Below are 72,089 nucleotides of genomic sequence, written 5' to 3'. Positions count from 1 at the left end.
CATTACTTTACCAAACTTTTTTTTTTTTGCAAGTAATGCAATAGAGTTGGGCATGTTATCATCAGTATCCTCTACTTTTTGCTCCTTGTCTTTTTCCACATTAGCTATGAAAACAATTCCTTTGTTTTTCTTTACAGTTTTATTATTTATAGTCATTTCAAAAGTCAGCAATGAGCCAATAATTTCATCAACTTTGATCGAATTGATGTCTTGAACTCCTCTATAACATTAACTTTCATGTCAAACTTCTTTGAAAGTGATGTGAGGATTTTTCTGACTACTTTTTCTTTAGACAATTTTTCACCAAAAAATAATGAGCACTTTGCTATATCACAAACATGGACATAGAAGTCAGTTAGAAATTCAATTTTAATTCTTCATCCACATTGGGGATCAAGGGAGAAAACTAAAATTGATCGAAAATTCAAATTTAAATATGAAGAGATAAAAACGGTTTCTAACCCGATATTATTGTCATGTATGAGGATCTAATAGAAACTAACTGAAGTATTAATTAATAAAAATATTAAATAAATAATTATATCATATTCAATCTTACACGAAACTTACGCTTTATATTGATCTTTCATCTAAACCTTTCCGTCTTTTCCCTTTTGTTCATAGTCGCAGCCCCTCCCACTCTCATTTTTCTAGGGTTTGCGATCTCTCACTCTTCAACCTCAACATGGTGATCCCTTCTCTCCTTCTATTCTTTACGTAAATAAACATTCAAATCGCTTCAATTCTAATTGTTATATTCATTTTCATTGTTTTCAGGTTCTCCAAAACGATATTGATCTGTTGAATCCACCTGCGCAACTCGAGAACAGGAAGCACAAACTCAAACGCCTCGTTCAATCTCCTAATTCATTCTTCATGGTAATCATGCTTATCACTGATTCTCTTCTGTTTTGTTTTCACACTTTTTATTCCGTTTGTAATATTTTCTTATATTTTTCTTAGGATGTCAAATGCCAAGGTTGCTTCAACACGTAAGTTCCTATTTAATTTCATGCATGTTCATTGGTTTATTTGAGAAATACTTATTTTTTCGTGTTAGATATATTACAAACCCTAATTCTTTTAAATTTGTTCTTTGTCACGTAGAATAGAACCTAATTTAATTAATTATAAAACTAATGATTATTTGAATCAATCATCAATTTTAGTCTATCATTCTTTTGATTTAGTTCTAAATTACATGTTAATTTATAATGGTTTAAATTTGTGGATGCAGAACTACCATGTTTAGTCACTCTCAAACTGTTGTTGTTTGTGAGAACTGCCAAACAGTTTTGTGTCAGCCAACAGGTGGTAAAGCAAGACTAACTCCTTCAGGAAGAAGGGTGATTGGTTAGGGATCTCTTTAGTCTTTTTGTGGGTCATGTTTCTATTATTGAAAAATAAATTTTGGTGTTAATGGATATTATATGATGTCTTTATTTAGTTTGTGTTTAGATTGCTCAATGGAACTGATTGTCTTATGTCAATGTGCTTTTTATTCTCTATGTTGAGAAGATTTTTGAGTGAATTTTGTTGGTGTGATATGGTTGGTTGATATTATCTCATTTGCTTTAAATTATGTTTAGCAATTTATCTCATGGAGGCTTGCTATTCTTACACCAAAAATCATACACCATATATTTACACCTAAAAAAATACAGGATGGATATATGTTTGTCTATGTCAAAACATTGAAAAAATAATTATTATACATTTTAAATACACAAAACAGTATAATATTAAGGTGTATGTGTCACTTTTAGTGTAAGAATATCATTTGTCATATTCTTACACTAAAAGTGACACATACACCTTAATATTATACTGTTTTGTGTATTTAAAATGTATAATAATTATTTTTTCAATGTTTTGACATAGACAAACATATATCCATGCTGTATTTTTTTAGGTGTAAATATATGGTGTATGATTTTTGATGTAAGAATAGCAAGCCTCTTATCTTATATATGTAGTTTTGTGCGATGTTATGATGTTGTATACTTTTGCAAATGATTCTAATCTAGCACGATTATCCTTATTCACATAAGTGAGTGTTTGTTTACTTTTCGAAGATTACGGTGAGTCTTACTTCAAATTGCCGATCAAAAGAAACTTGGCTTTATCTCACTCACTTACACAAAGATCTTGCAAACTAACACAAACACGTTAGTAATAACAAGAAAGATAGAATAAAAATATGGATGTAATTGATTTGTAAAATAAAAAGAACCGAACAAAATAGTATTATACACTACTAGACAATATATAATACTACAAGACAATTTTTTATATTCTATTTTGTTATGCATTGTACAATTTTTTGTCTATTTTCTTTGATATATTATATATTAAATAATAGACTTTTTACTATAATATTTTTTTATTAATATCCATGAATTGAAATATTAAATAATAAGAATGAGAAGAAAATTGGAGAGAGATGTTTCGGATCATTGTCCAATTTAGTTGGAAGCGGATAATAAAAATTGGGGTCCTAAGCCATTCAAATTCAATAATAAATGATTTTCTTGTAGCTCTTTTTATGCTTTTGTGGAAAAGGAGTGGAAAAGCTTTAAGGTGGAAGGAAGAGGCGATTTCGTTTTGAAACATAAACTTTATCTTTTGAAAGGAAGACTTAAATGGTGGAATAAAGAGGTTTTCGGTAAGATTGATTTGGAGATTCAAGAGGAGGTCAATGAAATTAATAAAGGGGACTTCATGTTGGGAGTGGAAGCGGAGGAATTACACCCGGATTTTGTTGTTAGAAGGAAGGAAGCAACTAGTTGGTTTTGGAGGAACTTGAGGATTAAAGAGAATATGATAGCCCAAAAAGCTAATTTGAAGTGGTTGAAGGAAGGTGATTCTAATAGTGGTTTTTTTCATAAAGTTATGAAAGAAAAGAGAAGACTTAATCATTTAGGTCCCATTAATTCTTCGGAGGGTGTTTTGGATTCGGTTATGGGGATTAAAGATCATGTTGTCCGTCATTTTTCCAAAAAGTTTGAAGAGGAGGAAGGAGTGCCAGCGTTGTTAGATGGGATTTTGTTCGATAGGATTACCGAAGAGGACATGGTGTGGTTAGAGAGGCCTTTTCAAGAAGAAGAAGTTAAGGAGGCGCTAAATTGTTGTGGTGGAGGTAAAAGTCCGGGTCCGGATGGGTTTTCTTTTCTTTTTATTAAAAGATGTTGGGCTTTCTTGAAAGAGGATTTCATGCGGTATTTCGAACACTTTTATATGGGGAGAATTGTCTAAGGCGGTAACTTCATCTTTTTTGGCTTTAGTTCCAAAGGCTTCCAACCCATTGTGTTTGGATGATTATAGACCGATATGCTTAGTGAGTTGCATGTATAAGTTTATGGCTAAGATTCTAGCGGGGAGGTTGAAAATAGTGTTGAACACCATTGTTTCTCAATGTCAAAGCGCGTTCGTTCCGGGTAGGCAATTGCTCGATGGGGTTTTGGTGGCTAACGAAGTGGTGAATTATGTTAGGAAAGAAGCTATGCCTTGTCTTTTATTTAAAGTTGATTTTGAAAAAGCATATGATAAGGTTTCGTGGAATTTTTTACGCTTTTTGTTGGAAAAGATGGGGTTTGGAGACAAATGGAGGAAATGGATGGAGATTTTGGTTTTTAATAGTGAGATGTCGGTGGTGGTTAATGGGAGTCCTACTAAGGAGTTTGTTGTGAAGAGGGGGTTAAGACAAGGCGATCCGCTTTCTCCTTTTCTTTTTGTATTGGTGGCGGAGGCCCTTTCTAGGTTAGTTCGGAAATCGGTCGAAATTGGAGAATATGAGAACTTGATGATTAATAGGAGGTGTAGCGTGGATATTCTCCAATTTGCGGACGACACTTTGATGATAGGTGAAGGTTCTTGGAAGCATGTGAAAGCTCTAAAAGTTGTTTTGAGAGCTTTTGAGTTAGTTTCGGGGCTTGGTATCAATTTTCACAAAACCAAATTGATTGGTTTAAATACTTCTCAAAATTTCTTGGAAGCCGCTTCTTTGTATCTCTCTTGTAAGATGGAAGGTAGCAATTTTGAGTTCCTTGGTATTCCTATTGGCCATAATCTAAGGAAGGAAGCAACATGGCAACCTTTATTGGAGAAGATGAGAAGGCGTTTGAATGGGTGGAAAAACCGGTTTCTCAATCTTGGAGGTAGAATTACTCTCTTGAAGTCTATTTTGAGTTCTTTATCTATTTTTTTCATGTCTTTCTATAAGATGCCGACCAAAGTTGTTAAAGAGTGTATCAAGATTCAAAGTAATTTTCTTTGGGGGGGAGTGGTGGAAAAGAGGACAATTCATTGGGTAAGTTGGAAGACGGTGACATTGCCTTATTTAAAAGGGGGCTTAGCGATTAAAGATATTAAAGATTTTAATGGTGCTCTTTTGAATAAGTGGAGATGGAGGATTGTTAATGGAGGGGGGACTTTATGGTGGGAGGTTTTGAAGGCGCGTTACGGAGATGTCAAAATGCTTGTTTTATGTGGAGGTGAATCCCGCTATTGTTCTTCTTCATCCTTTTGGTGGCGAGACTTGTTAAAGGTTGGTGTTTTTTCTCCTTTTCTTAAGGATCCTTTAATTTCCAATTGTAGTTTTAAAGTGGGAAATGGTTTTAACACGCCTTTTTGGGAAGTTGGGTGGATTAATAGTTCTAGTTTTTTGGAAGATTTTCCGGATCTTTTTGCTTTATCTAGTTTGAAAAAAGTTTCCGTGGTGGCTATGGGAGGGTGGCGTGATGGGGTGTGGGAATGGGGTGATTTAGGCATTTCCGTGATCGAGGCGACGGAAAACAATTTGTCTCCGAGATTAGCGGTTTTGAGGGGTATTTTAGAGGGTTTTGGAGGGGTGAATGAATGCAAAGATTCCGTGTGTTGGCTTATCGAGTCGGATAAGTGTTTTACGGTGTCTTCGTGCTATCGTTGGTATTCTTTAATACGCACTCCCTTGGGCCCCTTGAATAAGAATGAGGAGGCTTTGGAATTGATTTGGAAGATGGAGGTCCCTTTTAAAATTAAAGCTTTTGCTTGGAGAATTTTTGTGAATAGACTCCCCACTAAAGATCTTTTAGTGTGTAGAGGCATTAATTTTACTTCTTCTAACTTAAATAGTGTTTTTTGTGACTCGCATTTGGAGGATATGGAACATATTTTTTTCAAGTGTGAAGTGGTTAAGGTTGTTTGGAAAGAAATTGGTGTGTGGGTGGAGTACCCGAGATGGAAGGAGATAGATTGTTTTTCTTCCTTTATGGAATGGTATTCTATGGGGCGGGTAAAAGGCATCAAAGTTGGCAAATTGAGGGTGTTTTGGCTAGCCACTTGTTGGATCATTTGGTTGACAAGGAATGACTTTAGTTTTAGAAATGAAGCTTGGAATATTAACAACATTGTTTGGAGTATCAAAATTTTGATATGGAGGTGGTCTTTCTTGGGCGATATTGCTTATCCCAATTGTAACTTTTACGATTTTAGTAAAGATCCGTTATCTTTTATGTCGTAATTATAATTGGTTTGTAATATCGTTGTTTTTGTCGGACTTGTTCCATTCTTGTGTATCAAGGTTGGAGAACCCTTAGTTCTCTCATTAATCAAATTCTTGCTTACAAAAAAAAAAAAATGAGAAGAAAAATGATGAAGAGAAAAAATTTACTCTACTTTATTTGATATGTCTAAGCATAGGATAAAAATAATATAATTTTATTTTAATATTTTTTATTGATAAATAAAATATTAATATTATATTTATAAATCAAAACATTAATTGAAGAGAGATTAAAAATGGTAGTTTGATTTTTTTTTTATAATTTGTGTTTGAGATAAAAAATTGTCTCATATTTTAGTGAGGGACAAAAAATTATGTTTCTGTCTTTTCCCTTACCATATATAAAACTTGTTTTCTCCAATTCTTTTTTTTAGCAAATCAAACGTGTGTGTGTGTGTATATATATATATATATATATATATATATATATATATATATATATATATATATATATATATATATATATATATATATATATATATATATATATATATATATATATATATATATATATATATATATATATATATATATATATATATATATATATATATATATATATATATATATATATATATATATATGGAGCATATCAAGTGAGAGTATTTTACAATGATGATATAAAACTTGTTTTCTCCAATTCTTTTTTTTAGCAAATCAAACGTGTGTGTGTATATATATATATATATATATATATATATATATATATATATATATATATATATATATATATATATATATATATATATATATATATATATATATATATATATATATATATATATATATATATATATATGGAGCATATCAAGTGAGAGTATTTTACAATGATGAATCCAATGATTGATATTTGTTTCTCTCATCTCTCATTGTAAAATACTCTCACTTGATATGTTCCATATATATATATATATATATATATATATATATATATATATATATATATATATATATATATATATATATATATATATATATATATATATATATATATATATATATATATATATATATATATATATATATATATATATATATATATATATATATATATATATATATATATATATATATATATATATATATATATATATATATATATAATGAGAGATCCGAGCAATAAATGTTAATCATTAGATTAATCAAATAAATGCTTAAATATAATTTCTCTTAGTTTAAAAAAAATGAAATTTTGACACTTATTTTAAAAATCAATTTTTAGTTTCTATTTTCTTTTTTAATATGAGTTTTGGTCTTCTCTCCATTTTGGAATCAATTTTGCTGATGTAGATGGACAAAATTGAAGGTAAGAAGAAAACACAAGAAAGGGGGTGGAGGTTTGAATTGGGTTTTTCACTCTTTGATAAATTCTCGCTTCTTAACATGATTATGTTAAGTGCTACTTGTTGCACCCCAAAATTTGCCCTCTTTCTCTGTGCTATAAGTTATCAAATGACGTTTATTTCGTCTCTCAAAAATCAAGAAATATGGTAAAAAAAAGTTTCCATCGTTTCAAGCTACAGTCATCTTCAATAGACTACTCAAAATACCAATGCGAGTCATGGCATGAGAGATGAACTTGTGGATTCATTATGGTCAAGGGAGTTTTTGTTCTCATCATTGTTACTCGTTGTTTGCAATACAAGTTGACTTGGATCTAAGATGGAAGTTAAAGTTTTAAGAAACGAAGTTTGAGTCAGAACTATTATTTTGAAACACTCATTCAAGGCTACTTAATGACATGAATTCAAATGCGCGTTCAAATTAATCGATTGAATTGAGAATTAAACGTGTTAAGGTTGAAAAGAGGATTCATGTGGAAGGCAAGATTAATTGGAATTTAAAGTGTCCACAATCAAAGTTCATTCAAATTCATCCCGTATCCTTTACACCAATTCAATACTCTTTACAAGATTACACAAAAAGAATTGCCAAATTACAAGATAACAAAAGGCTACATCATAATTTTACACCAAAAAGGAAACCGCAAATCGGGTTGCTGGAAAGAAAACAAAAGAAAGGTAACAAACTTCTCCACCAATACTCACCTTCATCGCATCACCTTCCTCATCATCATTCATCATCACCGCAAAAATCCATCTTCATCATCTTCACTCTCTTCAATCTTTTCGTCCACCTCCGAATTCATCATCATAATCATCCTTGGATTTTCAAACCTGCAAAGAGATTCACAAAATTAGTTCAATCTTCACCAGAAATTTAGAGCAGAAAAACGTAATAGAAAAAGAAAATTGAGAGGAGAACAAACCTTCAACCTTCAGATTCTCTTCACAGGAACTGAGTAAAGCATTCACAAAATCACTGATAAATCACCTTCATCTTCTGAATCAGACAACGACTCCTCACTATCATCTCCATGATTCGCGCCGAGTAACCTTCATACAATCTTCAACAGCGACTTTTCATCATCATCATCGACAATCTTCATTCGACGAGAACTTGATTCAGAATGATTTGATGCGAGAACCGAGAGTATCAGAGAGAGTGAGACGCATCGGAGAGAGAGTTGAGGCCGAAAGAGATGGAGAGCAAGAGTTTTTCCGGCCGCCGCGGTTGCTCGTGAGGAGAAGAAAATGAACGAATTAAGAAAGGGAGTGAGATGAGGGAATCATGGTTTTGTTGTTGATTTGAGGTGGCGCTCGGTAAGATTCGCCGGAGAAGAAGTCTTCACGGCCGCCGCAAGTGAGGAAGGAGAAAGAGAGATTCTGAGTGTTAAACAAAGCTGATACGTCACAAATGTAAACCCTAATCCCCTTTTGTTCTTAATCCTATTTTTAATCTGAATAATTGTTTTAATTAGGACTAATTGAATGATAAAATTTCTGAAAACAAGGATGTTGAATTCCCCTAGGGCCTTACCAGCGAATAGCATGCCATACCTCCCTTTGAGAGCCCAATTACACGTTTTTTGGCCATGACAAAAAAAATCTTTATGCAAAAACACATTTCAGCTTTGGGCCATATTCCAATGGGCCTTGCGCCTGAATCACTCCATGCACCACCAGCTTCAATAAACCCCCCTGTGTATATATATTCACATTAGATTTAACTGTTTTACCTAGTTTGTTTTCTATTCGTCTTTAGTATAATAAAAACAAATAAAATCATGTGTTAATTTTTGTTTAGGATTAGAATTTAATTTCATGTTTCTAGATGGTAAATAGATAATACAAAAACATGCAATCTCTTATGTTTGTTAGATTTTTAGCTTTATGAAAAGAACAATAAAAAACATGTTTTCCTTGTTAGAATTTAGATGTTTACTTACATGGTTTTGTTCTAATTTTTAGATAAAATGTCATAAAAACAATTTGCTCATGTTAGACTTTGTTTTAGAATTTAATTAGATTTTTTGCTAGTATTTTCTATAAGCGTGCTTCCTTGTTATTACTGATTTGTTTGCTGAGATGTGCGAGATACTTCGAGAGAGCCTTCAATTGAGATTCGACTTGCTTCGTGTTCCACTTTATTTGTGGGACACGAATTCGCTTCCAGTGCGATTTGTCTTACGACTTGATTTGCGTCATGTTCCACTTTATTTGTGGGACACAAACCTATTTCCGATGCCAGTCATCTGATCTCTCATTCATTGAGATGTATACTCCTGTATTGTCTGGCTTGTGTTTCTCTTGCAGGTTGCTTGCGTGGTTATGCTCTACGCGTACCACATGTCGCTCGTGATTGATTTTCACGACGATGCTTTCCGACTTTGCTTGATGTTGGCTTACGCGAAGTACTCCGGACCTCTTTGCTTACACTTGTTAGCTCATTACGGATTTGCTATTCGTTCGGTATTGTCTCCTTGTCCCTTTTACCGCTTTCTCGCATCATCCTTTAACATGAGAAGTAGGACCTAGACATGCATCTGGCCAAGCCCTCGAAAGAGGCTCTGTTTTTGTTGGTGTGTTTACATTTGTGCTTTGCGGCAGGGAGTCACGGTGTAATAAGTCCTATATGGCACTCCGTTAAGTCCTCATGGAAGGCACGCGGAAAGGGTTAGCAATCAACCCCCGCCTAGTCTCATTGAGTCCATTCGGTATGCGCACGCTACGCGTCGCTTGCTTCCGAACCAGCACAAGATCTTGTTATCGAGTATGTCAGGAAAAGGGTTCATGCAGTCGGACCCCCGTCTTTCCTATAGCTCGCGTCGCTCGACGTTGATGCTCGGTGTACGCACGCACCGTTTTCCTTTATGATCCATGACGGCTTGGTTGCTGAGAGGGATCCGCTCCTCTTGTCTATGGCCCGATCATTTTTGCGAGGTCTAATGCTTGGTTGACTTGGGTTGAGCTGCTCCCCTTGGCTATGGCGGGACCGCTTTTCTACCATTCGGTCAGTACCGTTGGTTTTGTTTGCTTTACGAGCGGAGCTCGTTTGTGTGATATTATTGTTTGCTTCCCTTTTCCCTCGTAGGTTGATTAGTTTAGTTTAGACTGGTACCCTTTGTATGATAACTTTAGGTAGCAAGCTTTCCCCCATTAGCTTAGGTTTTCCTCATGCATTCTTTAAAACACAAACCACACTCTTTGATTTTCTTTTCTTAAGAGCTTGTTATTTCCGCTCCATTCCCAAGCACAAGTCTCCAAAGGTCGAGCAGCGGAGCGTGAATGTAACTTGTTCACCTAAAAAACATAAAACAAACAGAAATTAGTTAGCCGAGCTACGGTAGCTCTGATTCTGCAAAACAGATACGTAGGCAGCGGGGTAGGGCCCGTGCGAGCACAATCCTTTCTTTTCCCTACATTCTGCATTCATTTTAGTCCAGATTAACGTAGATTTGTTACACACCCATAGATTTAGACACAAGCGTGGATACCATCGAGTACGATGGGCGCGAGGGGTGCTAGCACCTTCCCCTCGCGTAACCGACTCCCTTACCCTTTTTTCTCTGGTCGTGAGACCGTTGTTTTGTTTTGTGGTTTGTTGGCATTCCCTTCCTTTTCAGGATAAATATGTTAGTGGCGACTCTGTTAATTTTCGCGGTAGCGACAGCTGGCGACTCTGCTGGGGACTCTCGACCTGTTGCTGGCCCGGACTCGGCGAGTCGATCCTAGCGCTTGTGTGTTTATCATTGGGTTTTTTTATTGCTTTGCATATTTACCTGTTTGCATTGCATTCTATGTGCGTTTTTTTTTTCTGCATCATATTCTGGACTGTCTGGATTTCTATATGTGGGTGGGTGTTTCAAGAGGTAAAAGGCCCAATACCCAGGCTATGAGTGATACCATAGGAACTAGGACTAGAGTGGCCGTGACGGACAGAAGGCGTATGCCTGATTGATCTGATCACGTATCCACGGGCAGAGCTTGATGGAATGAGGCAATATCGTATGATAACGCCTACATTCGATCCTCTGTTGGCTTTTTGACCTACCTTGGCCTAGATTTACCCGTGAGTGGGGCGGGAATCAATCATTGCTTAACAGGTACACTGATGGTGACTTGGGTTCTTGATCGAGGGTTACCGCTGTTCTTGTTCGAGGGTTACCATGGTTCTTGTTCAAGGGTTACTGTGGTTCTTGCTCGAGTGGTTTTGTTCCTGTTATGATGACTATGGTTCTGTTTCTATTGATTATGGCCCGTGATCTACGGGGAGTTCTGAATTGGTGTCGAACCTTTGAACCTGAGTCGTGTAACTTTGAGGAAATCCAGTCATGTCCGGTGGGAGACATCAAAAGTCCCACCACTTTGCATCATCACATAGTTACTTTCCAAAAAAATGATGTACAAAAAATAATTAGCATACGTGTTCCTTCCATTTCCAAGGAATCGTATCTTTAAGCCTCGTGTCGAGCTTTTCCATCTCTTGCTTGCTTAAAAAAATCAAAACACGAGGATTCTTTAGAAATAGAATGAACATGTCATGTCATCCATATCATGCATTTCATACATTCCATGCATAACAGGTATTCAGAGTTGAGGATCTCTTATTCAGACTTGGTACTCTCACCAGACTCAGAGACTTGACTTGTTCTTATTGTATGCTCAAAGATCAGTCATGAAACAACTTTGTGGGGTGACCAAGAAGAAAGCTCAGTTGGGAGTATTTCTAAGGAAGTATCTTATGCTCATTTGCTTCCATGCTTGCTTTATTTGCAACTGGTTAAGCTCCATGTTGTGTGGATGTCTACAAATTCTTTACTTGATAACGATGACACTAGGTGTGAGTTCTATCTCGGGGCACCTGGTCGTGATGTTAGGATCTACAAGTCTTTGAAATTGCTTGGGGCTCCCGCACGAGGGATAAGCAAGACATTGTCTATCTTGAGCATTGCACCATTCGCATTGCTCGAATCCCTAAAGCATTACAAATTTCGTGTGACTTTGCCAGAATCTTTTGCCAGACGGTAATCCCAAGTGTTCTGCAGAGACACCTCTCATTCTCAAGGATCTGCGTCACATCCCGAGTCACCTCTTCCTGGAGTTTCCTGTTCAGTAGCCATCGCTTGTCAACAGAGACATAAAGTGTACGAGAAACAAGCCGATATGATCCCAATGCCTGGTGTTCAATTGCTTCCTTGCTTGATGGAATTTCAGTTGGTTAAGATTCGTGCTTTGGGTGTTTCTCACCATAAATCGCTCTCCTGATTTCGATGACAATATTCGGTGTTTTCCATTCTCGGGGTACCTGATTGTAATGTCAAGCCTTACAAGGTGTTGAGGTACAAAGAGTCTAGGACTTGCTCGATACAGAGATGTTTGAGTTTATTCATAATGGTTTCTACTGGTCAATCCCATTTCATCTGCTGCAAGTAGAATGTTTGTTCTTCCTTGAGGAAGTAACTCATGAGAATCACTTGCAATTGGTACTGCCAGAGGTTTCCTTCATAGCAGCTATGGTGTGTTCCAAGTAATGACTTTGATGGCCAAACGGAAGAGGTTATTGTTGTTCGCTGATAGTAATACAAGTTTCCTCCATTCATGATGGTGTCTTCTGTTTCAGCGGCTATATTTAGGGCTCCCGACCGAGGGATAAGCAAGACTCTGTGTTCTTGAGTTCGCATCATTGGCAGCTCAAATCCCTAAAGTATTCACAAATTCCAGTCGCTGTATTTGGGGCTCCCGACCGAGGGATAAGCAAGACGCCTTGTATCTTGAGTTTGTGCACTACTAGCACGACTCAAATCCCTAAAGCTGAGCACTTACAACTTTTGTATGGCTCTTCCGAAATCTTCTTCCAGGAAGTGATCTAAAGTGTTCTATCGTAATGCTTGGTGTGCTTTCCACTATGGGGGCACTTGGTTATCTGATTGAAGGCTGTCAGTCATTCAAAGACAAGGTTCAAGACCTGATTGATACAAAGGCTATCACATGCACTCTTGAGGGCCAGAATTGAAGTTCTCCTCCGACTCAGCGGATCTTCTGAAGCAATAAGTCCATACGGAGAGGATCTCCTCAACATTGGCAACTGCTGAATCATCATGCATGTTCATGTTTAAGCTTCTTGTTTTGTGCAATACTGTTTGTATGTAAAACTTGTTTGTTTTTGAACTATAATCATTATGCATTGGATATGTTTTTCTTGAAAAAAATCCATTCGCTTTTGCTCGTATATGTTTTTCTACGCTTTTTGTGGTATTCAACTCTTGTTAATAAAGCATGATAACTCCGTAGGGAGAATGATGAGCATAATACCAATAACCTCAAATGGTATGATTTTGAGTAGAACCTTGTTGATGATGTACAGGCATTATTTCAAATCCCCAAACACTAGAGATATAAGGGAGATAGACCTTCGTTAACCCTTCTGAGCCTTCGAAGTAGGAGTTTCTTTTCTATTCATGAAAAAACCCTCACATTTAACCCAAGGGCGGGTAGTATTCAGTTAACCTGATTGAGCATTCAAAATTCATCAGGAGTGTGCATCTAAGGATACAACAATGGCTATCTTTCAAAAGATTGAGGAAAGTCAAATCCACAATGATTATCCCTCACCTCAGGAGGTCGAGACATCAAATTTATCTCACTTCAGGAGGTCAAAATATGACGATACCACAATGGTAATTCTCCATCTACCAAGAATTCAGGCAGTCACGATCACTTTCAATAAAGTAGAGGTAGTGCGGGATCACACGACTTGTCAAAAAAAAAGGGAAAGAAAGAAAGAAAAAAAAAGAAAAAAAATAAAAAGAAAAAAAAAAGAAAAGAAAAAGAGAAAGAAAAAAAAAGAAAAAAAGGAAATGATAATGAAATTGTTAATCAAGGACAAAGTCGTGTGATGTTAATTAGGGAATCAAGAAAGGTGAAGTGATTGTCGTATCCAGAAGACCTCTTTGACTCCTTAACCATCCCAATTTCCTCTTGAAAGATGAATGCTCGTGTCGAGTTAACTGAACTTAGGACTGGAGAACATCACGAAGTGGGGTGGGCACCAAATAATTTAAGCCTAAAAATCTTTTTTTCTCAAACCGTGAACTTGGCCACGTTACAACCCTTGAAAGTCCTAATTGAAGCAGGGTTAATTCAAAAGCATAATGTACATGAGAATACGGTAAGCTGACTCCTAGGAGATCCGCTAAGCGCTTGAGTTGGTGTCACACCATCTTTTCTTTCTTTCATAAAAAACTCGATGTTACGACATCCTTTTAAAAAAAGTTTCTTTAAACTTCAAGACAAACATACTCTTTGCATTAGAATTATATTTCTCATAATAAACATTCTTTGCATATAAACAAGTGTTTAACACCAAGAAATTTTCCATCATGAACTTCAGATGAAAAGTTTATTCCTCCTGAAGGACGAGTTTTCTTCCGAGTTCCGTTGAGCAGAGGCAACAATATTTCAAAGTATGATCACCCTCAGGGGCACATAAGCCTTTGAATACTCTGTCGAGCAAGAATTCTGTCAATCTGCCGCAATCAGGTCAAGATTCGAAGAATCTCTCAAGATACTGATCAATCAGGGGCATGATTTCAAAGTTCATGATACTGGGGCAAGTCAGTTTGATATGAACAGATATCAGAAGGTCCTTACAAGACGTATCTCTTCAAAGTTCTTACAGGCTGGGGCAAAGCAATATGCAGTGGCATTCTTTCCTCATTAGGAGGTGTTCAGTTAAAGTTCAGGTGTGAGCTAAACAATTTACGTATCTGTTCCCGTCAGGGTCTTCATCCTCAGCAGTTAGAAGCTGAAAGTCCAATACTTGTTGGCATCCTCACAATCATACGAATATGCAGAATTCTTTGAAAGCCAATGCCTGTTTGGTCCCTTTGAAGTCAACACTTTCTTGACCTCTTAAGCCCACTTCCTGGTGGCACTCTCTTGGAAAGTCAATGCCTGTTTGATACTCCGGCCGATACTTGTTTGGTATTCTAATCCCTTCTTGCTTGTCAACTCGTGAATCCATTGCTTGTTTGGAAAGTTTCAAGCTCAGATGTCTGACAATCTGTTTGCTCTTGCATTTTCCCATTGTGGGTGAGCATCACTATTCTCTATCATGTGAGGAAACCCCGTGAAGATTTTATGCTATATCCTGGGGCATTTTCATCTGTTTATCTCGCGGGTACATCCTTTCGAGTACACCCTCAGTGTGTTGGCGAATTTATCCAAATGAGAGATTCTCATTCCCCAGCTGAGTACATTCAGATGAGACTTTCCTTGTTCCAAGATTCTCATATCCTCAGTAAAGCACATCTCAATGCAATCTCCGTGCTTCAGAAGCCTTATTCCCTGGTGGAATATCTTCTCCCCAGTTGAATCATGATGAATGGTATCTGATTCCCCAGCAAGCTCTCAATGAGGTTCCCTTCCCGAGCTCCTCATTTTCCCCAGTAGAGTGTTTCTCTCCCCAGTAGAGTGTTTCTCTCCCCAACAGATTGACCTGTTTCCCTAGGAGAGTCATCTTGTTCCCCAGTGGAGTTGTCTTAACAAAAGGTTCTTATGCTAAGTTCCTTATCCCCAGCGGATCTCTCATTTCCCTTGCAGATCGCTATGTGGGAGTATTCATATTCCCTACTGAGTTTCTCTCCTCAAAAGAGTTTCACTTGCATCCTCAACATGTATTCTTCAAGGATTTCCCCAACGGAATGCATCCTACACAAGCAAGTTAGTCACTCCCCCTCAGAGTTATCTCCATGACTTGCTCTTATCTCCACATCCCCAGAGTGTCGAGAATTTGCTTCTCCTATGAAGTTTCCAGGGTATTCCCCAAGCAGTCAGTCGGGATTTTCTTATCCCCAAACAGGATTTATTCCCAAGCCAGAGCTTGCGTCTAGATTTGATCATCTCCAGAAGATTCCTGATCCATCTTTGTCAGCTCTCAATGGTGACCATTGGTCACTCATCTTGTCCTCCCCGCAGAGTTTTGTACTCTCTCCAGGACTGCTTCAGCAATTCAGTGCTCCTCCGTTGTCTCCCTAAGCAACGTCCGAATCATGCATCATTCACATTGCATTCTCTAAGCGTATAGTGTCTTCCCTCTCGGGAGCGTTATTCCATAAACATTCATACATGCATCATGCATAAATCATATCATATCTGTCTCTTTCTGCAGGAAAGTTATCCAAATTCAAATGCTTCCTAGAGAGCAATATTCGCCTAGTCATTGCAGACGCTTATCCTGATGTTTTGAATCAGAAGAGGATTGTTCTACTTATTTTCTGGCATAGCTCAGATCAGTTCAAAGACATTCCTATTTCCGATGCCCCCAGATTGGTGGAAGATATTTGTTCCTATCCTGATATCCGGCTCAGTTGATGGAACCGCCTCCGGATCTCCCAAGATCTTACGAAGGAGCAAGCCCTCTGATACATCAGATCAGTTGGAAATATCTACTCCCTGACGATTTAGTTCGTTCAGAAGAAGAAACTCGTCTGCCCAGTCCTGATACCTTACTATCAGTTGAGGACGCTTTCTTTACCCGGCGTACACAGTTCGGAAGAGATATCTGTTCCTATCCTAATATTCAGATTCAGATTAGTTGAAGGAACCGCCTCCGGATCTCTATAGATCTTACGAAGGAGCAAGCCACTGATATCATTAGATCAGATGGAGATGTCTGCCTGATTGACTTTTTCATTCAGATGAAGATTGTCCTACTTATTTTCTGGCATCATGTCCAGATCAGTTTAAAGGCATTCTTTCCCCGGCGTACACAGTTCGGAAGAGATATTGTTCCTATCCTGATTACCAGTTCAGTTGAAGGAACCGCCTCCGGATCCCTGTGGTCTTACGAAGGAGCTAGCCGCTAATTCCCAGATTAGTTGGAATATCTACCTTATGATTTAATTGCATCAGAAGAGATGTCTGCCCAGATTCCCAGATCATGATTCCCATATCAGAGATACCTATTACCCGTTGATGTCCGATTCAACCGATGTATCTCCCTCGATTCCCAGATCGACCTAAGACATCTATCCTGATGCAAGTTCGGAGACATCTGCTACGCCTGATACTCAGATCATCCGAGATGTTCCTTCTCTTGATACCCAGATCAATTGAAGTGTTTCCCCTGCCTGTGGGTGCCCGTTCCTTCTTATCACAAGTTGGAACTTACTTAATTATCCAGATCAGTTGATGTTTTTTCTCCTTGCTTGCGGGGTGGTACATTCTTTCTTTTAACAAAGATGGAATCTTCTATTGATCAAGAGTGCAAATTTTTGAGTTCATTCTGGTATTCAATCTCCTTCCACCTCGACGGTTCAAAACTTTCGTTTCTCGCTCGTCAGGTTCAAGAAGTTTGAATAGGGGCAGCTGTTGCACCCCAAAATTTGCCCTCTTTCTCTGTGCTATAAGTTATCAAATGACGTTTATTTCGTCTCTCAAAAATCAAGAAAAATGGTAAAAAAGTTTCCATCGTTTCAAGCTACAGTCATCTTCAAAAGACTACTCAAAATACCAATGCGAGTCATGGCATGAGAGATGAACTTGTGGATTCATTATGGTCAAGGGAGTTTTTGTTCTCATCATTGTTACTCGTTGTTTGCAATACAAGTTGACTTGGATCTAAGATGGAAGTTAAAGTTTTAAGAAACGAAGTTTGAGTTAGAACTATTATTTTGAAACACTCATTCAAGGCTACTTAATGACATGAATTCAAATGCGCGTTCAAATTAATCGATTGAATCGAGAATTAAACGTGTTAAGGTTGAAAAGAGGATTCATGTGGAAGGCAAGATTAATTGGAATTTAAAGTGTCCACAATCAAAGTTCATTCAAATTCATCTCGTATCCTTTACACCAATTCAATACTCTTTACAGGATTACACAAAAAGAATTGCCAAATTACAAGATAACAAAAGGTTACATCATAATTTTACACCAAAAAGGAAACCGCAAATCGGGTTGCTGGAAAGAAAACAAAAGAAAGGTAACAAACTTCTCCACCAATGCTCTCCTTCATCGCATCACCTTCCTCATCATCATTCATCATCACCGCAAAAATCCATCTTCATCATCTTCACTCTCTTCAATCTTTTCGTCCACCTCCGAATTCATCATCATAATCATCCTTGGATTTCCAAACCTGCAAAGAGATTCACAAAATTAGTTCAATCTTCACCAGAAATTCAGAGCAGAAAAACGTAATAGAAAAAGAAAATTGAGAGGAGAACAAACCTTCAACCTTCAGATTCTCTTCACAGGAACTGAGTAAAGCATTCACAAAATCACTGATAAATCACCTTCATCTTCTGAATCAGACAACGACTCCTCACTATCATCTCCACGATTCACGCCGAGTAACCTTCATACAATCTTCAACAGCGACTTTTCATCATCATCATCGACAATCTTCATTCGACGAGAACTTGATTCAGAATGATTTGATGCGAGAACCGAGAGTATTGGAGAGAGTGAGACGCATCGGAGAGAGAGTTGAGGCCGAAAGAGATGGAGAGCAAGAGTTTTTCCGGCCGCCGCGGTTGCTCGTGAGGAGAAGAAAATGAACGAATTAAGAAAGGGAGTGAGACGAGGGAATCATGGTTTTGTTGTTGATTTGAGGTGGCGCTCGGTAAGATTCGCCGGAGAAGAAGTCTTCACGGCCGCCGCAAGTAGGGGTGGGAATAGGCCAGGCCAGCCTACAGGGGCCTACGGCCCAGCCTACATAGGCCTAGGCCAGGCCAGGCCTATTTAATAAAAAGGCAAGGCTTAGGATTTTTAAAAGCCTATTTTATTAAATAGGCCAGGCTTAGGCTATTAATAAAGCCTATGAAGCCTTATAGGCTGGCCTATATTTTCATATATATATTAGAAATATGCTAAATAAGTTGGTCCATGTAGACATATATATTAGAAAAAAAGGCTAAATAGACTACCATATATATATATATATATATATATATATATATATATATATATATATATATATATATATATATATATATATATATATATATATATATATATATATATATATATATATATATATATATATATATATATATATATATATATATATATATATATATATATATGTATATATATATATATAACAAAAGCTAAATAGGTCTACTTATATATGTATATATAGGCCGACCTATAAGGCTTCTTAAGTAATATGGATAAATTAAAAACTTTAATGAAATAAAGGCTTTGTAAATAGGCTTTCAGGCCAGGCCAGGCTTTTAAAAAGGCCAGGCCAGGCCTAAAAACTGAGCCTATGATAGGCCTTAGGCCAGACTTAGGCCTTTTAAGTTTATCGTAGGCCAGGCTCAGGCCTTCTAAAGCCTAGCCTAGCCTAGCCTATTTCCACCCCTAGCCGCAAGTGAGGAAGGAGAAAGAGAGATTCTGAGTGTTAAACAAAGCTGATATGTCACAAATGTAAACCCTAATCCCCTTTTGTTCTTAATCCTATTTTTAATCTGAATAATTATTTTAATTAGGACTAATTGAATGATAAAATTTCTGAAAACAAGGATGTTGAATTCCCCTAGGGCCTTACCAGCGAATAGCATGCCATACCTCCCTTTGAGAGCCCAATTACACGTTTTTTGGCCATGACAAAAAAAATCTTTATGCAAAAACACATTTCAGCTTTAGGCCATATTCCAATGGGCCTTGCGCCTGAATCACTCCATGCACCACCAGCTTCAATAAACCCCCCTGTGTATATATATTCACATTAGATTTAACTGTTTTACCTAGTTTGTTTTCTATTCGTCTTTAGTATAATAAAAACAAATAAAATCATGTGTTAATTTTTGTTTAGGATTAGAATTTAATTTCATGTTTCTAGATGGTAAATAGATAATACAAAAACATGCAATCTCTTATGTTTGTTAGATTTTTAGCTTTATGAAAAGAACAATAAAAAACATGTTTTCCTTGTTAGAATTTAGATGTTTACTTACATGGTTTTGTTCTAATTTTTAGATAAAATGTCATAAAAACAATTTGCTCATGTTAGACTTTGTTTTAGAATTTAATTAGATTTTTTGCTAGTATTTTCTATAAGCGTGCTTCCTTGTTATTACTGATTTGTTTGATGAGATGTGCGAGATACTTCGAGAGAGCCTTCAATTGAGATTCGACTTGCTTCGTGTTCCACTTTATTTGTGGGACACGAATTCGCTTCCAGTGCGATTTGTCTTACGACTTGATTTGCGTCGTGTTCCACTTTATTTGTGGGACACAAACCTATTTCCGATGCCAGTCATCTGATCTCTCATTCATTGAGATGTATACTCCTGTATTGTCTGGCTTGTGTTTCTCTTGCAGGTTGCTTGCGTGGTTATGCTCTACGCGTACCACATGTCGCTCGTGATTGATTTTCACGACGATGCTTTCCGACTTTGCTTGATGTTGGCTTACGCGAAGTACTCCGGATCTCTTTGCTTACACTTGTTAGCTCATTACGGATTTGCTATCCGTTCGGTATTGTCTCCTTGTCCCTTTTACCGCTTTCTCGCATCATCCTTTAACATGAGAAGTAGGACCTAGACATGCATCTGGCCAAGCCCTCGAAAGAGGCTCTGTTTTTGTTGGTGTGTTTACATTTGTGCTTTGCGGCAGGGAGTCACGGTGTAATAAGTCCTATATGGCACTCCGTTAAGTCCTCATGGAAGGCACGCGGAAAGGGTTAGCAATCAACCCCCGCCTAGTCTCATTGAGTCCATTCGGTATGCGCATGCTACGCGTCGCTTGCTTCCGAACCAGCACAAGATCTTGTTATCGAGTATGTCAGGAAAAGGGTTCATGCAGTCGGACCCCCGTCTTTCCTATAGCTCGCGTCGCTCGACGTTGATGCTCGGTGTACGCACGCACTGTTTTCCTTTATGATCCGTGACGGCTTGGTTGCTGAGAGGGATCCGCTCCTCTTGTCTATGACCCGATCATTTTTGCGAGGTCTAATGCTTGGTTGACTTGGATTGAGCTGCTCCCCTTGGCTATGGCGGGACCGCTTTTCTACCATTCGGTCAGTACCGTTGGTTTTGTTTGCTTTACGAGCGGAGCTCGTTTGTGTGATATTATTGTTTGCTTCCATTTTCCCTCGTAGGTTGATTAGTTTAGTTTAGACTGGTACCCTTTGTATGATAACTTTAGGTAGCAAGCTTTCCCCCATTAGCTTAGGTTTTCCTCATGCATTCTTTAAAACACAAACCACACTCTTTGATTTTCTTTTCTTAAGAGCTTGTTATTTCCGCTCCATTCCCAAGCACAAGTCTCCAAAGGTCGAGCAGCGGAGCGTGAATGTAACTTGTTCACCTAAAAAACATAAAACAAACAGAAATTAGTTAGCCGAGCTACGGTAGCTCTGATTCTGCAAAACAGATACGTAGGCAGCGGGGTAGGGCCCGTGCGAGCACAATCCTTTCTTTTCCCTACATTCTGCATTCATTTTAGTCCAGACTAGCGTAGATTTGTTACACACCCATAGATTTAGACACAAGCGTGGATACCATCGAGTACGATGGGCGCGAGGGGTGCTAGCACCTTCCCCTCGCGTAACCGACTCCCTTACCCTTTTTTCTCTGGTCGTGAGACCGTTGTTTTGTTTTGTGGTTTGTTGGCATTCCCTTCCTTTTCAGGATAAATATGTTAGTGGCGACTCTGTTAATTTTCGCGGTACCGACACTACTCTCTAAACTACTGTAGAAGCATAAACAGAAGAGTAAAGCATAAGAGTAAATAACACACGATATATCCTTGTTCACTTGAGAGATTCTCAAGCTAATCTAGACCACCCTTCCAAGGTGATTTTGCCTTGAACTCAAGGTCTTAATCCACTATAACCAAACTGATTACAATTGCACGAGCAACTGCCAGTGACTAACCTTGCACAAGCTACCGCGAGTGACTAACTACAATGCACGGGCAGCAACCGATGACTAACAACCTTGCACAGACAACCCCCGTGACTAACACCTGCTCAAGCAACCGCTTATGACTAACCAACAATGACATGTTCAATGATCTGATTCAACAGATATAACATTCATTGACCCCTTTACAATTCTGACCTTCACTCGGTCTTCCAAGAGGATTTCCACAATGACCGCACCCACTGTCTTCTCGACCTTCCGACCTTCACTCGGTCTCTCAAGGAACACTCAACATTCAGTTAATTAACTTTGTGTTTACAATTAGAGCTTCTACACAAGCAGGAGTAAACCCAATTAAGTACATCAGAAGATCCTAATACACACTAAGAATTTTACATTGTATTGTATCTTGATGTATGGTCTTCATTTCTTCAAGTAGCTTCTTCACAGACAACAACCCAAAGCACTTGACTTTCTTACGTCTTCTTCTTCATAAGCTTCTGACATCTTTGTTGATCTTGAATTATCAGAAAGGAACAACGTCTTCATCTTGACTCTTCTGAGAACAGTCTGGACAACAACCCTTGTTCTCACTTCTTCAATGATCATCTCATAGCATAATATTCATATTGTGGATTTGTAATTGAGAAGTTGTATGATCATCTTCATAATCAACAACATGATGCAATCAAAGCCATTGAAGGCATTTGTTCTTGTTGCAGTTATGTTGGTTGATGGTTTGGATATGTTCTAATGATTACAACACCAACAAAATTTCAATTTAAGTGAACTTCTTCTTATATAGCCAAAGAAAATAGAGCCATTGAAGAATAGCCGTTGAGAAACAGCTGGCTATAGAAAGAGAGTCGTTACATAATGATTTAGAATAGTACTGCCACGTCTGTCCTTTTCCATACTTCAAACTAATGGAGAGGTAGTGGAATAAAGCTTATACGTGTTGTGTACTTTGTTAGAACAAGATTTGTTCTGATCAATATTCTTAGTTTTGATGATAACAATGTATATGAATTTTGTATGAGATAATGTGGTACTCTAATACTACGCAATTTCCATTTCAGGAATTATATAAAGAGTATGCACAAAATCAGCGCAAGAAGCACTAACTCAGAAGGTTCAGCATGCAGCATCAGAACATGGTCTAGCAAGACATCAGAAGATGGTCAAGCAGAATCAGAACATGGTCTATGGAAGCATCAGAAGGACTTGAGGTCAGAAGCAGAAGCACTGAAGTTCTCATGGTATCACGCTAAGAAGCACTTCAAGGTCAGAAGACAAGAAGATGCTCTGCACCAAGCTGTTTGACTCTGATGATATTCAAACGTTGTTTACACAAACATCATATCAGAAGCAAGTACAAGATGGCAGGCTACGCTGACTGACAAAAGGAACGTTAGAAGCTATTAAAGGCAACGTCAGTAGACACAGCGAAAGCAAGGCTCGAGGTAGTTGACAAAAGAGTGAAACATTAAATGTAATGCTGTACAAAATACGCAAAGCATTAAATGCTCCCAACGGTCATCTTCTCAAACGCCTATAAATAGAAGTTCTGATGAGAAGCTGAATACAACACTTACGCAAATATACAGAAACGCTGTCAAATTCAAAAAGCTCTCAAACTTCATCTTCAACCTCACTACATTGCTGTTGTAATATATTAGTGAGATTAAGCTTAAACTTAAGAGAAAATCACAGTTGTGATAATAGCTTTTTAAGAAGCATTGTAACTCTTAAAAGAATTTGTTTACATTAATTTGTAAGAACTAGAGTGATCAGGTTGTTGATCAGAATACTCTAGAAAGTCTTAGAGGGTATCTAAGCAGTTTGTTCCTAGAGTGATCAGGTTGTGATCAGTATACTCTAGAAGACTTAGAAGTTGTCTAAGTGGAAAACCATTGTAATCTTGTGTGATTAGTGGATTAAATCCCCGGGTGAGGTAAATCACTCCAAGGGGGTGGACTGGAGTAGTTTAGTTAACAACGAACCAGGATAAAAATCATTGTGCAAATAGTTTTTATCTTACAAGTTTTAAAGCTACACTTATTCAAACCTCCCCCCCCCCTTTCTAAGTGTTTTTCTATCCTTCAATTGGCATCAGAATGCCGGTTCTAAGGTGCAAGCACTTAACCGTGTTTAGAAAAGATTCAGGAAGAGAAAAATGCTAAGTCAAGATGGCTGGTGAAGATCCAACAAATACATCTACATCTGGCTCTGCTGAGCAACAAAATGGAAATGGTAACAATGGTTATACTAGACCACCAGTATTTGATGGTGAAAACTTTGAATACTGGTGTCATACCCCAAAATTTGCCCATGCTATTTCTCTTGTTCAAATTCAAATCAAGGTACAATGTTCAAAGACACCCTCTCCTAAACAAAGTTCAAAGAATTAGGGTTTTGTTGTTTTGAGAAGAAATCAATGGATCAAAAGCTCCAAGGCATCCCACATGGTCTATGATACCCCACATTACTTCAGATCTCAATTCAAAAGATTGATCACTCAATTGTTCAGAAAGTCAACAGTCGACTGAGTTGACCTAAAAGTCAACTGTCGTCAAAGTACAGTCAAAACTCCTGATTTTTTTGTCAACATCCTCATTTTGAAGTATCATTCACCATTTGATCAAGGATTGATCAAGGTTCATCAAGAAAAGATCAGAAATCAACAAAACCTAAAAGTCTCTAAATTAGGGTTTTCATAGGAGAAAGTCAACTGAACTTTGACCAGCCATAACTTCCACATGGAACATCAGAAATTTCCCATCCAAAGCTCAATTTGAAGGAAATTGAATTCTCTACAACTTTGTCTCTCACATGCCAAGTATAAAAATTCTTCATTTGAGATATATGACTTAAAACATTATAGGTCCTTTTTGAAAGTCAACCAAAAGCAGTTTTTTGTCAAAGCCAATATCGTCAAGATAAAATCCTGAAATGGAAAAAAGCTTCCAAAGTGGCTTGTAGAGGACATCTTGAGGTTTCCAAAAAATCCTAGAAATCCTCCATATCTTAAAAATTGAGGGAGATATGCCTTGTCAAAGTTGGTCGATTTTAAGAGGAAAATGTGAAATAAAAAGGCTTCCAAATGATTTTTTTGCAAAGAGGCCCAAGACTTTAAGGTCCAATCTTGCTGTACAAATCATCTAGAAGCTCTAATCATAAAGCCCCGAATTTTTGATGGAAAATTTGATTTTATATGAATTAATATTCCATTAAAGCATGGTTTTAATCAAATATTTGGAAGGGAAATAGAAAGGATTGGATTTGATTCAATTCTAATCATTCTCAAATCATCCAAATATCACATTTATGGTTCAATTTCATGCTAAGGAAGATTGGGGAAATTTGATTGAGATTGGACATATTTAGAAAGATTTTGCAAATCAATTGGCTTCCAATTGCAATCTTTTGATTCAAGGAAGATTCCATCAATTTCTGTTAACCTAAATCATCCTATTATATAAACAACATCATTGCAGACCTGAAGTGGGAATTTTTTTCGGCCTCAAAACCTTAGCAGCAACTCAAAAAACAGAGAAAGTAAAAGACTTGCACTCAAAGACTCTTAGCTCGATCCAGGCCATTCTGAGCATCCTATTCGATTCCTGGACGCACTCTGAAGCTACCTGCACTATCTCCAAGATCTCACGCACGCAGGCTCATCTCGCACAGGCTCACGGTTTGCTCGTTTTTGTTTTTAATTCAATATGCTAATTTACGCTATGTCAATGATATTTAAGCATGCATACATGTTCCTATGATTGTTTAGTTCGTGTTTTAATCATTAATTGCGAGGTTTGGGTCGGGAATTGCTAAACACCATGGTTAGGGTTCATGTATGAGATTTTGGGGAAACTGAATTATATCCAATTTCAGAACAAATTAATCACCCAATTGGACTCGTGACGTGATTTGGGGTCGATCTGGGCAATTTTCTGGTGTTTATCATTGATGACTTGCAGGTTTGGAGGGCAAAAGTTTTGGCCACGACAAAAAAAGTCGTGGGTAGAGGTTCTTGTTTTTTATGGAAACGCAACGAGGAAGAAGAAGTCCAGCGCGCGCTTTTGTTTTTTTGAAAATAATAGTGTTTGCTTAATTCGTTTGAGTTTCCATTAATTATCAGCGAACGTGCGTTGGCCTAGTGGAAGGAGAGATTTTGAAGGGTCTGTGAGGTACAAGGGCGTGGGTTCGATCCCCACCCCTTTCATCTTTCTTTTTCTTTCTATTTTCAGCTTAACAAATCCTGTGCAGGTGTATGGTTCAGGCCTACGTTGCGCCTCCAATTATCAACCATCAGATCTCAGGAAAAATGCATCCAACGTCTTCAGCAGTGAAGGTGCATCATGACCTGTCAGAGGCGCGCCATACAGGATCCAAAACGCTGAGTTTTTTTTTTATTTTTAATTATACAACTTATCTTTATTTACTTATTTTCTTTTGTTTTTTTACATATATTGTTTACTTCATTTGTTTAATAAAACTTCTTTTTAAATTTCCTTTTTATAAAATCAATAATTTGGTAATATTTGTTTTATGATTAAATATTTAATTTTATTTAATTGTTTTTTGTGGTTAAATTAATTTAGTGTTTAATTGCTTAATTAGATTAATATTTTATTAATTAATTAAATTACCTATTAGGTTAGATAATTTAGTCAAAAACCTATTTTCGCCGATTTAATTAATTAGGTTGAAAACCAGTAATTAATTATTTGGCTATTTATTTATTCTATTAACCATGGCTAACTTATGCCCTAATCAGGGTTTACGAAGATCACTCCCTACACTAAAAATATTTCTTTGTGCATTCTTTTTCAGGGTTATCATCAGACACCTCCCGACTATGCGCCACGCATATTACAAAGCTAAGTCTCGTTTCAACTCTCGTTATTATTTATTTTTTCCTTTTATATTTAATACAATATCATTTTCGCTTTTTATTCTTTTTCATTATTTATTTTGCCTTGCTAATTCAAAAGAACTGTCCATACACTCACTTCCTATTATTTTCCCGTTAATTCTCAGATGTTCAGAGTCAATGCTCGAGGCAACCTCCGACTACAAACCATATCAGATCAAATCAAAAAGCTAAGTCCTTTTCATACTTTTTTTGTTATTATTTATTTCCTTTTCCCTTTTTTTATTTTTATTTTTATAGGGTTAACCCTAATTATTATTTGAATTGATAATACACTCATTCCTTCTTGTATATTTCTTCTTTTCCGATTTTTCAGGGTTTGCCAACCGCCAAAACTCAAATAAACAGTAACCCTAAAACTCTAACTTCTTTCATTTTTTTGCCTAATTATTACTTATGCCAAACCCGCTGGTTTCATTATTCCCTTCCCCATATTCTTATGTATCTGTTCCTGGTTTGTATTGTTTGGCCTCAAAGGCACTTAATCTGTATATTGTACTTTCTGCCATGGTTAGTAATTCAGGGAGTGCAACTCTGAACTGAATTAGAGCCATTTAAATTATAAGATAATATATTTCGAATTGAATCACATGATTGTTGCACCCACGCACACTTTTTGGTAACCCCTCTTGTTGCCTGTTGCCTTGTTGCCTTGTGATTTTTGCAGAATAGCCATGTCCCTCGAATACGAGGATACCTCAGCAAATGTTGCCCTCAGTTCATTCAAAGGTCATAAGTCCCTAATGATGCCGCCTTCGGTTCGCCAAATATGACCTCGTCCCTCGAAGTTGCCTACGAAGTGCTGAGGTATCCTCTGGTTGCCTAAACAAAAGGCTATTCTGATCCTTCCCTTAGACTACCTGCCTCTCTATGGCATGGGACAGTCTTATGGCGAACGATATTGCGACGACCCTTCAACCTCCAAATGAAAGGTTTCCTGCCCTCCTATGGCAAGGATAGACCCCTTTCACCCTGAAAGGCTAAAAGAACCTTTTTTCAAATATCAAGGTAATTTGCCCTTAATTGCATGCTCTGGTTTAAAAATCTTTTTCTTACCCTTTTTCTAAACATTTTCAAGGCTACGCTCATTTACGAGCTAAAGTCCTTGTTTCTTCTTCTACATTTCTTTTCAAAACGAGCAAAGCAATTAAGAGCCCATGGAAAACCATGGATGAAAAGGGTGCCTTACACCTTCCCTTTGCATAATTACCCCCGAACTCAGTTTTTATTTAAAAGGTTTTTCCTGTTCTTTTAGCCTTTCTGATTAATTTGGATAAAATAAAAGTCGGTGGCGACTCTTGCTTACCGCACATTTCGATAAAAGTCAGTTCACCGTGTTACAACTGGAAAGATAAACTCGAAAGTTACTTCCTTGGTCTAGATGGTGACTTATGGGATCTGCTGATGGATGGTTATAAACATCCAGTGAAAGCTACTGGTGTAAAGCTTACAAGACAAGAAATGAATGATGATCAAAAGAAGCAATTCAAAAATCATCATAAGTGTAGGACTGTTTTGCTGAATGCTATCTCTCATGCTGAATATGAGGAGATATCTAACAGGGAAACTGCCTATGATATATATGAGTCATTGAAAATGACCCATGAAGGAAATGCCCAAGTCAAGGAGACTAAAGCTCTTGCCTTGATCCATAAATATGAAGCCTTCAAGATGGAGGATGATGAAAATATTGAGAAGATGTTCTCAAGATTTCAAACGCTAACTGCTGGATTGAGAGTTCTTGACAAGGGATACACAAGGGCTGATCATGTCAAGAAGATCATCAGAAGCTTGCCAAGAAGATGGGGTCCTATGGTGACTGCTTTCAAAATTGCCAAGAATCTGAATGAAGTCTCTCTTGAAGAATTGATCAGTGCTCTGAGGAGTCATGAAATTGAGCTGGATGTTAATGAACCTCAGAAGAAAGGTAAGTCTATTGCATTAAAATCTAATTATAAAAAATGCACTAACGCTTTTCAGGATGAAGAAGAAGATTCTGAAGAATCAGAAGAAGAAAATGAACTGTCCATGATCTCCAGAAGAGTAAACCAACTCTGGAAGAGCAAGCAAAGGAAGTTCAAGAGCTTCAGAAGTTCAAAGAAGCCTGAAAGAGGAGAATCTTCTGGAGGCAGAAGATATGACAAGAAGAAGGTCATCTGTTATGAGTGCAATGAGCCTGGACACTTCAAGAATGAATGTCCAAAACTTCAGAAGGAGAATCCCAAAAAGAAGTTTCATAAGAAGAAGGGTCTTATGGCAACATGGGATGATTCTGAATCAGAATCAGACTCTGAAGGCGAGCAAGCAAACCTTGCACTGATGGCCACGATGGATGATGGATCAGAATCTACATCAGAATCAGATTCTGAAGAGGTATTTTCTGAACTATCTAGAGAAGAGTTAGTTTCCAGTTTAACTGAACTTCTGGAACTCAAGGCTCATCTTAGTATCAAATACAAAAAGCTGAAAAAGCTATTTGAATCTGAAACTAAGAAGCTGGAAGTGGAAAATTCTGAATGGAAGAAAAAAGTTTTAAAATTATCCAAAGATGTTGGATCTCATTCTGAATCAGAAAAATTCATTCCTAGCCTCAATCATATTCTGAAAGAATATGACTCGAGCTTCAGAAAGTTTTTATCTAGAAGTATTGGCAGAAGTTATCTTGCTTATATGATATATGGAGTTTCTGGAAATAAAAGGATTGGCGTTGGCTATGAGGGTGATACCCCACACAAATTTGAACCTGTTGATGATATGAAAATCACATACAAGCCATTGAATGATCAGTTCAAATATGGCCACTCACATGATATTAGGCTCACTTCACATGCCAAAAGCTTTAACACTACACACACCAAGAAGCATGTGACACAACCTAAGAAATATCATGCTGCCAAACCTAAAGAATATCATGTTGTTCCTCCTGTTACTTATCATGCTAAACCCAAGTTCAATCAGAACTTGAGGAAAACTAACAAGAAAGGACCCAAGAAATCGTGGGTACCTAAGGAGAAGATAATTTCTGTTGCAGATATCCTTAGCAGCAAAGAAGACAAAGCACAAAATGTCATGGTACCTGGACTCTGGGTGCTCGCGACACATGACGGGATGAAGGTCTATGTTCCAAGACCTGGTGCTTAAGTCTGGTGGAGAAGTCAAGTTTGGAGGAGATCAGAAGGGCAAGATAATTGGCTTTGGAACCATAAGTATTGGTAAATCTCCTTCCATATCTAATGTACTTCTTGTAGAAGGATTAGCGCATAACTTATTGTCCATAAGTCAATTAAGTGACAATGGTTATGACATAATCTTCAATCAAAAGTCTTGCAAGGCTGAAAGTCAGAAGGATGGCTCAATCCTATTTACAGGCAAGAGAAAGAACAACATTTATAAGATTGATCTTTCTGATCTAAATCTCCTTCCATATCTAATGTACTTCTTGTAGAAGGATTAGCGCATAACTTATTATCCATAAGTCAATTAAGTGACAATGGTTATGACATAATCTTCAATCAAAAGTCTTGCAAGGCTAAAAGTCAGAAGGATGGCTCAATCCTATTTACAGGCAAGAGAAAGAACAACATTTATAAGATTGATCTTTCTGATCTTGAGAAGCAGAAGGTGACTTGCCTTATGTCTGTTTCCGAAGATCAATGGGTCTGGCACAAAAGATTAGGACATGCTAGTTTGAGAAAGATTTCTCAGATTAACAAACTAAATCTGGTCAGAGGACTCCCTAATTTGAAATACAAATCAGATGCTCTTTGTGAAGCATGTCAGAAGGGCAAGTTCTCCAAACCTGCATTCAAGTCTAAGAATGTTGTTTCTTCCTCTAGGCCGCTAGAACTTTTGCACATTGATCTGTTTGGCCTAGTCAAAAGAGCATCTGTCAGAGGGAAGAAATATGAATTAGTCATCGTAGATGATTATAGCCGCTGGACATGGGTAAAGTTCTTAAAACACAAGGATGAGTCTCATTCAGTGTTCTTTGAATTCTGCACTCAGATTCAATCTGAGAAGGAGTGCAAAATCATAAAGGTCGGAAGTGATCGTGGTGGTGAATTTGAGAACAGATTCTTTGAGGAGTTCTTCAAAGAAAATGGTATTGTCCATGATTTCTCTTGCCCTAGAACTCCACAGCAAAATGGAGTTGTAGAGCGAAAGAATAGGACTCTACAAGAAATGGCCAGAACCATGATCAATGAAACCAATATGGCTAAGCACTTCTGGGCAGAAGCAATAAATACTGCATGTTATATTCAGAATAGAATCTCTATAAGACCTATTCTAAATTAGACTCCTCATGAATTGTGGAAGAACAGAAAGCCCAACATTTCATATTTTCATCCTTTTGGATGTGTTTGTTTCATTCTGAATACTAAAGATCATCTTGGTAAGTTTGATTCTAAGGCACAAAAATGTTTCCTTCTTGGATATTCTAAACGCTCTAAAGGCTACAGAGTATACAACACTGAAACATTGGTTGTAGAAGAATCAATCAATATCATATTTGATGATAAGCTTGGTCTTGAAAAGCCAAAGTAGTTTGAGAATTTTGCAGATATAGATATTGATATATCAGAAGCTGAAGAACCAAGAAGCAAAGTTTCAGAAGCTGAAAATCTCAGAAGCAAAGGATCAGAAGATCAAGTTGCTGCATCTTTAGAGAATATCAGAATTTCTGAAGAGCCAACAGTCAGAAGATCTTCTAGACTCACCTCAGCTCACTCAGAAGATGTGATTCTTGGAAAGAAAGATAATCCTATTAGAACAAGATCATTCCTTAAGAACAATGCAGAATGTCAATTAGGTATTGTTTCTTTGATCGAGCCAACTTCTGTTGATCAAGCTCTAGAAGATTCAGACTTGATAATTGCCATGCAAGAAGAACTTAATCAGTTTACAAGGAATGATGTATGGGATCTTGTTCCTAGACCAAAAGGATTCAACATCATTGGTACAAAGTGGGTTTTCAGAAACAAGCTTAGTTAGAAGGGAGAAGTGGTAAGAAAAAAAGCCAGACTGGTGGCTCAGGGTTATAGTCAGCAAGAAGGTATTGACTATACAGAAACCTTTGCACCAGTGGCCAGGTTAGAATCTATTCGCTTATTAATTTCTTTTGCCACTCAACATAACATCACTCTATATCAGATGGATGTTAAGAGTGCCTTCTTAAATGGCTATATAGATGAGGAAGTCTATGTCCACCAACCTCCTGGTTTTGAAGACTCTAAGTCTCCAGAACATGTTTTCAAACTAAAGAAATCATTGTATAGGTTGAAGCAAGCTCCTAGAGCTTGGTATGAAAGATTAAGTTCTTTCCTTCTGAACAATGGTTTCACCAGAGGACAAGTGGATACTACTCTCTTTTGTAAAACATCTAAGAAGGACATTTTAATTTGTCAAATTTATGTTGACGATATTATTTTTGGAACATCTAATGCCTCACTTGGAAAGGAGTTTGCTAAGTCTATGCAGGCTGAATTTGAAATGAGTATGATGGGAGAACTCAAGTATTTTCTTGGGATTCAAATCAATCAAACTTCTGATGGAACATATGTTCATCAAACGAAGTATGTGAAAGAACTTCTGAAGAAGTTTAATCTTTCTGAAAGCAAAGAAGCCAAAACTCCTATCCATCCAACGTGTGTTCTAGGTAAGGATGAGGTAAGTAAGAAGGTAGATCAAAAGTTGTACAGAGGTATGATTGGATCTCTTCTATATTTAACTGCTTCTAGACCTGACATTTTATTCAGTGTTTGTTTGTGCGCTAGATTCCAATCAAATCCTAGAGAATCTCACTTAACTGCTGTTAAGAGAATTCTGAGGTATCTGAAAGGTACTACTAATGTTGGTTTAGTCTACAGAAGATCTAAAGAATACAACTTAGTAGGATTTTGTGATGCTGACTATGCTGGAGATAGAATTGAAATGAAGAGTACTTCTGGAAGTTGTCAATTTCTAGGAAGTAACCTGATCTCCTGGTACAGCAAGAAGCAAGCTACCATTGCCCTCTCAACAACAGAAGCAAAATATGTTGTTGCTGCTGGTTGTAGCACACAAATGCTCTGGATGAAGAGTTAGCTAGAAGATTATCAAATATATGAGAGTAACATTCCTATCTTCTGTGATAATACTTCTGCCATATGTTTATCTAAGAATCCTATCTTACATTCCAAAGCTAAACATATTGAGATTAAACATCATTTCATTAGGGACTATGTTCAGAAGGGTGTTCTTTCTTTAAACTTTGTGGATACAGACCATCAATGGGCTGATATCTTTACAAAACCCCTTGCTGAAGATAGGTTTAAGTTCATTCTGAAGAATATCAGTATGGATTTATGTCCAGAATGAGAAGATGAGAAGGTCTTACGTATGGCTAAGTTCTGAAATGTGTTGGGATTATGTTTTTATAAGAAGTTCTGATATTGATCAATTAGAAGTTCTGATTCTGTTATTACTAACGTTTCATTATCTAAGTTGATTCAGAATCTCTTTTAAAGTAAAACAGTTATCACCAGTTTTCCAGAAAATGAACACGTGTTCACTATTTTTGGACAAGCATGCGTGCAGTTGAGGAGACGCCGCCCTAGGTAACTGTGCAAATCATTTCATTTTGTCACTTTATCTCTCCTAACTTCATATCTCATTAAATGCAAATTCATGTCATGTTTTTCTGTAATCATTTCACTTAAACCATATTGCATTTATTACTTTCTTGTATCCAACCTTTTATATATTCTTCTTCATCTTCATTTCATCTTTTTCACTCTCTCTCTTCATTTGTCCTCTCTTTATTTTTGCATTCAATGCATAAACCCTAGTTTGTGTCTGCATCTTAGCATTTCACCATGAATCCTTCGTCAAGTTCTTCAAGCTAAGCAGAAGAGCCCTTCCTTCTCTGGCTGACTTACAGAAGAAGGATCAGAAGAAGAAAGAAGCAAGGCTGAAGAGAAAGGCTCAAGAAGAAGAAGCCAAGAAAGCTAAGAAGCAAAGGGTCACCTTTGATCTTGTCAAAGTAAACTCCAAAGAATATCAAGATCAGCGCATCAGGGAGTCTTTCCGTGCTGAAAGAACTACAAATTTTCCCAGGCAAGTATACCAACCACCTCCTTCTCAACCTCAATCTTCTATCCAACCTCCTCCTTCTGAACCTCACAACACCTTCACCATTCCAAATCCTCCTCAACCATCTCTTTCTACACCTGTTTTGAACCCCACTCCACTAAATGTCTATCCTCTCACACCTTCTGATATCCTATCCTCATCAATCCTCCCCACAGATATTCCATCTTCATCCACCACAGCAGTTCCACCTTCTCTATCCCATCCCTTACCTTCCAGAAAATCCAACCCATATTGCCTCCTTTACCCTGACTACAAATTCACCTTCAACCCTCCTGAACTTGAACCTCATATCTTCCTGGAGTTGTTCAAGCATGAATTTGTCTCTAGGCTGGATCTCTTGCGAGATGCCTTCCTTAATGATTTTGATGATGTTTCTACTAGAAACCTTTGGAGAAGCTTTCGGCAGGATTTTCAGGTTGAAGCTATGAGAGTCCAGAAGAGACTAGTGGCTGCTGCACCTGGTTATGCTGGCTATCGACTAGAAGCTGATGATGGTATATACTATCATCCCATCAGAAACAGGAGAGTTCTTGAGGAGAAGATGTTTGTTGATGAATTGCTGGACAATCCTTGCATGGAGATTGTGGTCTGGAGACCTAGGTATCCAGTTCTGACTGGAGACTTCAAGTCACTGTTTGACTTTCTGAGGGAAAATCCTTCTGAGGAGGACCCCAATTTGGTCATTCCAGAAGTTGTTGATCCTCTAGAAGTTGAAGGTCCTTCTGCTCCAAGGAATCTTGCTGCCATTCTTCAAGCTCTTGAGAATGGAGATTCTGATCTTCCTGCTCCAGAATATGAAGAAGATGCTTCTACGGGAGAAGCTGATGCTGAAGATCATCCTGCTGAGACTATTCCTGTTGAGGAAAATCATGATGATGATCTGACAATGGAAGCTGCAGTTGAGATTGCTGTCCCTTTGAACAGACGTTATGAAGCTTCTTCTGGTGAGCCCTCTCTTCTGGTGAAGACTCTAGAGGTTATTCAAAAGAATCAGGCTGAGCTAGCTTCTCGTATGGACAAGCAAGATGACATCAATGCTGAGTTCCGCTTATTCATGGAGAAGCAGATTGAGAGCAATGCCGGGATTCATGACATGGTGGCCAAGATTATGTCTAAGCTAGGGTCGTCTTAGTCTTTTGTGTCTTAGTTGTTTCCTTCCTTGTTGCATCTGCGTTGTGCTTTTATCTTCTTATTCCTTTGTATCTTCTGATAATTCTCTTTTGCAATCAATGAAAATTATCCTCTTTTTCTCTCATATTGTTTTGTTTTTCATCTGAATCTTTTGTGTTTTTGATGTTATGACAAAAAGGGGGAGAAACTGTGTGATAAATGATCTGATTTATTTTATCAGTTGCTGGGAGTAAGTCTCCACATTTCTAACAAGAATTTGCAAGTTCTATGTCTTTAAGTGTTTTGCAGGATTGAAGACAATCTTAAAAGCTCAACACGAGAAGCAAAGACATGAGGAAAAGCAATTCTATATGGAAACAAGCTCATGGAAATTGAAGCAAGTTGAGTGCTGTGAAGCTTCAAGATCAGAAGCATGAAGAAAGAATGTTATGATATTCTGATGATAGAATATGCTCTAACTCATTCTTATTCCTTATATGTTCTGATGCATGTTTTTGTTCTAAATATGCTCTGAAACATTATTGTTTTTTGCTCTGATACATATTATATGTTCTGATACATATTTTATGTTCTGATTCATTCATGCTCTGACTTTTGTCGTTTAGCTTGTTCTGTAACATTTCAGGATGTAGAGATGCTCTGATGATGCTCTGGTACATTCAACAATGTTCTGATACAATCTAGCATGCAATGATTCAAGAAGAAATTCAAAGCTCTGAAGCTGTCCTATGGAAGCAAGAAGCAGAAGCTATGAATGTTCTGAAGATCTAAGCATATGTGATCGTCTCAACTGAAATGGAAAATACTCAGGGAAGTACTTTATTTGTAAATTTCTTCCAGTATTTATTTCAGGGGGAGATTATTTATCTCAGGGCGGGATTGTTAATCTCAGGGGGAGACATATTCACACACTATGTTTATATGCTTATGCTATAACTGTGTAATTGTCTTTAGCCGTCTGATATTCTGATTGCAAATTCATATCATTTATATATGTTTTTGTGATCATCAAAAAGGGGGAGATTGTTAGAACAAGATTTGTTCTGATCAATATTCTTAGTTTTGATGATAACAATGTATATGAATTTTGTATGAGATAATGTGGTACTTAAATACTACGCAATTTCCATTTCAGGAATTATATAAAGAGTATGCACAAAATCAGCGCAAGAAGCACTGACTCAGAAGGTTCAGCATGCAACATCAGAACATGGTCGGGCAAGACATCAGAAGATGGTCAAGCAGAATCAGAACATGGTCTATGGAAGCATCAGAAGGACTTGAGATCAGAAGTAGAAGCACTGAAGTTCTCATGGTATCACGCTAAGAAGCACTTCAAGGTCAGAAGACAAGAAGATGCTCTGCACCAAGCTGTTTGACTCTGATGATATTCAAACGTTGTTTACACAAACATCAGATTAGAAGCAAGTACAAGATGGCATGCTACGCTGACTGACAAAAGGTACGTTAGAAGCTATTAAAGGCAACGTCAGTAGACACAGCGAAAGCAAGGCTCGAGGTAGTTGACAAAAGAGTGAAACATTAAATGCAATGTTGTACGGAATACGGAAAGCATTAAATGCTCCCAACGGTCATCTTCTCAAACGCCTATAAATAGAAGTTCTGATGAGAAGCTGAATACAACACTTGCGCAAATATACAGAAACGCTGTCAAATTCAAAAAGCTCTCAAACTTCATCTTCAACCTCACTACATTGCTGTTGTAATATATTAGTGAGATTAAGCTTAAACTTAAGAGAAAATCACAGTTGTGATAATAGCTTTTTAAGAAGCATTGTAACTCTTAAAAGAATTTGTTTACATTAATTTGTAAGAACTAGAGTGATCAGGTTGTTGATCAGAATACTCTAGAAAGTCTTAGAGGGTATCTAAGCAGTTTGTTCCTAGAGTGATCAGGTTGTGATCAGTATACTCTAGAAGACTTAGAAGTTGTCTAAGTGGAAAACCATTGTAATCTTGTGTGATTAGTGGATTAAATCCCCAGGTGAGGTAAATCACTCCAAGGGGGTGGACTGGAGTAGTTTAGTTAACAACGAACCAGGATAAAAATCATTGTGCAAATAGTTTTTATCTTACAAGTTTTAAAGCTACACTTATTCAAACCCCCCCTTTCTAAGTGTTTTTCTATCCTTCATACTTATCATTGCTAACGGTAACATTTGTCTTCTCAACTTCAGAGGCTTCTGATGATAGATGTTTGAAGCATGAGTAAAGTCATGACACTTGATTTTTCTGATAGTCAGGTCTTAAGTTTCTCAGAGCTTGTTCGCTCAAAACCTTATCTTCAAACTTCAACACTTTTCTTTGCAACTTCAATCTTTAGAACTTCAAGTCTTCAAAACTTCGTTTTTAGAGGCTTCAGTACTTGGTCTTCAGAATTCTTTGTTTTAGAAACCAAAACTTCAATCTTCAGAACTTCCAGTCTTTAGAATCTTCAGCACTTGTTCCTTCTGAACCTTCAGTCTTCAGAGTCTTAGGTACTTGGTTCTTCAGAGGATTATTCATTCAGAATCTCCGCTGACTTCCGAAACAGAACCACTTCTTAAATATAATCTATAGGATCATTGCAACAGCAATATCAAATGTCCTTAGATCTTTCCGATTGTGATCAGATACAGAAGCATACTTGCTTCTCCATAATGTTTGCGACTGGTGTTACACATAGTAACTCACATATGATCTTCACCACTCGTCTTGATAGTGTTTGTTTGATCTGATAATTTTGATAAATATTATCTTGCACAGAAACAAACATCAGAACATAAAATAGTTCTTTCACAAATACTTCATTTTTATCATCATAACTCAGATATATATTGCAGAACCAAATTTTGTTCTTACAAAAATTACATTCATGTTTTAAAAATAATTTTACTAATGTGTTATATTAGGTGGACAAATTTAACATGACACATTAGCAAAATTATTTTATAAAGTTAAAAAAAATTGGATTTATTTAGTGATCTATAATAAAAAAGTTTGACGTCAAATTAATTTTATAAATCTTAATAAGTATTATTTAATAATTAATATTTAAAGATTACTATATGATTAAATTATTTATTATTAAGTTTTCACAATAAGATCTATAAGAATCAATATAATAAAATCAATTTTAAAATTTAGAACAGAGCTCTAAATTATTTGACACCACCCTAAATCTTTTTATGGTTTCTTATAGTAATTGTCACTGGTTTGTCTAACTCTATGAATCATGTTACTATGCAAACTTATGCTCATGCTTTGATTATAGCTTCTGACTTTTGCTTTTACATCTTGAATTATATTTTTTTGATGTATTATGTTAAAATTTATATAAAAATATAATTAATTATTATGTATATTACTACAATTTTATGCTTGTTAGTTAATAAAATAATTAATTGCACGAATTTAAATATTAATAATATATAAAAATGAAGAAAAAAAAGAATATGATCGAACAATATAAAATAATTTTACAATAACAACCAATTATATATTATGCTACTAAATCACATTGATATTTTTAAATTTATTATTTGACATAGTTTAATATTAAATTTTTATCGAATGAAAGTGTAATGCACCACCTTTAATTTCATTTAAGGAGTATAGGTGGGAGGAGTGGTGTATTAACTAGTGGCAGAATCAGAAATTTTAGGAAGACCGGGCAAAAAAATTATACCTTGTTTTTACTAATTTTACACTTTGTTTCTACTAATTTTATCCTTAATTGTCTAAAACTTTTGTCTAAAAATTTTACACCGTGTTTTGACTAATTTTGCCTTTAATTTTATCTAAAAATTACTAATTTTGCCTCTAGTATTGTCTAAAATACCAACTATTAGGTGGAGAGTATACAACGAAAGGAGGGGTTAAGCCCAGACGCATACCCGGGCTCGCTGGGCTATAGCTCCGCCCCTATTAACCCCTCTATTTGTTTTGATTAAGTTGTGTTCTCACTTGGTATGTGGTTTGTTTTGTTGGTGTTTAGTTTGTAATTGGATTGGATATTTTGAACTTATTAAAAAAAAATAGAGAAAATTTCATTACACCCTCTTAATTCTCCCAGTCATATGGCGAAACTTTAATTATGCTTCCTGTTTCTGTAGATGCATATTCGGAAGCACATTTTTTCCAAAAATTTGTATCTTTCCGTTAAAACATCTACAGAAGCGTTAAAAAAACATAGTAAATGTTTGTTTAATTTAAATTATTTCAATTCAACAATTCTTCCGTAGCTACATCTACGAAACATGTTAAAAACAGAGTGTTCCGTAGATGTACCTACGGAACATTCTGCTATATATTAAATTACCTGCATATCACTTCAAAACTCAATTTTTATAACATCTATGGAAAATCAAATTATAACAAATTAAAGTAATGCAATTTAAAGGCAACTGTAAATAGTACACACAAAAAATACATCGTATAAATCGTCGGCCAACATGTCGAATACATAATCAAAGTAACGTACATAAATGAAATCAAAATACAGAAAAGAAAAAAAATTGCAGGCATCACTACTGTGTGTGTCGGACATCATCCCACGCCTCTCCTCTGCCTCTGACCCCGCCTCTGCGTCTGCTTCCACCTCGCCGTCTGCTAGCTACTCTGCCTCTACCGTCCAGTGCCCTACCTGTCTTGGCACAATGTCGATGGTACAAAATGCCTCCTCTGTCAGCCTAATCATACCATCCAGTACACGTCTGGCATCAGACCCCTCAAGAAAGAAACCATCTGCAATGGCTGCTCGCCCCATGTCAGCTATCTGACGACACCAAGGAAGAACATCCTGAGTATGGTCCAACTGAGCCTGATGAGTCTGCAAAATCTCATCGTTGGGTGGTCTGGGTGGTGATCCCGGTGCAGTGAGAATCATGTATGGGTGTGACACTCTGCAGTACTAGGTGATGTACTCGTCGACGCAATTCCAATCTACCTCTGATCTGGTCGCCAAAGTCTTGTTAAGAACCATGTGATGCTCCCAGTCTGCAAAGACATCATCTAGCTGCCGACGGGTCATGGCGATAGGAACAGAGACAATAGGGTCGCGAGGTATCGTCTGCTGGTAGCCAAATTGACGCATGATGCGCTCCGAAAGATAATGAACAATAATGGTCGAACTGACAGCTAACCATCCAGAATATAGGGCGATGTCATCCCATGAAACCGTCTCACGGTGATCAGCATAGCAGTCATATCGGACGTCCTCGGTAGCCATGCGATCAAGATAGCATCTGTAAGGATCCGTCACCTAGTTCCCTCTGAGGGGACGAAGACTCTGGCACGCGGCATGACCTTAGTGTAGCCAGGCACTTCTTCCTAGCCAATGATTTCAGGGAAGTGCGGTAATATTCAACCCTCGAAAAAATACAGTGATCAAATATACTATCATAAATGTATAATAAATTTTCAAAAAATATAGAAGGATATAAGATTGTTACCACTAAGAGGATACAGTTGTCAACCGTTCTTGCCTTCCACAGGCATCCCTCTTCGAGTCTATGGTAGCTATACGTCAATGTAGCCGCTCCCCAGTTGTACTCATGGACACGTGCGGTATCTGATAAGCACCTCAGAAAAACGACGTCTATGTACCACGAGTTTGTGTCTACAAAGAGCTAAGTGCCTATCAAATATAGGAAATAACATTTCAGCACCCGCTCTATGTGTATATCCGCCTCTGCCTCGTCACCAGCAGCCTCATGTGGCGCAAGAAGCTCGACATCATATATCCGCTGCAAGAAGTGAAACCTCACGTGCACCCCGCGGGTCCTCTCCACCTCCTCAAGCGCGTCATCAGGATCAACCCCAACTCCTCAATCAACATCTCTATTGCTTCCTCCTTCGTCAGGCTACCTGACCAAGAAGGGTACCCCTGATAGGTAGATGCAGGAGGCATGCCACGTCATCAAGAGTGATGATAATCTCACCATGAGGAAGATGAAATGACGAAGTCTCTGGATGTCATCTCTCTGTAAATGCCATCAGCATCCTATTATGGATCGTCTAGAAGCCGACCTAACAGAGGTCCCTTATCCCAGAAGCTGCAAGTACATCCTGGAACCATGGCTCGTCAGGCTGCGCGAGAGCGACAATCTTCCGGTCATGGTTGTAGAAACTCTGGAAATCCATATCCTGAAATTTTCCAAAAAAAACATTGTTATTAATAAGCAAAGTCAGAAACTGAAGAAAAAAAGTAATAAGTAATAACCGAAGAAAATTTACCTCTCACTCCCAGATATGCCTGGATGAATGATCTGCATACCCTGTCAACATGGATGCATCTATAGGACCCCCCGGGTACCAGACAAGCTCCGACACCGGATCTTCCTTGTGCAGCTCAGGAGGTGGCACCGAAGATCCTGCATCGACCGTCACTGGTACAGGCACAGAAGTAGAATAACTGCCCCGTTGATGTCTGCGGGCAGAGGTCATATGTGAGGAACCCTCAACATCATCCCGGAGGCCTCCGTGATGAAGTAGTAGATGGAGAAGGCCCCTCAACTGGAACAGATGGAGAAGGCCTCTCGACTAGAACAGATGGGGAAGGCTTTGTTGGAACGGGTGTAGCAGGTACATTTCCTAGAACGACAGCTCCATCAGTCACATGTGATACTACATGCATCCGTTCATGCCGCATGGATGCATGTTGTGTAGTCCTCCCATATATAATGCGGTCTGGATGGTCGTCCATAATATCTGAATTGTGATACTAATAAAATCGAGTTAGATACTGTATAGTCATAAGAAGAAAAGAATAAAAATTTGTTCTTCCGTAGATGCATCTACGAAAGTACCTAACGTTTCAAAAAATTGGGTTTCTTCCGTATGTGCATCTATGGAATGATCCAACGTTCCATTCTTTCGTAGATGAATCTACGAAAGGTTCTAAAACCTCAAAAACGCAACAATTGCGTATGGTCACTGATGCAGAGGGTTAAAAAACCCATTTTGGTGGCTTGATCATCCGTTTAACACATCAAAGAGTACCTACATTGTCTCTAAACTATATTTCAAAAATTATCCAATCATTTTTACACCTAAAAATTGAATTCCATCTCTATTACAAATACTCTAAAATAACTCGAAAAGTCGAAAATTTACCGATTAAATTAAGTTTGGAAGTGGTTGAAAGGTGTTGATAGTTGATGTTGACGTTATCGGCCGAACTCGAAAGAAAGAAAGTAAGTTTTGCGAATGTTTGAATTTTGAGGTTTGGAGAGTTTGAGTGTTCGGAAATGAGAAAAGTGAAGAATATGGGAGGAGAAGAGTCTGGCGCAAATATAACATCAATTGCTTTCGTTGATGCATCTACAGAAGTTTCGATATGTGTATCTACAAAACAAAATAACTAAACAGAAAAAATATTTCCGAAAATACATCTACAAAAACATGATGCATTTTAAGAAACTCGCATGGTGCAAGAGAGAATTAAAGGGTGGAAGGGTGGAGTAAGATATTCTTAAAAGAAATATCATGTATCAGACTATAAAAAAGAATTTTTTTTATTTTGCATAATTAAGATTATTAAAAAGATATCTTTTTATTTTGCAGAGTTGAGATTACTAGGTAAGCCCGTGAGGAATCCAATTCTACCTTGGCAACTGCCAAACTCTAACTTTTATTATTCCACTGAGATATTCGGATTATTATTAACGCGGTTGGTTACTAATCACCCCCGGGAACAGAGAGAGAAACCAAGCAATGGCTACTTCACTTTCTCTCTCCTGTTGTTCTCCAACTCTAACTCGCAGCACTCTTTTCTTCACCAAAACCCTCCCATTTTCTCGTTCCTTCTCCATCCCTCTCCCTCTCTCCACCAAAACCCTAATTTCTCGCTCTCCTCCCCCTCGCACCTTCGCCGTCCGCGCTGAGTCCCAAAACGGCGCCGAGCCCGCCCGCCAATATGACTTCGACCTCTTCACCATCGGCGCTGGCAGCGGAGGCGTCCGCGCTTCCCGCCTTGCCTCAAACTCCGGCGCTTCTTCCGCCATCTGCGAGCTCCCGTTCTCCACTATCTCATCCGATACCACAGGTGGTGTCGGCGGCACGTAAGCCCCTGTTCACTACTTAGGATTTCTTATCCATGTAAACATCAAAATATGTGGTTAATGAAGTTACTTTGATGATTAACGAGTTTATTAACTATTTACTGAATGTAATTAATTATTAATCACTTTTTAAAATGTGTACAAAATTGTTTCTATTCTGAAACCATCTTAATGCATATCTTTGTGCAGGTGTGTAATACGTGGATGTGTACCTAAGAAATTGCTTGTTTATGCCTCAAAATTTTCTCATGAATTTGAAGAAAGTAATGGTTTTGGATGGAGATATGACAGTGAACCTAAGCATGACTGGAGTAGTTTGATTGCTAATAAAAACGCCGAGTTGCAGCGGCTTACTGGTATCTATAAGAATATTTTGAAAAATGCCGGTGTCAAGTTGATTGAAGGCCGTGGAAAGGTGGGATGATTCTTTTCTTTGGATCCATTTCCAAGTATTAGATAGCTTTATAATTGAAGAAACATTAAGTTTTTTTGTGTGCTGATATCGGTTTTGTAATATTCTACAGATTGTCGATCCTCACACAGTCGATGTTGATGGGAAGTTATATTCAGCGAAAAACATTTTAGTTTCAGTTGGAGGTCGGCCCTTCATTCCTGATATTCCTGGCAATGAATATGCAATAGATTCAGATGCTGCCCTTGATTTACCATCAAAGCCTCAGAAGATAGCCATTGTTGGTGGGGGTTACATTGCCTTGGAGTTTGCTGGTATCTTTAATGGTTTGAAAAGTGAAGTTCATGTATTTATACGACAACAGAAGGTTTTGCGGGGATTTGATGAAGAGGTAAGCAATCATGGACAATACATATTATTGAATCGTTGCCCTGTGTTAACCGTTAACTCTTCTTTTACAATCAAATTGTGAACTATGTCTGCAGATTAGAGATTTTGTTGCAGAAAATATGGCTCTTAGAGGTATTGAATTCCATACTGAGGAGTCTCCTGTAGCTATCACTAAGGCAGCTGATGGGACACTCTCTTTAAAGACCAACAAAGGTACTGAGGAAGGTTTCTCTCACATTATGTTTGCCACAGGACGCACACCTAATACTAAGGTATTAGTCGTGACTATGTATTTTTGTTATTTTCTTGTGATTGGCTGTTTGAAAACTAATAAGTACCAACAAATAACGTTTTTAGAATAGAAAATAATTTGGAGGGCATATGTTTATTTGTGCCTAGCAATTATTACCTTCATTCAATAAAGTCATTGAAAAGGGATTTGATAAAGAGAATATAATTTATCAAATAAAAATAGTTTAAGCTTAGTATTATTTCTTCACTTAAATGTCGATATTTTCCCATATACACATTTAGGTCCTAAAATTTTCTTTTCAACATTACACATTCAGTTCCTTGGTTAATCCTTTACATGAATAATTATGTGCTGATGCTGAAAGCTAATTTCCATATTTATCAAAGATTAGGAATGTCTGAACTCTTGTGTGATTGCAAGCTCTTGAAGTTTATTTTTGGGGTTAAAATTTTCCTTTGTCTTTTTGTCTTATACATGTAACTGAAAGAGATAATTATGAGCTATAATTTCACTGCAGGATTTAGGCCTGGAGTCTATTGGTGTGAAAGTGGCTAAAGATGGATCAATAGAGGTAGTGTAAGCTTATCATTGGTTTCTATATGATAAATATTCATATGGTCATTTATTTTTATTTGTATTTCGCCCAGGTTGATGAATACTCTCAAACATCGGTTCCTTCTATTTGGGCGATTGGAGATGCTACAAATAGAGTAAATCTCACCCCAGTTGCTTTGATGGAGGGAGTGGCATTGGTAAAAACATTGTTTCATAATGAGCCAACAAAACCTGATTATAGGTAATATACATAGTGTATCATGCTAATTTGCTAAAGTAGTGTGAATTTAGTGATCAATATGAGGCTGGCAAATTTATAAATTAAATGGCTTCTTAGACATTACCATAAATCTAACCGTTTAACCATTTATAACCATCTTGCTGATCTTTCTCAACAAACATTGAATACAGTATGTTATTTAGTTTTTATTTGCTTAAACTTTGAAAAGTATTATGTTTATCAATCTTAGATGATTAATAAATTGACAATGGATTTCTGATGAGTTTGTATGGCAAAGCTTATTACACCATTGTTTCTTATATGGTCAAGAAGACAGTTAACTCCTTAAATTTTTGTGTAAATTTTGAAGAGAGCTTAGTAGTTTAAAAGATGTGGAAAAATGGAAAAAACTAGATGGTTTTTAACAAGGTTTGATATTTTGGTTTTTAACTGTTAGACGCTGGCCTGAGGATCTAGAGGGGGGGTGAATAGATCTCACAGAATTTTTCGGAATTATTTCGAACTAAAGCGAAAGCGGTTCTGAATCGACTTGCGTCTATTCCGGACCGTTATTGCAAGGGTCGTATATGTGACAAAACCACAAGATAATTGAGATTAACGATGAAATGATATGTTATCGAATCAATACGTTTCACAGCTGAAAATCAATTAACTTCTAAATTGACAAACTTTGGTTTGCAATGCAGTAATAATGGAATAAGCAAAAAGACAAACACTTGGTGATAATGTTCAAATTGATGATGATTCAAGATGTGGTGAATTGTGATGTTTATGCAAAACCTTAATTCACAATTTTAACACTTGAATCGTTAATCAATTTTGCAATTATGACCAAATATGAACAGAACGTAAATGAAAAGATAAAAGCGACAAGAACACGATATTTGTTCAGGCAGTTCGTCGATCGTCCTCGCTACGACTACGTCTGCCCCCAATTTCAAATTGAAATTGAGAAATCTTCCATTAATGTTGAAAGCAGTTTATACAAAGAAGAAAGCAAAGCGATAAACAATAAACCGAATTTGTCGATCCTTTGAATTTTCTTCCCCCTTAATCTTGAGCCAGATCAAGGTGATCCAAGAGCTTCACTTGATCCCTTTTCTGCAGTGTCTTGAATTGCCTTGAACCCTTGTTCTTCAATCTTCACACTCAGATGGATCCTCGATGAAACCTCTTGATTAAAACCCCCAAGAAACACCTATCTTGGAGGACAAAACCCTCGGATTTTATTCACCAAAAACCCCACAAATCTTCACCCACTAGGAATCTTCAATTCCGTTCCATGGACGTTATCGAACTCGATCACTAACCCTCAACGCAAGAATGATTATGTGTAATTGTGTTGGAGATGATGACGAACGAAGATGAGAAGACTTTGTGTATCTTTCAGTCGTTGGTGTTCGTTGCAATAATTGAACCTTGGACAATATATATGAGAGCTTATCAGTTGGAGCAGAGAAAACCAGAAATTTTGGCATTTTTGATCAATTAGGTCGACCTCTTGTAGTGCTTAGGTCGACCTAGCAGAGGTGCATTAGTTTAGAATGATATTTGCTCCCAGTTAGGTCGACCTGTTAGGGAAGTAGGTCGACCAGAATTCTCTTCAAGTGCGTTTTGGGACATTTCTTCAATTTAGGTCGACCTAGTTGATGTGTGGGTCGACCTAGCAGAAGTGTATGGAATTTTCTCAATTTTAGGTCGACCTGGGTTGACAGTAGGTCGACCTAGCTGCTGCTTTTCTGCATTTTTCTTGTTTTGCTTGTGTTGAGTCGACCTATATGCATAGTAGGTCGACTTGCTCTGTCATAAGTGACCAATGCTTGCTTTTCCTTGAGTTTTTCTGCTTGTGCCTTGTTGCTTGTATGCTTGTTGAGTTTGCCATGAATCAAAAACATCTTTGTGAGTGTGATCTTGTATTCACATTAACATGTGCAACTGTGTGATCAAGTTTTCTGGTGGTGGTGGTTGTAGTTGCTCTTAAGTGCTAAATATGCAGTTTTTGTTTATTTTGCTAGTCATTTGTGCATATATTTATGATTAGAATTTCCTTTTCGCCTTTTCATTTTAACTAACTTAATCATCACATTCCTAATCCTGCTTGTAATGTTGAATAGTAGCATATAGGCTATCCTGTTTTTGTATTTCATAGCCTCCTAACAGATTGTGTTATATTCATCTTTTTCTAGAGCTATTCCTTCAGCTGTGTTTTCCCAACCACCAATTGGAGGAGTTGGTCTTTCGGAGGAAGAGGTGACTGACCTTTGGCATGCTGAATCCATTTCAATGATATTCTGAAAATTTTAATAAATCATGCAGATTATGCTCTTACTAACATTTTGTTTATTTGCACAGGCTGCAGAACAATATGGTGATATTGATGTCTATACAGCAAATTTTAGGCCGCTGAAGGCCACCCTCTCTGGGCTTCCAGACCGGGTTTTTATGAAACTAATAGTCTCTGCAAAAACAAATGAAGTTATTGGATTGCACATGTGTGGAGAAGATGCTGCTGAAATTGCGCAGGTTTTTGTTGTTGCCGCAGCTGTTTTCTTATATTGCTCTGATAATGATACATGAGTTTAAATTCACTTATTTGTAAAAATGCTTGTTACACAGGGGTTTGCAGTTGCTATTAAAGCTGGATTGAAAAAGGCGGACTTTGATGCCACAGTAGGCATTCATCCAACTGCAGCTGAGGAATTTGTTACCATGAGGACTCCCACTAGGAAGATTCGAAAGAACCAAGCTTCAGAGGTAAATCAAGGTCTTAGCCCATGTCTTCCATTAATATGCTGTGCAGAAATTGTCCAGCATTCTATTCAACAAGCTAAATATTTTGATAATTCATTAACCTTTAATGTTACTCTGTTATTTGGAATTGGAAGACATCAAATTTCTTAAATACCAAACACATTTTCCCTATGCACACCATGATTGCATGGCTCTGTTGATCAAATCAGTAGCCTGCTCCCTCCTATTCCCTCTCCGGGAAGTCTAGCAATATAACACGTGATTCATTTGGTTAACCACCTTTGTATGGTTATCAAAGCATCCTATTAGTTAAATTGCTTTCGTACCAAACATTTTCGCAACAAATAGTAGAGCCCTTATGTATATTGTTTGAACTTATTCTCGTTACTATTTTTGTGAATCTGTTTTGTAAACTGTATTTGGAATGTTTGTTTGGTTTCAATATATTCTAGGGTAAGCCAGATTCTGAAGCAAAAGCTGTGGTTGGATCTTAAGAATATTAATTTCCTTCAATGATTATACCCAAAGAAACTTGCCGAGGCCGTAAGGTAAGAATGAACTACTATTTTTTTAGTAGTACATTTTTTGTTTAGAGAATCTGCATTTTATTTTGTTGTAATTATGGACTTCCATATGATATATGACAGTAGAATAGAGATTAGGTGTAAGTGCTCTTTGGGCTCTTCTCTATTTTGACCATCTTGTGATTTTGGACATCCAATAACTTTTTTGCTCGAATTTAGTTCTCAATTTTCCAGTTACTACAACCACGGCTTTTGGATTTTCATCAAATTCCTATTACCTAAAAAAAAATTCAATATTTTAATTTTTCTCTCAACCCAACATGGCAGGAATATATGTTTTTTAGGAGCTGTAGTCCTTACCAATGCAACATGCTTCTAATATAGTATTAATGATCAATTGGACAGTTAATAAAGGATGTATACTTTTAGTAACTCTGACAGACTCGTTTCCTTTTTAATACTGTTTATGCAGTCAGGTTATTGAGTTTTCGAGTGATCTCTGGCAACTGAGTTTTCAAGACAGTTCATGAAATAGCCTGCAGAGCTCATCTGGAAAGGCGGAGCGATGGAATTTTGCGAGCTACTATGTGCAATTTGTAATTTATTTTTCACCTTTTTTACCAATTTATTTTTCACCCTAACCTCGTCCATTTGTACATATTAAGAGGAAATTTCGCAAGGTACTTTGATGTTAAATAAAATAATCTATCTTATGTAATTTGAAGCAGTTGGAATTGAGACTAAGAGCATGGTTATAATTCAATTTAAGTAGAATATTAACTTTTCAAATCTTTCGCATGGGAAACTGGATTATTAAATCCTGCAAAAAATGGGATGGTGGTAGATTGGTTCATTCAATTTATGTATTGAAAAGTGTAATTTTCTTGCTTAATAGTGAGTTGACAGGTCGGTATATAAAATAAAACAAAAACATCGGGGAATGGCAAGATAACCACTATTTTTGAAACCACGATGCTATAAGAACACCAGAAATTTTCATTGCATCCATATAACTTACATATCCGTGGTGAAATTCCTAAAATATTTCTTTATTTTGGACATGTGTATCCGAAGATATCTTTTTCTTAAAATAAAAGGTGATTTTGGATATGCACATTCGAAGTCACCTTCAGATGTGTATATTCGAAATAATGTCTGGGATAAAATACATAACAACATAAAAATAAAGCATCGATTTATTATAAATAATCGAAATTATATAGATAGTTCAACAAAAATTTAAAGTTACATATTGTTAAACATTGGTAGTTGAGGACGGCACAATATTTTGATAACGTCTTTTTCCGATCTTTGAAGTTTCACATCTAACTCGATCGGACCCTCGAAGAATATTGTTGAAAAGTTGTCCACATAACCTTTAAATCGTCATCGTTCTTGAAATTAAATGGGGTGAACTTGACGTATTCTTCGGCGTCAAGTGAAGATGAACGATACTGAAGCTTGACCACCTTTCGATTTTCTGGATATTGCAAGAGAGAGTTCAGTGTCTAAATCAACTCTGCAAACGACGTGTCGCTCAAGAACCTAAATTGAAGCAGCATCGGGTAACCACTGTTAAAGTAGACAAAGGCAAGGTAAAGGTAGGTTTGAGTCGTTTTTTAGTCTGGCTTGAGATGTTGATGAAAGTTTATAGAAACATTATTTATAGACTTTTTTTGGAGTAATATGGACCTAAGAAATCTTATCTTGCTATTAGTGGATATTTCGGATATGCATATATGAAATAAGCCATAATGCTTAAAAATTTCATATATGCATATCCGAATTATGCAGAAACAGAATAAATTTCAATTTATTATGTGCAATTTCAACATCATTTCAATTAAAACAATTAAATTGGTAAGAATAAATGTTGACTACATTAAATAGATAATATTATATATCTATTGAATCGTATTGGTTTTACATTCGTCACGACAATACATACAAAAAATGATCCGGTAAATTCTAAAATGCATCGAACGAATTGTCAACGCTTAATTTTAAAACCGGTAAATTCTCCGACTTTTCCCTATTTTCTTCTCCCTCTTGCTTCTTTATTTCTTCGAACACCACCATTCTTTCAATAAAAGGATCCGGCCAAGTGTCCGCCTCTTTTGTATGATGTGTCGTCCACTCACATGACGTGGCCGGGATAAGACACCCCCGATTTCAACAAAACTTGTACAAAGTGGCGCGATCTTAGATACCCAATACAAATGATGCGGACGGACGCGTCTATAGGTAGGCGACTATGAATTGGAAAAAATGTCTCTGAAAACCCAAATCTCGTTAAATCGACACACACCCGATCGTACACACTTGCTATAAGATGACCCATCTCAGGGAAGGACATCCACTTTGAAACTGGTGCGTGAGAGATAAGGGAAGGAACAAGCGCATCGTGAACTTTATCAAACTTTTCTTTATTCTCATAAAGTCGGTTGTAGAGGCCCCTATGTGAAGTCAACTCCAAAATAAGTGCTCGACGAATAAGAGTGTGATTCTCTTCTCCTTTCCCGAGTAAACCGGCAATGACCCGATACCCACAATTACCATTGGTCCCCACATCAACTATATTTTCAATATCTTTGTGCATAAATATAGGCATCTCATTAATGTAGATCATCTTTGGTTTTTTAGTCGGGGTGTGCGAGGCGGTTTGAAAATGCGCGCTCCCTTGGTAGCACTACACTTAGATTTTGGTGTAGGTGAATCCGGGATCAAAGAATCAACATATTCATGATAACTTGGAGTCCTCTTAGTTGATGTCTCATCTTGGGCACTTGAGCCCTTTTTAGGCGCACCCTTGGTTTTAATCGGTTGAGAAGGAGGTTTCAAATCGGGTGTTTTCGGAAAAGCGACTTTTCTCAATTGTTCTTTTATGTGCAATTTCATGGTGTCATGGGCTTTGGAAAATCTATCCATGATAGCTTCCAACTCGGTTGTGATGGTTATATTGGATTCACCCTCTTTCGCGGGTTCGTAATCATCAAATCGGAGCTTTCTCCAATGATCGATTACTTCATCCATGCGTACTAGGGAATTCAACTTCATCTTTTTAGAAATTAGACAAGCACACAGAAGCCCGTAAGTTTTTCGAATTGTACATCCACATTTTGAACTATCCCGACCTGTCGTGTCCGCTCGCTTCGCTTCATGAAAAATAAAATTCAATCCCGCCCTGGATTTGTTGAAAATCAATTGCGAGTAGAATTTTTTCCTTAAACTGGTGTTCCGCAACGGTATTGCTCCGACCAAATGATGTTTGAAGTTTGTTATGTTGATTTTGGAGCATTTGGTTCACCGTGTCCCATCCCCTACAAAAATCCCCCTTGCTATCACCCAACCATTTCTTCATTGCCGCATGTGCGTCCTCAACTCAGTTGGATGTTGTGCAACCCAAATGTCTAACTTGGTCCTTCCAAGCGCAAACACCTTTCTCTTTTAATTTTTCAACGATAGTAGATTCGACGTATTTAAGAAAATTGGAGTATCTAACACACAATGTCAAGAAGTGTACCACATTCTCAATATACAACTCTTCGGAACATGAATTTAAAATATTTGTCCATGCACCCATTATCTTCTCGACCATAACACCGGGTTTGATTATGTTTTTGTTGTCATCCTTTTTTTCTTTCGTGCCAAGCGCGAGTTTGAGCTTAGACCTCATATTTTTTGCTATATGATACTGACAAAGTATTGTGGTTGATGTCAGAAAGACGATACCAACTACATTCATAAAAACATTATCTCGGTCGATAACGATGACACTCGGCATATTGTTTGGATCAACCAACAAGGTCTTACGTATTCCCAAAGCCCATGTAACATTATCTTCTTTCTCACATTCCATAAAAGCGAATCCAACCGAAAATGTCTTATCCGTAGAGTTCACACCAATAATTTCTAGCAGTGGAAGCCTATACTTGTTGGATTTGTAAGTCGAATCAATTATAAGGACGATTAGAAATGTGTTGAACAAGTTGATACTTTCCCAAAATATGTCACGAATGGTAACTGTTACACCCTTCTAATCCCCCGCAGAATATAAAATAAATTCAGAGTAAAACATGTAAAAATGATGCTACAACTCCTTAGTAAAATTTAAAACTATTGTCATGCTTTTTCGAGGAACATAAATCAAAATTTATTCAACAAGACATGTTTAACACAGTGGAATAGAGTTTCATAATTGGATAATGGAAAACATCAATTATCAGCACCAAAAATCACCGTCTCAATTCAACTAAAATTATCCAAATAAATAAAACAAGAGTTTATTAAATAACTCTTAAACAAAGAACGTTCCCCAGTGTTACAAGACCAGAGCATGACACCGACACGACTGAAACTAAAACAGATTAGCTTTACGAGCTATCCTCACCAAGCGTAAACGCTGCTACTCCTTAATCTAAAAATGATCAATAGTAAGGTTAAGACATATTTACAATTAAACTATATTATGAGTTCATAAACAACAAAACATCATAAATAAATTGTTCACCCTATTGCAACATATTCTAGATTTTAGGGATGTTCATCCAACAATTCACAAATACAATCAAACACGGGACACATCACCAAATTATAGCACTGGAATTCTTCCACTCATGTTATAATGAACATACATACTAATGCAATGAGACACTATGCATGTGGTACTAAAAACATGGGATTAACCCATCTCACCGATCCAAACACCATCGGGATACGGCCACCGCCAAATCACTAATTCCATACAATGAGAATTAGCTTCCACTGATCCAAACACCACCGGGATATAGCCATAATTATGATTATGAATGCATGCGCCACAACTAGCATGCTAATCATCAACACCAATTAAGATTAACAATATCATCACGAAATAACTCACCAAAACAACACCGAGTATAATGTATTCGTGCCTCAATACAAATCAAACAATCACATCATACGTAATTCACACTGAACACAACACCAACATTACAATTATGTTGTCACAACATCACCATATTATCACATTCATCAATAGCATTCACATAGCTTTTATCAATCATAAATGACATATTACATACAAGACAAGCAATGTCATTCTCAACAACCACCAAAAACAACATATACATTTAATAAATTTAGGTATAATGTATACATACAATTACCAAAACATATGCAAATAAGAATTATCCATATAATCTTAACATCTTAGCATATCACCATAATTCAACATATTGAATTATCTACCAATTGTACAACATACAATCATCATGTAACAATCACAACAATGCATAACAATTAGCATTCATCAAGTCCATGTATCACAACTAGCACATAGTACACAATACCAATACATGTTATTCTCAAATAACATTAATCCATGACATACACATATACAATTACATGTCATTTACACAACCACATAATAATTAGATTATCTAGTGCTAATAAATTCATTTTCATCACAAAGAGCATTTTGTTAGCTTTCTAACGCTTCGAACTACATACAAAACGGACTTACAGATCAAAAGTTACGACCTTCGAAAAATCTGTCAAAAATTGAATGTTGTGAGCCGACGCATGGATTCCATACTGGGCAATTTTTCTGCATGAGCTGATGTAAAGATCCCTTGAGTCGACGCATGGCTGTTTTATGTAGAATTTTTCTACGATTTTGTGTTTCTAGGTTTGCGATTCCTTGACCTTAAAATCCATTTTTTCCCATTATTTTAAACAATTTTAAGCTTTCTAATACATGTATGAAACTATGGTTATTAACTACATCATCTTAACACAAATCTTATTATTCTATTGCATATTGACACACCTAAATCATCAAAATTCATCATATCCTCATAACCCAAAATTTCCCAAAACGTGTGCAACATCAACACAACATCAATTCAATGTTCTAACACATTTATAACATTCATTAGGTTCATCTAACATCAAGTATAACTCCTAATCATTCATTTGTATCTAAGTCATCCAATTTGCCCCATAGGTTCCAAAACCCCAAAACCTAACATACATCCAATTGGAACAAACAACCTACATGATCAGTTCTATCATTCATAACTAATAATATAGGCTAAAAGGATTAGTCACCCCTTAACTTAGCCAAAGATTCTTGAATGCTCCCTCTTCCTCTGCTCTTTCACGTATCCTTGGTTCTTCTCCTTTCTCCTCTTTTGTTTTCTATTTTCTTTTCTTTTCCAGATTTCCTTAATATGTGAAAAATAGAAAAATAACTAGTAAGGCCTACATTGTTAACACATCCCTTTTACTAACCATCACACTAGGCCCAATCACTTATTGTCATAATTTTCCAATAAATTACCAAAAACTCCAATTAATCCAATTAAACAATTTAAATTCTAATTAAATTAAATAATGAAAATTATGGGGTGTTACAGTAACATTGTCCTCACAAGCTCTGTACCTTGAAACGTAATGGTTATCAACCCAAAGTTTTAAAAGTTGTTACATTTCCAATCTCGGACCTATTTTTGTAATGTTAAGTCTATAACGTTCATTGTATACCTACTTGATATTTGAAACACTTTCTGCTATTTTTCGCTTCAAATCGGCAAGTATGTTTCTCGGTGCAACTTTAATTATCGATAATTCTTAAATAGAATCCTTCTCTTCGTGATTTAGACTACATACAAATGGATGCCCGTGTAGCTTGGTTTCTAATGCGTGATTATGAAGTCCACAAACGACGCTCAAACGCCACAAACGATCAACCCTACAAGATACGCACAACTTAAACGGACACACACACACTTTCTCGATCTTGTGTCATCATGTTTTAACTTTTGATTCGTTGGAACATATTTCCCACCCCTCTCATATTTAATCACGATAAGTGCTTGCCTTCTACTAGTGCCATTATCGGACCTTGCTACCACAATGTGAAATCCAAGTTTATTAGCTTCATTTTGGACCCACTCTAGCAAATGTTGATGAGAAGTGAAAGTCATTTCATTTGTAAATTATGGTCAAACATCTATCGCAACAACAATCGTTTTAACATCATTGATCACCTCTTTTGGCTTAGCATCTTCGTTGACCTCCTCCATAACTTCTACCTTATCTCTCGCAATGTTGTCGGGATGCACCATACATAATGTGTGCACAAAACATACATTCTGTCAAAACTGATTTTTGAATTCTGTAACAGACCTTATTTCGGACATGCACTTCCAAAATAAGTTTGGTGGATTTCGGAAATGCATATCCGAAGTGACGCAGTTTCTTCTTCAACAAATCAACACCAATGCAATGAAATGAGAGATGGAATGAAGAAACTTTACTTCAAATTGTAGCTTTCTATGCTCTTTTTGCTATGATGAACCACTTGAAACTTGGTTTGGAGACGAAAAATTGATTGAAAATGAAGGTGGATTTGGAGAGGGTTTTTGTTTTTTAGTGGAACAAAATGAATGAAATAGTGATGGTGGGAAAATGTATATGAAGGGTTTTTTCGGATATGCATATCTGAAAAAATACCTGACCTTTTAAATCCAACGTTATAATAAAAGAAGTTTAAAGAAGGGTTATTTCGGATAGGCATATCCGAAATAATTGAAAATGTAATAAGGGTGTCTTCGAATATGCATATCCAAAGGGTATTTTAAGGTTTTCAAGGGTGTTTTCCACACTATATGGGTGCAATGAGAAATTCCCCAAGAGCACCCACATATAGCATCAATAAGCAGAAACCCTCAATGACTGGGATGTATCCCAAATGAGCAACTGATTCCAAATCTTCAAAATAAACCATCTCTTGAATCAAATTTGGCCCTTAATCATCACACCTTATGGAAACCAAAAGTTGCCCTTATGCTCTTGAAACAAATATGGCCTTAAATCATCACACACCTTATGAAAACCAAAAGTTGCCCTTATACACTGTTCGAATATGGAAATTCGGACTTACATATTATACAATAAAATAATGGCATCTCCCAATAGCAACACTCATAAAATGAAGAAATTCCTCTCCTCAACCAACTTGAAAAAAAACTCATCAACAGTTATCATCCTAGCTAAAGCTTTCATACATGCCTCAACATCAAAATCGACACTAGTGAGAACACTACAAGATCCATTCCTATTTTCTTTTTTCAATTGATGAAGAACAAAAGTCTATTGAGTGAGATTAAAAGACTATTTGGGAAACTTCTTACATCGGTGCAACAAACAGTGTTTCAAATTACTAGTGCATTTTCTATGTGAATCAGCAGCATATGATACATCACACCAATTACACTTAGCTCTCGATCTTATTTTTGTAAAATATTTCCAAGTCCAATATCTAGGTTTAATAGGTTTTCTGTTACTTGGATTTTCAGCTGCAACATTAGAATAATTGGATGTGACCAATGTTGAATCTTCTCCAACTTTCCTTTTCTTATTAGCATTTTCTTCATCATTGTCCACTTTAATACTTTGCACCAATAGGGTGGGGATTCAATTGCTTCACCCTATAAAATAGGAAACATAGAATAAACATTAACCATAACCAACATTTACCGAGATAAAATAACCACTAATAGAGAACAGATTTAATAAACAAGAACCATAACCATTGTAAAACATTAACCAACATTTACTAAGATAAAATAATCTGATTAAAAATAAATTGTGATATATGCACGAGATTGCTAATAAGGTCAGGTTGAGTAGATGAAGCAACATGAACAAGGATTTAACTTGGCCCATTTCTTTAAAATAAACCATAGATAATTTATCAAAAAGAAAAGCTATAAAATAAAAGCTAAAATAAAACATAGAAAAACTATAAATTAGAACATCTCAAGTAAAAACTCATTAAACATCTAAAAGAGGGTATGAAACGAGATAATTGAGTAAGATGAAACAAGAGAGATAACTCTAAAATGAAACGAGATTGAGGCAGAGTTTGTTTTAAAGTGAAGAATGTTGACGGTGGTTTAAGGGAGACAAGTTGAAATAGGAGAGAATTTGATTTGCAAATTAAAGAAGGTTGGTGATTCATTGAGGGAAGAGACGAAACAAAAGTCATTGGTTTGTGTGGATAAAGAGAAACATATTTTTCCAATAAAAAATGCATTCATTGACAATGAATTTGTATTTAATTTGGGGAGGAATGAGATTAGGAAAGGAGTGTGGCGGCAAAACCTAATAATATCACTCATTGTATTTTATAAATGGTAATAAAATAAGAATAAATGGGAATAAATACTCTAGTTCAATATGGATCGATTCAGTTCTCATGCACCCAATTGAAACCTTATCGAACCGATTGGTTTTGCTATAAGGTGGTCTAAACACACAAAAAAATTGTTTTTTTCTTCGATTTTTGGTTTTTTGGGCCCAATTTTCTGTTTTTTTATTGGATTGGATCTGAACACCCCTAATTAATATAATAATTTATGTTTTTTGAATTATAGAAAATAAAAAAGCCAACGTGTTAAAATATACAAGTGGCGGTAAAAATCAATTGCACCTTGGGGGGAAAGTATTTTGCTTTCCCACCTTAAACGCCAAATATAATTAATACATCATACATTTATTTATATGCTTGTTCCCCACTTTTATTCTGATGCAATTCAATGTGAGACTTCATATTTACACTATTTTTATGCTATAACGAAAAAACATTTTCTACAAACATTTTTTCATGAGAATCGAACTTCAATCATCACTTCTTTTTTATTTAGTTATACATTTATCTCACTTTTTAATTTGTTAGTATCTTTTTTTTATTTATTTTATTTTCTTTAAAATTGTACCAAAGAAAAACACATGTAAAATATGTATATTATTATTGTTACTTATTGCTTTATATATTATGTTAAAAATACTATTATCGATTCGACGTTGATTAAATTCTGATCAAACTTTTAAATTTTAAGCCCTCACTCACACTGATTTTATGTCCAATTCAATTTTGATATATTTTTTTTATTTTTACACAAATCATTCAATCACACAAGTCAATATCTAAATGCTTAATTAGAAAGTTTGACTATTATTCAAACCGTTAAATATCATAAAAATTAAAAAAAAGAATAGTATTTATTATGAACTGAAAGTGGTGCAGCAAATAATAGAAAAGAAATACTCCTCATACTTTGATCATATGTACATGGTAGTATATATATACAATCTGCATGGAACAAGCTAAGCTAATGTGGGGATACTGTATAGTAGTATAACACTAGTAACTGAATAACAGAAAACAGTTAGGTTAGTTACTATTACAGTTAAGAGGCCCCCTCAATTTGACACTTGATAAATGTTAATCAAGTTCAAATTGGACATGAGAAAGTTGAAAGGTTGTGGCAACAAGGACTTGGTAAAGAAATCAGCCAGTTGACTTTTTGAGGAAATAGGGAGAAGTTTCATAACACCAGCCATGAACTTTTCACGAACGATGTGACAATCAATCTCCAAGTGTTTAGTACGCTCATGAAAAACGGGGTTGGCCACAATATGAAGTGCACTCTGGTTGTCACAATATAGGACAGGCGATTTCTCACAAGTAACATGTAAGTCACGAAGTAGGTAAAGGAGCCACTGGAGCTCACATGTGGCAGCAACCAAGGCACGGTACTCTGCTTCAGAAGAGGGTCTGGAGACGGTTTATTGCTTTTTGGTGCGCCACGAGATGAGTGATTGACCAAGGAAGAAGCAGGAACCAGAAATAGAGCGACGAGTATCTCTGCAACCAGCCCAGTCTGCATCTGAGAATCCAAGCAAACACAATTTGGAACTGCGTGGGAAAAACAAACCTTTACCAGGACAAGACTTAAGGTATCGAAGCACACGACATGCAGCATTATGGTGTGTGGTTGATGGTTTTGAAAAGAATTAGCTCAACTGTTGAGTGATGAAGGTAATATCAGGACGTGTGGTATTTAAGTATATGAGACGACCAATGAGTCTACAATAAGCTGGGATGTCAGGAAAGGGATCAGCATCATCAAAATATAGTTTAATGGAAGGATCAGAGGGGGTTGAGGCAGGTTTGGAGCCAAGTAAACCTAAATTCGTGAGAAGGTCTAGGCAATACTTTTGTTGACATAAGGAAATGCCCTGAGAAGAGTGTGCAACTTCTAAGCCAAGAAAATACTTCAAAATGCCAAGATCTTTGATTTTGAAAGCTGCATGCAATGTGTTCTTAATGAATGTGAATTCTTCAAGAGAATTCCCTGCAAGTAAAACATCATCAACATATACTAAAAGAATTGTGATATTGGTGTTAGAATACTTGATGAACAAGGAATGGTCTGAAGAATCTTGTTGATATCCATGGTGTACAAGTAATGAAGTCAATTTCTCATACTATTGACGACTAGCCTGTTTGAGGCCATAAAGTGACTTGGAAAGTTTGCACACCTGATTCTTCTTTTGCGTAGTGACACCCGGAGGAACAATCATGTAGACATCTTCATGCAATTCTCCATGGAGAAAGGCGTTATTGACGTCGATCTGATGTAAATGCCACGAGTTGATTGATGCCAAAGCTAAGACAAGTCGCACAATTGTGAGTTTAGCAACCGGTGAGAAAGTGTAAGTATAATCCAAACCCTCTATTTGATTATAACCTTTGGCAACTAAGCGTGCTTTAAACCTTTCAATACTACCATCTGCATGGTACTTGATTTTGTAAACCCACCGGCAGCCAATTGGTTTGACATTTGATGGAAGGTCGACAATTGTCCAAGTACCAGTATTACTCAGAGCATCTAGCTCAGTTTTCATAGCTTGTCTCCAGCATTCAAACTGATTTGCCTCATTAAAGGATTTGGGCTCAGTTTGTGTGGTAATAGAAAAGGTGTAATGGCGATAAGCAGAAGAAAGTTTAGAATAAGATAAAAAATTAGAAATGGAATAGGGTGTACCTGAGGATGATTGGTGAGAATCATCATGAAATGAGGCACAAACATAATCTTGCAGATGGGAAGGTTTATGTCGAGTTCGTGAGGAAACACGAGGGGGTGGTGGATCATGAGAATTTGGAGTAATGTCAATAAAGGTTTCAGAATTAGGAGAATTGAGTTGATTAGGGGAAGAGATGTCTGTAGAGGTAGTTGTGGGAATAACATCTGAGTTAGGTGAAGGTGTAGGCTGAGGGCTAGGCATAGAGGAGGAATTATGTGTGAAGTATTCCCAAGATGGAGAGGAATCATTTGAGGAAGAGTGATAGGGCAGAATATGCTCATGGAATGTGACATTTCTAGAGACAAAGATCTCATTGGTGGAAAGGTCAAGTAAGACAAAGCCTTTGAATCCAAGTTGGTAACCTAAAAATAAGGTTTTTCTTGCTCTACAAGAAATTTTGGTGCGATGGTTTTGTAGGGTAGAGGCATAACACAATGACCCAAAAACCTTGATCTGATTGATATCAGGAAGAGTGTTATGAAGTTTTTGGTAGGGAGATGCATAGTTGAGGAGGGGAGTGTTGGTTCTATTGATAATGTATGTGGCATAGGACCAAAAGGATTTAGGAAGGTGAGATTGGAATAAAAGTGCTCTACCAACATTGAGTAAGTGTTGATGCTTACGTTCAACTCTCCCATTTTGTTGGGGAGATTCTATGCAAGATCGATGGTGAATGATACATTTGGCCATGTAAAATGAAGGTATTAAGAATTCTGGACCATTATCGATTCTTATGAACTTAGGGCATGTGTGGAATTGGTTTTCTACTAGGCTAACAAAGTGTTGGACATGCTTAGAAACTTCAGCCTTGGGTTTTAAAAGAATAATCCATGTGAAACGTGAGAAGTCATCAATGACAGTTAAAAAATATTTGTGACCATGAATGAATGTGATAGCTAAAGGACCCCATATATCAAAGTGGATTAACTCAAAAGGGGGTTGTAGCACGAGAACTACTATGCTTATAAGGAAATCTCTTTTGTCTAGCAAGGTGACAAATGTCACAAACAGCTTTATTATCATGAGTAATGTTGGAATACAATTGAGACATTTTACATAGACGATTATGAGACAAATGACCTAAACTAAAATGCCATAAGGCTTGTAATGGTATAGTGGAAACTTTATTGATGCTGGTTGAAAGGGCTGTAGGAGAAGGAATGTGTTTGGTTGGATGGCTAAGTCGAGTGTTACCATCATGCAAGAGTTTGTATAAGCCATCAATTTCATTAGCCGAACCAATCATCTTCTGAGTTTTCAAATCCTGCACAATACACTTGTGGTCAAAAAATAGTAAAGTACAATGAAGAGATTTACACATTTTGGAAACAGAAATCAAATTGAGTGAAAATTCAGGAATATATAGAACATTTGTGAGGTACAAATGAGGAGAGAATATGATTGTGCCAACATAGTTGGCTATCACTGAAGATCCATTAGGTAGGCTGACATTAACTGGTGGAATAGAAGAGTAAGTTTGAAAAAAGTTAAGGGAAGAACATACATGGTCATTTGCTCCTGGATCTAGAAGCCAGAAGCTGGAATAAGCATGAGTGGAACAAATCAAGTTTGAAATTAAATGTATACCTGTTGAGTTACTTTGGTTAGGTTCATTGAGGATGGAAATTTGATTGGAGCTAGAGGTATGGTTTGGAGGTGAGGGATGAGGAATAAGAGTTGAATTTTGAAGCAAGCTAATCTGAAGGATAGAAAAACACTTAGAAAGGGGGGGTTTGAATAAGTGTAGCTTTTAAAACTTGTAAGATAAAAACAATTTGCACAATGATTTTTATCCTGGTTCGTTGTTAACTAAACTACTCCAGTCCACCCCCTTGGAGTGATTTACCTCACCTGAGGATTTAATCCACTAATCACACAAGATTACAATGGTTTTCCACTTAGACAACTTCTAAGTCTTCTAGAGTATACTGATCACAACCTGATCACTCTAGGAACAAACTGCTTAGACACCCTCTAAGACTTTCTAGAGTATTCTGATCAACAACCTGATCACTCTAGTTCTTACAAATTAATGTAAATAAGTTCTTTTAAGAGTTATAATGCTTCTTATAAAGCTATTATCACAACTGTGATTTTCTCTTAAGTTTAAGCTTAATCTCACTAATATATTACAACAGCAATGTAGTGAGGTTGAAGATGAAGTTTGAGAGCTTTTTGAATTTGACAGCGTTTCTGTATATTTGCGCAAGTGTTGTATTAAGAGTTCGTAACCTTGCTTCTCATCAGAACTTCAATTTATAGGCGTTTGAGAAGATGACCGTTGGGAGCATTTAATGTTTTGCGTGATCCGTACAGCATTGCATTTAATGTTTCACTCTTTTGTCAACTACCTCGAGCCTTGCTTTTGCTGTGTCTACTGACGTTGCCTTTAATAGCTACTAACGTTCCTTTTGTCAGTCAGCGTAGCCTGCCAGCTTGTACTTGCTTCTGATCTGATGTTTGTGTAAACAACGTTTGAATATCATCAGAGTCAAACAGCTTGGTGCAGAGCATCTTCTTGTCTTCTGACCTTGAAGTGCTTCTTAGCGTGATACCATGAGAACTTCAGTGCTTCTGCTTCTAATCTCAAGTTCTTCTGATGCTTCCATAGACCATAAACTGGTTCTGCTTGACCATCTTCTGATGTCTTGCCAGACCATGTTCTGATGTTGCATGCTGAACCTTCTAAGTCAGTGCTTCTTGCGCTGATTTTGTGCATACTCTTTATATAATTCCTGAAATGGAAATTGCATAGTATTAGAGTACCACATTATCTCATACAAAATTCATATACATTGTTATCATAAAAAATAAGAATATTGATCAGAACAAATCTTGTTCTAACATAATCAACTGAGAAATCTGATCTGGAGTAATGCTGGCTTGAAGATTTGAAGAGCTACCATTTTCAGCATGCGACTGTGAAGAATCTTCTGCAATTGAAGAATTAACAGAATTTGTAGAAGCATTCTTTTTACCAAAATTAGGAGGAAAACCGTGTTTTCGATAACACACATGCACGGTATGACCAGAACGATTGCAATGAGTGCACACACGAGTTTCTTTCTTGTAACCAGCAGAAGGCTTATTACGATCTGGGGCTTTTCTTGAGTCATAAGCATTAACGAGCGTGTCAGATTCATCAAGAGGTGTTGCAATCTCTGGCTTAGGAAGTAATGCTACATGATTACTCTCTTTTTGAACAACCATGGAGTAGATGCGATTAATGGATGGTAAAGGTTCCATAAGTAAGACTTGAGTTTTAATAACAGAAAAACGATCATTCAAACCTGTGAGAAATTGAATTATTTGATCTTCAACACGGAACGATCGAGCAGAACGTGTTGCTTCACATCTGCATTGTTGCATGCAGGTGCATGCAAGTAGAGGATGATGTGAGTTTAGTTCCTCCCAAAGACCACGCATTGAAGTATAGTAATTAAGAACAGATCTTTCACCATGCTTCATTGTGTTTAGTTCAACATGAAGAGCAGCTACACAAATTCGATATGCTTTGGCGAATCTTTCCTTGAGATCAAGCCAAACATCAAGAGAATTTTCCAAGAAAACAATGGTTTGTGCGATAGGTTCAGAAACAGAATTGAGAAGCCAAGAATGAACAAGGTAATTGCACCGTTGCCATGCTGCAAAGTTCAGATCAACGGATGCTGGTGTTTTAATCGAACCATCAATGAATGCTAGCTTATTTTTAGCTCCATGTGCACGTTGAATTGATCGAGACCATGAGAGATAATTGGAACTAGTGAGAAGAGGAGTAATTTTGACCGAGTTAGGTCCTTCGCTGGGGTGAATGTAGTACACAGAGTCAGCATCATTGTTAGATAGATGTTGATTTCACGGAGGCGCCATGGATCGGAGAGAAGAAGAAGGTGCATGAGAAGCACAGAAGGAAGAGAAAGAAAGGAAGAAGATGAGGAATTAGGTTTGCGGTGATACCATATTATGAACTGAAAGTGGTGCAGCAAATAATAGAAAAGAAATATTCCTCATACTTTGATCATATGTACATGGTAGTATATATATACAATCTACATGGAACAGGCTAAGCTAATGTGGGGATACTGTATAGTAGTATAACACTAGTAACTGAATAACAGAAAACAGTTAGGTTAGTTACTATTACAGTTAAGAGTATTAAATATTTTAATAATTTTGATAATGACTCATATATTAAACTAATATATCATCGAATCGATTTTTTGGCCGAAAATTTCTATTTCACCCGATGAGTTACATCTTATTTTACAAACAATTATGTACAGAGTGCTAGTTGAAAGATGCTAATCCTCGATTTTTTATGCTTGACTTTCTTTTTGTTGTTTTTTTCTTTCCTTTTCTCTTACCCAACCAAAAAAAAATGTCATTAAAAATATAACTAATAATTAAACAATTAAAATAAAGAAAAATATATAATATTGACCAAATAATTAATTATTTTAGAGACATTTCACTAGAAATAAAGAAAAACATTTACTAATAATATAAATATTTTTATTTCTATACATTCATCCTGTTAGTTTCATTGCACTATGTTAGTATTTGTTGAAATATTTTAAATATAGCTTGATAAAATGACTAATAGTTAACTTTTACGTAGTCTAGTGTCTTGTTTTTGAATTCAAAATTAATTAAGTAAGACACACTTAAAATTAATATTAAAACACTATTTTTTATATCTTAATACATTTTTGAAAGAAATATATAGAACTTTGTTTTAATATATGTAGCTTTTTAAGTATATAAAGGAGGTGATATTTGACGTGTTTTAAGAGACCCACATAAAACAATTAATCACCAAAACCATAAAACAAAAAATTGTCGAAAAATGCTTCGTTATGATTATTATTGTTGCAATTAAAAAATATTAATTTCAATAACATAAAAATCATCACATTTCTCACTCAATCTCTTAAATGCTTTATGAAAATTCAATCTCTTAAATGCTTTATGAAAATTCAATGCATTTTCTAGCATAATATATGTGGAGTTCCACCTAGTGAAAACATCCAACTGAACAATCGACTTTTCTTGTAACCTAGCTTCCTAAATGCACGTTTTAAACATCTCCATACAACCTGGAGATGCACAAACATATCCAACAACATTTCTAATCTTGCTAATTGAAGAATGATAGTCTTTTAGTTCACCTTGGACTATAAGATTCACAACATGTGCACAACAACAAATATGCATATGTTCCCCTTTCAATTGATGTGAATTCCAATCATTTGTTGTATTTTTCAAGGGATATCAACATCATTGGAACTAGCATTATCAACAACAATGGTGAAAACTTTACCCATTAGCCATTCCTCCAAACTTTTTTATTTTATTTTTTTCCAATGGTCAATTCTTTGTGATTCACAATTGGACATGGATTAAGAATCCTTTTATGGATTTTCCAAACATGATCAATAAAATGTGTTGTAAGACAATTATAACTCAAAATTTTCTTAGATGTCCAACAATCAATTGTAAGAGAAACACATTTATTTGATTTATTCAACACACTTTTTAGCTTATATTTCTCACTCGTGTACAAATTACAACAATATCTAGCAATTGTAATCCTTTTAAGAATTGAGAGTTTAGGTTGCACAACACTCATGAAATGAAGAAATCTCTCTCCATCAACAAACTTAAAAGGAAACTCATCAATAATTATCATCCTAGCTAAAGCTTTCCTATATGCCTCAACATCAAAATGGACACTAGTGAGAACATTACCAGATCCATTCCCATATCTTTTTTCAATTCTTGAAGAACAAGAGTCTGTTGAGTAAGATCAAGAGACTCTTTGAGTAACTTCTTACATTGGTGCGACAAATGGTGTTTCGAATTACTAGTGCCATTTCTATGTGAATCAGCATCACATGATACATCGCACCAATTACACTAAGCTCTTGATCCTATTTTTTAAAAATGTTTCCATGTCCAAGATATAGGTTTTAATTCTGTTACCTAGATCTCCAGCTGTAACATTAGGATCATTGGATATGTTAGATCTTCTATAAATTTACTTTTCTTAATATCATTTTCTTCATCATTGTGCAGTTCATTACTTTGCACCAATGTGGATGGGTGTTCAACTATTCCTCCCTGTAAAATAGGAAACAAAGAATAAACATTAACCATAACCAACATTTACCAAGATAAAATAATCATTAACAAAGAACAAACTTAATAAACAAGAACCATAACCATTGTAGAACATTAACCAACATTTACTAAGATAAAATATACTAATTATAAATAAATTGTGATACCTGCGTGGGGTTGCTAATAAGGACAAATTGAGTAAATGAAGCAACATGATCAGATGATTTTACTTGGCTTATTCCTTTAAAATAAACAATACATAATTTAGCAAAATGGAAAAACTATAAATTAAAAAGCTAAAATCAAACATAGAAAACTGTAAATTAGAACAGAAAAAACAAAATATGACTGAACGTGTGTAAGGGGGTTTGAAACGAGAGAATTAGGTAAGATGAAACGAGAGAGAGAACTGCAAGATAAAACGAGATGAAGGAAACAACCGTTTTGAATGGAAGAATGTTGGTGGTGGTTTGAGGGAGACAAATTGAAATAAGAGAGAATTTAATTTGCATATTAAAGAAGGTTAATGATTCATTGAGGGAGGAGACGAAACGAAACAAAAGTTGGCGGTGGTTTGTGTGGATACATAGAAACTTATTTTTCCAAGAAAGAATGCATTCATTGAAAATGAATCTGTATTTAATTTGGGGAGGAATGAGATTGGGAAAGGAGTATAGCGTAAAAAACCTAATATTATCACTCATTGTATTTAATAAATGGTAATAGAATAAGAATAAATGAGAATAAATACTGTGATTCAGTTATCCTGTAGGCAACCGAGAACCAAACCGATTGGTTTTCCTATAAGGTGGTCCAAACACATTAAAAAATATTTTTTTTTTGGATTTTGGTTTTCTCGACTCGATTTTTTGTTTTTTTATTGGATTTGATATGAACACCCTTAATTAATATAATAATTTCTGTTTGATTTTTAATTAAAAAAATAAAAATCCAACAAATTAAAATAGACAAGTGTCGGTAAAATTGAATTGCACCTTGGCGGGAAAGTTTTATGCTTTCCCACCTTAAACACCACATATTATTAGTACATCATACATTTATTTATATGCATGCTGTCCACTTTTATTCGGATGCAATTCCATGTGAGACTTTATATTCACACTATTTATACGTGGCAATGAAAAATCATTTGCTCCAAACATTTTTTCATGAGAATTAAACTTCAATCATCACTTCTTTTTTATTCAGTTATACATTTATCTCACTTTTCATTTGTTAGCATTTTATTTGTTTTATATTTTTATTTCTTTAAAATTGTACTAAAGAAAAATATATGTAAAATATGTATATTTTTATTGTTACTTATTGCTTTTAACTATGAATTTTTATTATTATCTGTTTGACATCGATTAAACTCCAATCAAACTTTTAAACTTTAAACTCCCACTCACACCAATTTTATGTTCAATTCAATTTTAATTTTTTTTATCTGTACATGAATCACTCAAACACACAAATTGATATCTAAAATTTTAAAAAGTTTGACTATTATTCAAACCGTTAAATATCATAAATTAAAAAAAAAAGAAAAGTATTAGTAAATATTTTAATGATTTTAATAGTGATTCATATATTAAACTAATATGTCACCGAGTCAGATCTTTGGCTGAAATTTTCAATTTACCTTATGAGTTACGTCTTATTTTACAGATAGATAAATATAGAATGCTAGTTGAGAGACGCTAGTACTCGATTTTTTTATACTTGACTTTGTTTTTAATTTTTTTTCCTTTTCTCTTACTCTACCAAAAGAAATATCTTTGAAAAATACAAGTAATAATTTAACAATTAAAATATAGAAAAAAAATATAATATTGACCAAGTAAGTAATTATTTTAAAGACCATTCACTAGAAATGTAGAAAAACATCAATACTATTGTAAAATATTTTTATTTCCATTCATTCATCTAATTAGTTAGATCGCACTATGCAAGTGTTTGTTGAAATGTTTTAAATATAGTTTTATACAAATAGTTAAATATGGTTGAATGATTGTATAAATAAATTTTATGAAATCAGTGTCTAGTTTTTGAATTCAAAATTAATTGAGTAAGAAACACTCAAAATTAATAAATAATATTAAATTTGTTTTTTTATTTTTTAATACATCAATTTTGTTTCAAAAAAATATATGAAACTTTGTTTTCATAAATAGAACTTTTAAGTATACAAAGGAGGTGATTTTTGGAGTGTTTTATAAGACACACAGAAAATAATTAATCACCAAAATCATAAAACACCAACCATTTTAATCAAATTTGGTCATAAAAAATTGTCAAAAAATATTCGTTGTGATTATTACCGTTGCAAATAAAAAAATATTAATTTTGATAACATAAAAAGAATAATGTTAAAAAAATATTTTCTTCTAAATCAGAAAAATTTCCGCGGCATTAGGCACGTGTATTCTGTCTATAAAAACAAAACAGAGAATTCATAATTCATAATTTAAAAAAATCTTAAAGCTTAAAATTAAAATAAAAAGCGTTAAAAACAATAACAAAAGCGCGCGAAGACTCCCGCGCTAGTTCTTATATACTTTTATTAGTGAATTGCACTATCATTTCTCTTCTCCGACAATACCATGCAACATTCAACCATCGCCGCCGCTTCACAATCTTCTCGCGGCGGCGATTCTGCCGATAGCTCCGATATCAAACGAGCAAAGAAACGTGGTAGCTATAACTGTGGCCGTTGTGGTCTTCCCAAGAAGGGACATAACTGTAATATCAAAACCCCTATCTCCGCCACCACCACGCCTGCCGATTCGTCGTTATCTGTTGTTTCTGTACCTTCGTCGGCTGTATCGGCGTTTCGTCAGCCGCCTTCGAATCTTCGTCGTGCGCTTTCGTTTGACGGTCTTGAGGATCGAGCCAGCGGACTCGATCTGCGTCTGGACGATAGGGCGGATGAGGATTCGGTTGTAGAGGTGGATCTGGAGTCCGATCTGGATCTGGATGTGGATATCGACTCGTCCGGGTTGCCTGGGAGTTTAAGGTGGGAGGTGTTAAGGAGGTTGCCACCGGCGGGATTGCTGTCTGCGGCGAAGGTGTGTAAGGGATGGAGAGAGACGGCGAGGAAGCTGTGGAGAGCGACTGAGGAGTTGAAGCTTAGGGTTCCGGCGAAAGTTCACGTTGGATTTGTTGCATCGATGCTACAGAAATGTCCGGGGATCGTGAGGCTTTCTCTTAGGATGGAAAGGTGTGTGAGGATTTGTGTATTGGTAGTTGAAATCTTTCAGATCCACATTAAAATTAAGATTAAACAATAAATTCACAATAATTGAATCATGTTATCGGAAATTAATTGCTAAATATCGTAAAATGAAATGATGCATGCTCAAATTGCAATATTGGTGTAGATTTGTGAAGATCGGTTCAGATAGAACAAATAGCTTCAATCTGAATCTCAATTTATTAAAAAATGGAATTATGTTTCATCTAAGGATGGTGAAAATTGAGCTTAGGGTTAATTGATGTAAAAAATTGGATCTTGAAAATGAAATTCTCTTGCCCCTGCTGAATTATAACTAGCTGTGTTCTTTCTTATGTTTTTGCTATTGAAAGATTTGTATTGCATTGTTTATCATATGAATCTGACTTGTTTGATGTTGCAGTGATTTTGATTCTACAATGCTGGCTTGCATTGCATTTTCATGCCCTAATTTGGAGTCTATGGAGATCTCGATATTTGACACTGCAATCAATCGGATCAATGGGTATTACTGCTGGCTTGCATTGCATTTTCTGTTTTTATTCAATTCTATGTAATGTGAATGTCAGGCTGTGTTTGATATTGTTATTGGTTAAAGGTGGTTTACTGTTCCCTAATCCACATTGTAAATGGATCAGATCTTGATTGCTTATTGCCATGTTATGGATTGTAGCTCTGCCTTAATATCAGAGATTTAACTTTTGTTTTGTCCCTTGATAGGTTTTTATGTAAGAAATTTTGTTTTCTGATTTCTGTTTAATCTCTTACTGTGCCATTATTATAGATGCCTAGTTGCTTGAGCCTTCATGTGTAGTTAGAGCTCACAGACAAACCAAATAATGAAGCTTTGCACTGATTAGCTTTATCTGTTGTTCATCTATGAAAATGCAGGGATGAATTGGGCCGATTTGTGGCGGACAAAAGAAACCTCAAAAGCCTCAAGATGGAAGGTTGTTCTAATCTAGGGGGTTTTGTCATTTGTTCATCTAGTTTGTCTACACTTTGGCTATCAGATCTGCACTCTCTATCTAAAATGGTGATTGTTACGTTTCTTTGTTGTTTTTTAAAGTGATGTGATCGGTATTGATATTGATATTGATTATACCCCAAGGTTGTATTTGAGTGAATCCTAGTTGCTAACCAATGCTTGGAAATTTTAGGTATTTAACTGTCCACAGTTGAGAGAGATTTCATTGGAATTTTCTTGCCAAGAAAATGATAGCTCTGATCTCATAGCAACGATTGAAGGATTCGGAAGAAGCTGCTTGAAATTACAAAACATACATATAGCTTCAATGCGGCTTTCTCATGCTGCTGTGCTTGCTCTTACAGCTGCTCAATTGAGGTTTGCTTTTCTTTGGCAATTTGTTCTCTGTTTTTATGTTATTCCATCTGTTTTTAGAAGTGTAATCGTTGATGTTTTTAACTTTCTGTTTTTAGAAGTGTAATCGTTGATGTTTTTAACTTTCTGTTTATATGAATTTATAATGGTTTGAACTCTCTTTTTGTATGAATTCACACTATCTTGTGTATGAACCAACCAATATTAAAAGACCAAATATAGGACCATGTCGAATTTTATACTGCATGCCAAATGTGGTGTAAGTGAAATAGTATTAAACCAATTATTATAGTTACAATGCTCAATATGTATACACACAAATGATAATCAGGCATTGATCAAAACTTGATTTTATTCCCAAAGTTAGTATGAATATCCAAAATCCCAATCATGTATCATAGAGATCCCATATTGCATAATCAGTGGAAACTTTATTCTAATCGTGTTTCCTTCTGCTTTTGATAACCAGTTACTGCTAATAACATCCACTTGATTAATGAGCTTAATGAAATTCTGTTTGAATGTACAATTAATCAGGGGGCTCCGTATGCTTTCTCTTGTTCTTGGATCTGAATTAACTGATGCATCTGTTGCTGCAATTGCCTCGAGCTACCCAAATTTAGAACTGCTTGACCTCAGTGGGTATGAATCTGTATCTATTCGTACTGATAAAAGTTTTGACGAAGTTTTGAAAATATGTTTACTTTGGAAGTGCGGTGGAACTCAATACTGTAGATACATAATAATGCAAGATTCAGTATAAGAAATTATATCCCAAATATGCATTATGTTTTTTAATTTCCTTGTCTTTGTTTAAGAAATTATGTTTGATGAGTTGCTGTCATAACAGATCTGGCATAAGTGATAGTGGCATTGGAATGATTTGTAATGTATTCCCTGAAACACTTAAAAGACTTCTCCTTGCTCTTTGCCCTAATGTGACCTCAAGTAATAGTCTGTTACATTCTTATTTTCATACAAGACTTGTACATTTGCTTATCTCTGTTCCTAATCTTCTGTCACATGTTACAGGTGGCATTCAATTTGCTACAGCTCAATTACCGCTTCTTGAACTTATGGACTGTGGCATGACCATATGTGATCCTAATTTCCCAGATCCAACTGCTGATGGAAATGACTGCGAATCACAGAAAACATCCACCACAAATCTACAACATATAAACCAAAAGCTAATCATCAAACATAGCCGTTTAAAGAAACTCAGTTTGTGGGGTTGCACTGGCTTGGATGTGAGTTTCCATTTTCATTGGGTTGAAACCATTTATTGCATATTCTTCCTTGGCCTTCTAATATTTACACTTCTT

At 36.3% G+C, this 72,089-nt stretch overlaps 3 protein-coding genes and 1 pseudogene across 4 annotated transcripts in view; 3 read left to right on the top strand and 1 right to left on the bottom strand.

Annotated features, from left to right (window-relative positions):
• Positions 1-565: 565 nt before the first annotated feature.
• LOC131618905 (small ribosomal subunit protein eS27y-like) lies at positions 566-1,582 on the top strand (annotated as a pseudogene).
• Positions 1,583-39,871: 38,289 nt separating this feature from the next.
• LOC131656893 (uncharacterized) lies at positions 39,872-40,189 on the bottom strand. Its single transcript, XM_058926458.1, has one exon. The coding sequence runs from the start codon at positions 40,187-40,189 to the stop codon at positions 39,872-39,874; it is 318 nt and encodes a 105-aa protein (XP_058782441.1).
• Positions 40,190-42,586: 2,397 nt separating this feature from the next.
• LOC131644444 (glutathione reductase, chloroplastic/mitochondrial) lies at positions 42,587-48,866 on the top strand. 2 transcript variants are annotated; one of them, XM_058914948.1, is made up of 11 exons: positions 42,587-43,022; positions 43,212-43,437; positions 43,547-43,825; positions 43,920-44,096; positions 44,595-44,648; positions 44,725-44,873; positions 47,060-47,123; positions 47,226-47,396; positions 47,490-47,627; positions 48,077-48,172; positions 48,625-48,866. In XM_058914948.1, exons 1-10 carry the CDS (start codon positions 42,676-42,678, stop codon positions 48,116-48,118), a joined length of 1,647 nt encoding a protein of 548 aa, XP_058770931.1. In that variant the 5' UTR covers positions 42,587-42,675; the 3' UTR covers positions 48,119-48,172; positions 48,625-48,866. The 2 variants fall into 2 exon arrangements, with proteins under 2 accessions (XP_058770931.1, XP_058770930.1); XM_058914947.1 differs by having other exon boundaries at positions 48,621-48,866.
• A 19,760-nt stretch (positions 48,867-68,626) lies between these two features.
• LOC131618901 (F-box/LRR-repeat protein 17) overlaps positions 68,627-72,089 on the top strand; it is a 4,711-nt gene continuing 1,248 nt past the window's right edge. Inside the window, exons 1-7 of the mRNA XM_058890058.1 lie at positions 68,627-69,410; positions 69,826-69,927; positions 70,314-70,458; positions 70,583-70,767; positions 71,302-71,406; positions 71,615-71,712; positions 71,797-72,014. Of these exons, the coding sequence (XP_058746041.1) occupies positions 68,794-69,410; positions 69,826-69,927; positions 70,314-70,458; positions 70,583-70,767; positions 71,302-71,406; positions 71,615-71,712; positions 71,797-72,014 (1,470 nt within the window). The 5' untranslated portion in view covers positions 68,627-68,793. The remainder of the gene's footprint in view (positions 69,411-69,825; positions 69,928-70,313; positions 70,459-70,582; positions 70,768-71,301; positions 71,407-71,614; positions 71,713-71,796; positions 72,015-72,089) is intronic.

The sequence above is a fragment of the Vicia villosa genome, linkage group LG1, assembly GCF_029867415.1.
Source record: "Vicia villosa cultivar HV-30 ecotype Madison, WI linkage group LG1, Vvil1.0, whole genome shotgun sequence".
In the NCBI taxonomy this organism is placed as follows: Eukaryota; Viridiplantae; Streptophyta; class Magnoliopsida; order Fabales; family Fabaceae; genus Vicia; species Vicia villosa.
This window is presented reverse-complemented; position numbering and strand designations above follow the sequence as displayed.

Excerpts from the sequence above, each read along its gene's own strand:
- LOC131644444 (XM_058914948.1), top strand. The coding sequence starts at position 42,676 with ATGGCTACTTCACTTTCTCTCTCCTGTTGTTCTCCAACTCTAACTCGC. Across the intron at positions 43,438-43,546 it reads TGATTGAAGGCCGTGGAAAG|ATTGTCGATCCTCACACAGT; the intron begins GTGGGATGATTC and ends AATATTCTACAG. Across the intron at positions 44,097-44,594 it reads GACGCACACCTAATACTAAG|GATTTAGGCCTGGAGTCTAT; the intron begins GTATTAGTCGTG and ends ATTTCACTGCAG.
- LOC131656893 (XM_058926458.1), bottom strand. The coding sequence starts at position 40,189 with ATGGCTACCGAGGACGTCCGATATGACTGCTATGCTGATCACCGTGAG.